This window comes from Tauraco erythrolophus, chromosome 11, assembly GCF_009769465.1.
Source record: "Tauraco erythrolophus isolate bTauEry1 chromosome 11, bTauEry1.pri, whole genome shotgun sequence".
Classification (NCBI taxonomy): domain Eukaryota; kingdom Metazoa; phylum Chordata; class Aves; order Musophagiformes; family Musophagidae; genus Tauraco; species Tauraco erythrolophus.
The window spans coordinates 24,740,375-24,810,831 of record NC_141475.1 but is presented as its reverse complement, the minus strand read 5'-3'; the positions used below and the strand labels follow the sequence as shown (position 1 = coordinate 24,810,831).

The 70,457-nt window shown below is 45.9% G+C and overlaps 3 protein-coding genes and 1 non-coding gene across 7 annotated transcripts in view; 2 read left to right on the top strand and 2 right to left on the bottom strand.

Moving 5' to 3' along the window:
* Positions 1–32,798: 32,798 nt before the first annotated feature.
* Positions 32,799–32,871, top strand: TRNAV-AAC (transfer RNA valine (anticodon AAC)). The gene has a single exon. It is a non-coding gene; the product is annotated as a tRNA-Val (tRNA).
* Positions 32,872–33,436: 565 nt separating this feature from the next.
* Positions 33,437–46,543, top strand: MYNN (myoneurin). Of its 3 annotated transcripts, XR_015222397.1 has the most exons (9): positions 33,437–33,468; positions 34,222–34,520; positions 36,333–37,135; positions 39,006–39,165; positions 39,860–40,038; positions 40,302–40,385; positions 40,825–40,911; positions 42,657–45,647; positions 46,522–46,543. XR_015222397.1 is itself a non-coding variant. In XM_086618032.1 (8 exons), the coding sequence occupies exons 2-8, from the start codon at positions 34,255–34,257 to the stop codon at positions 42,923–42,925; spliced, it is 1,848 nt and encodes a 615-aa protein (XP_086474158.1). In that variant the 5' UTR covers positions 33,437–33,468; positions 34,222–34,254; the 3' UTR covers positions 42,926–46,493. The 3 variants fall into 3 exon arrangements, 2 of the variants coding, with proteins under 2 accessions (XP_086474158.1, XP_086474159.1); XM_086618032.1 differs by lacking the exon at positions 46,522–46,543 and having other exon boundaries at positions 42,657–46,493; XM_086618033.1 differs by lacking the exons at positions 42,657–45,647; positions 46,522–46,543 and adding an exon at positions 41,219–41,340.
* Positions 46,544–49,890: 3,347 nt separating this feature from the next.
* Positions 49,891–64,504, bottom strand: LRRC34 (leucine rich repeat containing 34). The gene is made up of 11 exons (XM_009986320.2): positions 64,439–64,504; positions 60,293–60,411; positions 59,261–59,385; positions 59,045–59,109; positions 58,068–58,151; positions 56,341–56,469; positions 54,488–54,583; positions 52,783–52,937; positions 52,537–52,692; positions 50,772–50,898; positions 49,891–50,037 (listed from the first exon to the last, which is right to left on the bottom strand). Exons 1-11 carry the CDS (start codon positions 64,502–64,504, stop codon positions 49,891–49,893), a joined length of 1,269 nt encoding a protein of 422 aa, XP_009984622.2.
* A 5,516-nt stretch (positions 64,505–70,020) lies between these two features.
* The window catches only part of LRRC31 (leucine rich repeat containing 31), a 12,701-nt gene continuing 12,264 nt past the window's right edge, over positions 70,021–70,457 (bottom strand). For both annotated transcript variants that reach the window (XM_086618541.1, XM_009986319.2), the window contains one exon: positions 70,021–70,340. In XM_086618541.1, coding sequence (XP_086474667.1) covers positions 70,021–70,340 — 320 coding nt within the window. The remainder of the gene's footprint in view (positions 70,341–70,457) is intronic.

Here is a 70,457-nt window from a genome sequence, read left to right as displayed (position 1 = left end):
TATACCCACAAGCAATATCTGAATCCGAGTCAAATAATGTTGCCTCAGCCAGCCAACTTCAAAGGCGTGTAAGTGTGTTTGGCTTTTTAGTGCTGGAACTGCAGCAATATGTCACACTTTTGAAAGAGTTTTGTAAACAGTTCCTTCCCCTTTGTAGAAACATTTCTTAAGTTTCTTGTACCCCATGTAAACAGCGTTAATTAACAAGAGTTACATTTTTCATTTACAAGCAGGGCTGTATTAATAACGAGCTCGCCTTTCGGACAGTCATTTCCCTTTGTGGCCTTTCTCTGCCCCGCACCAAGGCCAGGCTGGTGAGGCCAGGGAGCAACTGGGAGACACCACGGAGCTCGGCCACGGGCTCAGCCACGGGCAGCATCACTTACTGCAGCACCACAAAGTCAGTCTTACATTGAGTGGTGTCTGTTGGTGTGGAGTAAGAGACAGCAGAAGAGAGAGAAAGAGGGTAAGAGAGAAAGAGAGGAAAAGAGGGTAAGAAAGAGGGGAAAGAAAAGAAAGGTAAGAAAGAGAAGGAAGGAAGGAAGGAAGGAAGGAAGGAAGGAAGGAAGGAAGGAAGGAAGGAAGGAAGGAAGGAAGGAAGGAAGGAAGGAAGGAAGGAAGGAAGGAAGGAAAAGAAAAAGAAAAAGAAAAAGAAAAAGAAAAAGAAAAAGAAAAAGAAAAAGAAAAAGAAAAAGAAAAAGAAAAAGAAAAAGAAAAAGAAAAAGAAAAAGAAAAAGAAAAAGAAAAAGAAAAAGAAAAAGAAAAAGAAAAAGAAAAAGAAAAAGAAAAAGAAAAAGAGAAAAAAAGAAAAAGGAAAGAAGGAAGGAAGGAAGGAAGGAAGGAAGGAAGGAAGGAAGGAAGGAAGGAAGGAAAGAAGGAAAGAAGGAAAGAAGGAAAGAAGGAAAGAAGGAAAGAAGGAAAGAAGGAAAGAAGGAAAGAGAGAGCAGAGAGAGAGAAAGAGAAGAGGCAGGAAGAGAGGGGAGAGAGAGGAGAGAAAGAGAGGGAGAAAGAAAGAAAAAGGAGAGAAAGAGAGGGAGAAAGAGAAAGAGAGAAAGAGAAGGAAAAGAAAGAAAGAAAAGAAAGAAAGAAAGAAAGAAAGAAAGAAAGAAAGAAAGAAAGAAAGAAAGAAAGAAAGAAAGAAAGAAAGAAAGAAAGAAAGAAAGAAAGAAAGAAAGAAAGAAAGAAAGAAAGAAAGAAAGAAAGAAAGAAAGAAAGGAAGAAAGAAAGAAAGAGAGAGAGAGAAGGGGGAGAAAAGGAAGACAAGGAAGACAAGGAAGGCAAGGAAGAGCGAGCGAAAAGCCACACGCATGCTCTCCACCCCGACAAGGGTTAACGAGGTGCCTGGTGCAAATGTGCCCGGCGCGCAATGGGGTTGTCTCGCCCGTCCCCGCAGCCCCCCGTGCCCGCGCCCGCCGCGCAGGAGCCGCCCGGGGACGGCGCCGCGCCGGGGCCGGCGCTCGGCGGCCGGTACCGGTACCGGGGCGGTGCGGGTGCCCGGGGCGGTGCCGAGCCGCCGGCGGCAGCGGCGGGGCCGGGGTCGGACGGAGCGGCGGCGGCAGGCGAGGCGCAGCAAGGCTGGGGCGATGGCGAAGCGATGGCAAATAAACAGCCCGGCGGCAAGCGCCGGGAGCCTGGGCACGGCAAACATCTCCCTGCTCGGAAACACATTCCCGGACAGCCTTAAACGGGCAAATAAACTTGCCGGCTCTGTTTTTCAATCAAGCCTTTTAAGTGCTAGACTGAGGCAAATTACAGGCGCAGGAAAAGCTGCTGAAACTTAGGAAAGTGTTATTTTACTATCTCAGATGGTTAGAGGGATCTGGATCTACCTTGGCTGCACTAAATTGCCTGTAAAAAAGTGGTGATAAAGTGTAAAAGTAACAAGTGCCTCCTTATTCCCGTGCGTTCCCCTAATCTGATCACCTCCTGTCTCTTTATGAGGCTACTGGGTGGCTGGGGGCTACCCCGGGCCGGCTGCAGGGCGGCGGCGGCCCGTGCTGGGCGGGGGTTATTCGGGGATACGATTTCACCAGGCGGGCACTAACCCTCCCGAGTGGAAAAGCAGCTGCCCCGGGAGCCGGGGGTCTGTCCCGGCGCTGCGCGGAGCCGGGTCGCCGCGCAGGTGCAGCGCAGCCGCGGGCGAGCGGGCCCGCACCCCCCGGGCCCCGCACCGCTCCCGCATCCCGCTCCTCGCCAGCTGTCTCCCGAAAGCGTGCCACCTCCAGAGTGTCTTTTCCCTTATTTTTACCGCCGGACATTTGAAAATGTGACCAGCTATCCCTAGCCTGGCTCCTTCTGTTTCTTCTGAATATTTTTTTCTTTTTACTTTTGTTTTGGGCACGGAGGGGATAAAGCCTCAAAATTGGTTCGTAGCAATTTTACACTGAGGTCAAAGAAATACGCGCTTCAGGTATTCTCCCTTAATTAAGAGGAAAAAGCTTTCCTGGGCATTAGAGACACAATCGGGGCGATTTGTATTTCACGCACAAAGCTGCAAAACTGAAATAATAAAAGAAGCGCGCTTGAGCCCCGTCTGTACCGTTTTCCACGCAAGAGGGTGAAGGTTACAAAATATTTTCTAGTCCCAACCCAGCCAGAAAGAACCGAAAAGCTAAAAACTTTTCCTCTCGAACGACTAAATTGCCAGGGTCGCCTCCAACCCTCCTTCCACTTGCCATGAAACCGAGACGCAATTCGCGGGGGGAGCGGGGAGAAACAGCTTTTCGAAACACACACACAAAAAAATAAAATCCCAGCTTTTTAAATATGATTTCCTTTATGAGCGTGTTGTAACCGAAGGATTATTTAATGCAACGCATCTGTCTTGGGGAGGGAGGGAAAGTGCTGCTGCTGCTGCTGCAGCGAAAGCCAAGGCGCGCAGCCCGGGGCAGAAACTTTGCAGACGATCGGATCTCGCCCGCGGAGCAGGAGCAGGAACAGAAGCAGGAGCAGGAGCAGGAGCAGGAGCAGGAGCAGCTCCACATCGCTGCGCAGCGAGAAAAGCAAGGGAAAGGCAAGGAAACCTGACGGATTTGGTCAGGGACGTGAGAGAATTATTTTTTTTTCCATAATTAGCTCCAAAGTAGGGACGGCAACCTGGAGATTTTAACAATATATTTGTTTTCAAATTGCGGGAGCTGGATTATCCGCTTTGAAATCACCTAATCAAATGCAGGTTGCTGCTGTTATTATTAAGGTTCACGGAAAAGCTGATGATGAGCCAGAGACATCTTTCGCTTTTCCTTTTCCATGCTCCTCTATTTCCCCCCTCTTCACAAATAAAGACTAAATAAGCATCTGCTTTTTACGTCACGCAACTTATGCAACATTTCATCTGCCTTTTTTTTTTTTCTTTTGCCTGCCCATTTTTTTTTTTTTGCACTCGGGAATGTGAATTGCCATCGCCATGGATATCAAATGAAACTTGCCCAGATGTGTCAGAGAAAATAAAGACATCAGCTGCTTTTAAAATAGGACGCGAAAGCTGGCGAAGTTTTGTTGTTGGTTCCTTCTTTTTTTTTAAGAAAAAAAGAGCCCCAACACTGCACCAGTTAAAAGCAAAGATCCCCATCATAAAGGAGAAACAGATGGGTTGAGCGCAAGACAAATAATTAAATAAGTCGGGATTTGCGTGTGGACGCCCGAGCCCTCGCCTCGCCGAACAGAGACCTTCGGGCGGCCAAACTGTATTAAAAGTGCTGGAAAAGTGCCTGAAATTACAACATTTACATCAACTTTGAGCGGGTGACTCCAGCGGGCTGGGAACCGCTCCGCGCTGCCCGGCCGCCCCGCTGCCCACCCCCCCACACCCCCCCCCATCCGCCTCACCACCCGCCCGGGGCACCCCGGCCACGCGAGGCGGCTGCCGCGGCCCCACGCACGCCCCGCTCGCCGGCGCCGTTTGGCGGGGGGGACGGGGGGGGGTATTTTTTTGGCACAAGCTCGCTGCCGAGCGAGGGAGGCGCGGGGAAGCGGGGGGTGTCCCCGGTAGCTCCGCACCGGCTACCTGCGCCCGCGGCTCGCCGCCTGCCCCGCAGAGCTGCCGCGGCCCCTCGGTGCACACGCACGCACACACACTCACACACACACACACACTCACACACACACACACACATACACACACACCCCCCCGCGGCCCCCAGCCCGGCCGACAGCCGACAGCGCCCACTATAGGGCCCGGAGCCTCCCGCACCCCCCCGCCACTTCCCCGACCCCCCCCCCCCCACTCCAGCCCCCGGCAGCAGCAGCAACTTCCAGCGCTCGCCACTGAACTTTTCCTCAACTCCTTCCCCACCTCCCGCCGGCCGCCCGCAGCCCCCACACCGGCTCCGGCCGCTGCACCCCCCCACAACCCCCGGTGCCCGCCGGGCCGGGCCGGGCCGGGCCGAGCGGTGCGGGGGGGGATGCTGCAGGTTGCCTGCGAGCTCCGCGCCGCACCAGACACGTCTGTGCAACATGGCAGAGAGGGAGGGTGAAAAGCCAAGAGAAAGGGGTATTGCACCTACTTGCGGCCAGCTTCCTCGCCCTGCCTTTGGATCGCATGCTGCCAGTCCCGCGGCCGATGCTGGCGTGGGCTTGGGGTGGGGGGGGGCTTTTTATTTTTTTCTGCTCCCGGAGCTTTTCCTTCTTTTTCGCTCCCCCTCTCCCTCTCTCCTCTCCCTCTCCCGCACACACACTCTCCCTTTCTCTCAATCCCGGCTCGCTATCTCTCCAGCATTGTCAGTTTGGACACCTTCGCACATGCGCACGGGCGGCTCCCCCCCGCTCTTCAACATTTCAGCGCCGCCAAAAAAAAGTTTGCAGCGATCCATCACCGCCGGTGGGGACCCTGACAGCCGGCACCGGGGCCGGGACGGGCCGGGACGAGGCGGGCAGCCGCCGCCGCCGGGCTGCGCGGCCGCGGGGCAGCCGCTGCGCTGCCTGCGCAGCCGGGAGGGGTCACGGCGGGGGAGACCTGCGCTCCCGCCGGGGCAGGGGCCGGGGGGCAGGAGAAATGACACCTTTTTTCTGCCTTTTTTTTTTTTTTTTAATAGGATATTAGTGCTATTCTGGCGTCTGTGAAACATTTAAAGAGTTTATTCTCACCCGGCCGCAGTTATCGTAGATCTCTGCCTATACACAGACCGATATAGTTTGATTATATGTTTGATTATGCATGCGGACCATTAAATCGTACACTTTCCCAGCGCACGCGCTTTTTTTTTTCCCCACCCTGAACGCGGCTCAGCCACCACCAGTTGGGCAGAAAAAAGCGCTTTTAAAACAGTAACACCGACCTCTCTAATCTGTTTTAATTACAGGGTTTGCCAATCAAAGAGGGAGCGTGCAGAAATTGGGAACTCCTTTAGGGGATGGCTGTGTCCGAGGTATGAATCAATCCAAACTACATATAGATTTTCCTCTGGTACAACCTCCTTGCATTAAACAGTTTTGTTCAATACCTTCCATGCGCTATTTATGTTCCCATTAATATCTGTTGCAAATCCTGCCAGACACCATAAAAGAAAATTACAATCTTTCAGGCTCGGGGCTGCGCCAGTACATACACGCTGCTCGACTTTTTGTTTTAATAAAATCCTCAGCATCGCCCCTTCCCCCTTCAACCCCTCTCCGCTACCTTCCCCCCTCCCCTCCCCCGGCTGCTGGTGCTGCGGATCGGGGCCGCCCGCGGAGCATCCCCACCCCATCCCCCGCGCATCCCACCGGTGACATCCCCCTGGCACGGGCCGTGGCGAGGGGGCACCGCGGATGCCACGCAGCTCCCCCGAACGCGGGGCAGACGGGCTCAAGCGCTTGAACCCGCTCTGCGGTGCCGTCCTTGATGCCCGTCGTTATTCCTAATTTGCAAATTGCATTTATTTTGTTTCAGGGCCACGCAGCTGCTCTGTGTCCACCCCATCCATCACCGCACCGCAGCCGGGCAGGGGTGCACCTAACGTCCCCCGGGCAAGAGGGGCAGGAGGGGCAGGAGGGCAGGACGCTGGGCGGCCGCGCACCCACATTGGACTCGGCCTCCCTCAGTCAACGACCTCCTGCACCCCTCGGGGTGCCCAGCCCGGGCTGTCCCTGGCAGAGCTGCGCCCTTCTGCCCCGGCAGAGGGAGGGCCGAGGCTGCCGGGGAGCGGTTCCCCGCCCGCCTGCGCGGGGGATGCGCGGGGCCACGCTGGGATCTCGGGCTGCCCTCGGGGGACGGTGATTATCCGACCCCAGCCCTCGCTTGCAGGCGGCCCCTCTCCTTGCCGGGCTGCCCCGGGTTGTCCTTAAACCATCCGCCCCGGTTCACTTGGGAGAACTGAAAACGCCCGGGAACTTCGCGAAAATCCCCCCGCGCCTCCCGCGCCCTCGTTCAAACGGAGACCCCGGCAAAGCCGCCGCCCGGGCAGAGGTGCGCGTCCTTCCCTGTGCCCGGGGAGCCCGCTCCCACCCGGGAGGCCGAGCCCCGCGCCGCGGGGAGCACGCGTGGGAGCCCCACGGCCCGGCCGGGCGCTCAGATGCGGGTTTCCCGCACGGGCAACCCTGACCCCGGCCGCCCCCGCCTGTCACCGCCACCTGCCCGCCGTCCCTGTGGCCCCGGGAGCCCGGCAGGTGCCGCGCCGCCCGCCCGGGGCACCCGGCCGCCGTCCCGGGCCGCCTCCCGGCCGCCCCCCGCCGCTCGCCCGCCCGCCCGGCGGCCCGCGGCGGCCCCCGCCGCAGCCCCGCCAGGTTCGCTCCCTTCCCCGAGAGATCCCGGCCGCCCCCCCGGGAAATCCGTTTCGTTCGTGCGGGGAGGCTGCTCCGCGCCGGCAGCCTCTGCTCCCTCCCGAGTGGGAAGCGGCTGGCTGCGGGGATAGGGGCTCGTTCCGAGCGGATCCACGGCCAGAAAGAAATATTTACATTTTGGTGCTTGTTTTTTTTCCTTCTGGATGAAAGGGTGGAATTAAATCTATTTCTAATACAGGCTGGGAGACCAAACGCACCCCCTCACACGCAGCTTTCAGTACATTCCTCGTAAGAGGAAATTCTCTCTTCCTTAAATTATAATTGAACAAGCCCCGCAGCCTACTTGGAGAAAAGTTGGAATTCTTCATCGAGGTATTTGTTGTGCTATTGTCTTTGTGCAGTGAACTTTACATCGCGTTATTCAATCTCAATCTATATTCTCCTAGCTACCAGTAAGATTAATTTAATCATTGTAATGCAATTATTAATACTGTTTACCCAACGCTTGATTTCAGGTTCGCTGTTAAGAAATTAAGCTTCTTGCTGGGTGACCGAAAAGCTGCGCAGGGATTTCCAGCCCACGTTGAAATGAAACAGTCCTCTTTATTTAGTCTCAGAACTCCAGCTTTCAGCCACGGGCTCAATTAGCCAAAATGGAAACAATTTTCATTCATTGCAATAACTCACTGTTCTGCTGATCACTTTCAAAATATACACTTTATTATTATGTGCTGACCTCGGTGCCGCGAAGTGGCAAGGCTAGAAAGAGGCAGAGGGATCTCTCCAGCCCCCTTGGGCTGTAATTATTAGAAATTAATTGGGTTCAGGACCCTGGGTAGCATGGGTAAATTAATAGCTTGTCTGGTTGTTTAAATCCGAATTCTCAGTCCACAGGAGAGCAGAGGAGGGAGAACCTCCCTCCCCAAACCCGCCCCGGGAGAGCGCGGCGAGGGCTGGGGCAGCGCGGAGCCGCCGGCTGATTTCCCTCCTTCTTTTCGCCAGCGCATTGTTTTCGGGGAGCTATTTAGGGGTTAAAAATCAAAAATAAAGATCCTGTATACTTGGAGCTGTCGTGCGGGAGTAAAAGTGAAAAGGGAGCCTTAGGCAAAAGGAAATTACTGCAAGCCCGCGTGACCTTTCCGAGAGGTAATCAATCAAGTGATCAACAGGGATATTTATCATTGCTAGATGGGGCTACTTTACAAATGCACAGAAAGAGCGGCGGGGGTGGGGGGGGTCGGAATACACACACACCACAAAAGTTTGGATAAACCCGGTAAGTCCGAAGACAAATACGGAGACTTTAATCACTGAGAAGATTGCACATTTTCTTTTCTGAGCTCTCAGAAGGAAAGGAAGGGAGAAAACCACTCCAAAGTTTCCCAGTAGAAAATGCCTCCTGTACTAGGTGGTCACATGGAAGCTGTCCACTTTGCTTTGCAGTCCTGGGAAAGGCTGGGAACGACAGATGTGATTTTTTTTTTTTTTTTTTTTTTTAAAAAGGCACCGAATCCTAGGGAAAATAATAGAGAGAGATTGAGGCTTAGATAACCGGGTTCGGTGTTCGTTTTTATGTAACGTGTTTTTATTTGTTGGCTCCAAACTCGGAGACTGCGGAGCCCAGTCCTGCCTGCCTCTAGTCCCCGAAACGGTTAACTCCGAAAACACAACAAAACAAAAACCCTACCCCATGCCCCCTACTATATGAAATCAGCGATCTGGTTCAATTAAACTTGCTCTCCGTAGCATAAAGCACCCACCACAATACAGGCAATGAAAACCAACAATAAAAGCCCATGCATTTTCTGCACAGTTTCCTTCTCCCTTGTAAAACATGCCGTCGTGTAAGCACCAGACATTTAATTTTGCTTCCTATAACTTACCGGATTCTTTAACAAACCTACTAAGACTGTTTTTTTCTTTTCTTTTTTCTTTTTTTTTTTTCCCCTTCTCTTTTGCACCGGGCGTCATGCACACCCCTGTACAAAGCCTCCCTGCTTGCGCCCAGCGCTGCTGCCTTTAAACGACTTGGGGAGGGGGGCGAAACAAACGCCACCACCGCCGCCGCCCCCTGCAAGGCTGCTCGACCCTTCTTTGGGGAGCAGTCAGCGGCTAAAGACTGCGCGCCCGCGGAGCGCCGCTCGCTGCGCGCAGGAATAGCCGCGGGTCCCCGCGGAGCTGCGCGGTGGCCGCCGCCTCGGCTGGGGCTCGCCCCGGCCCCCCGCGCATCCCTGCGCGCCCCTGCGCGCCCCTGCGCCGCGCTGCGCGGCACCCCGCGGTCTGCGGCGCCCCCTGGCGGCCGCGGCCGGCACTGCAGGGTGCGCGCATCGCGGCCGGTATCCGCGGGCCGGTCCCGGTGAACGTCGCGCGCTGGCAGCTGAACGGCTGAGGGCAGAAAACCGGCCCGAAGTGGGTTTAATGGGACGTACGTTACGGTGGGATACCGGCGCCTGCCGCGAAGTAAGGGCTGGCTCCGAATTCTCAACTGTCCTGGAACAAACCTTCCCCTGGTAAAAGTGTCACTGGGAACACCGGGATTGGGAAGAACGGGACGCATTCAGAGGTTGGGAGACAAGTACAGAACACCAAGAATTCGTGCAAAGTCCTCCTCTTGGAAATACTTCCACGTGAAAACGGTGCAAGATGCCAACTGTGAAGCAGATCTCATTTCTGCTGGAAGGAAGGACTCGGATTTCCACAACGTGGATTGAAAGAAAAACAGAAAAATTAAGAGGCTGGAGGCTGGATTAACAGACCAGTGCAGAGGCTAGTCTGGTAAACGGGGACACCAGAGAATTGAACGTGATTTTCTCCTTCAGCGCAGATTTCCTGGGATAGCTTGTGTCGGCCCCTCCGTCTCAGTGTTCCTCCATCCTTACTGAAACGGTGAGAAGCTTCATCAAACCCAAGGGTTGGCGGGCTCTGGTTTAAGGTGCCACAGCAGGGCTGGCTTGCCTCTGCCCAGCCCCGTGAGACGGTGGCAATGCAGAACTGTCCCCAAAGTGCAACAGGACTCACATATTCATTAACTACAGCCAAAAAACTCATTTACCAGTTTGCCGAAGAGAAGTGCAATCAATATTCTCAAGCCAAGCTCCCTTCCAAGACTTAAAGTACTTTCTGGCCAAAACAAGTCATGTCCTCATATCCTCAAGAGGTTACCTCCAGTACATTTTGCTTTTAAAGGAGCATCGGTGGAGACGTAATTGGAAAAATTAAAGAGGAGAAGGGGGGAAAGTAATTACAGGCCACTGGAGAAAAACAAACATGTTCTGAATGTAGACAAAACATTGAACAAAGGGGAATTAATAGTCCTACAAATCAAAAGGGAAAAACGTCAGCAGAGATCAGCAGAAAGTGAACATCCTATTAAAAGCGAAAATAGTAATAATCAAAATCATGGAGAAACGCAGAAGGGGGCAGGAGTTTGGAAAGCAACCTGGAATGAAAATAAAAGAATGGAGAACATTTTGCCGCGGTACTCAGCAATAGTTAAAGCTGATGTATGAAGGTTTGAAAAACCTGGAGCCTCACTGCCCAGGTGGGTCAGCAGGTGAGAGAAAACCTCAGCTGATGAAACACAAGAGGTTTGTGATTTATAATAATGGGGCCAGACTGGCTCCCTCTGTGCAGAGTAAACTGGGCAAGGCTAGAAAATCCCTGCAGAAAATGAAAGGTGGTTTTCTGGTGTCTCCTATGACCTTCCCCTTCCTCCCTGGCCTCCCCCTGTGGCTTCCCAGAAAAAAGGACTTGGGGACTGGTGAGATCTGGGCTTCGAGGACCTGTTGTCCCGTTGGGGCAACACAATGAAGATGGTGCAGCAAGCACTGCTTGGGTCTAAAGGGCCAGCAGAACAGTCTCATGAAGCACATTTTCTTTTGCTGAAACCACTTTCTGAAACAGGCCATGAAGGTCGGAGAAGCTTTGGTTATTGAACTGTTTAAAGAGGATAACGTGACAAAATATAAGAGGGAAAAATGTAATGAGGTGGCGGCAGAAAGCCTTCCAGCTAGCAGCACTGACATGAAATCTTGAAGTAAAAAATGAAATCATCTGCTCGTGTGGTGAGAGCAGGATCATGACCAAGGACTGTCATCACAAAGGTGGAGTTTTCCTTTGTTGGTGCCTTACCTGCTTTCTTTCGCAGTGTTACTACCAGGCAACCCGTGGGCTGTTTTCTGCTTGTCTTTAGAGGAACCGCCAAGGCAGGTTAACACATCAGCCTTTACAAAATCCACAAACCCATTTTTCCCTTTAAAGCATAAGGAACACATTCATATTTCACTCCCATTTCTCTCCGGTACAAAAGTACAGGGTCGGAATTAATGAGTAAAGTATTTGTGTGACGTTTTATATTGTATTGGCATTTATATAGTGCTTTTCACAGGCTTCATGTCAAAACCCTTTACAGGGCAATAAATCATACACCTTTCCCGATGAAATGGTATGCAGGCAATTGGGCACCTATCCTGCCCTCAGCAATGTCCCACGTGCGGGACACGGGAAGTGTGATGAAACCTGCAGGAGTGGGTCTGAAAAAAATGGATGCAGGTCAAACCTTCCCCCCTTAATATCCTGCAACACGTTAAAAAGTCTTTAGAGCCCACTTGAACAGCCACAGGAAAGACCTAACCTTAACATGACAAAGCTTCTATTACAGCCTGAATTACTCAACATGCAAATTGAATTGTGGGTCTTACACTTAACCCCAGGTGGGTTTTTTTTTGCCTCTGAATTTAAACAAGATGTCAGTTTACATGGAGAATAAGGATTTTTCAATCGAGTTCATTTCTAAAAATAGTGCTCATTCAGAAGACTGAACCCAAGAACCAAGTTTTGGATCCTAGGCTTTCTGTTAGCCCTCTCTGTTAACGCTGAAATTTGCAGTGTGACAGAGCATCTCTGCCTTGCCGGCATTTGCTTTCTTATTTGCAGTTTTTCAGCTAACGAAGAGTAATGAAGTTCTGAGGACTCTACGCCCAATTAGACTGACTCTTTTACACATTTATTTGCTTTCCTGCTGTGTTTCCAATACCAATTTGGGGTAAGAAAAAACGGGAAGTCATTTAAAAGTATTTTTTGGGAAAGATGGCTGGCATTGGTGAGTAGGAGTGTCCGTCCAGAAGAATCACAGCCCTTTGCCCAGTTAAGAACTTTTTGGGTTCCATCAGTGTCAAAGGAAGCTTTGCAGAGCATCCCTCCTGGCAGACTGTGACCCCTGCAACTTAAATGCCATCGCCCTGAGATTGCACAAAGGCAATGGCCGAGAAGCAAATGGAAAATCTTTGCAGTAGCTCCACACCATTTTAAAACCACTTTTCCACCTCCCCTATCTGTAACACACGAAAACTGATAACATTCTGCACATACTGGCTGACAGTTCGAAGGCGTTAGAAACCAACTTCGTTATGATTTATTAGCCGGAAGAGCTGTTAGAACAATTTCTAAGTGTGAAAGAATAAAAAAAAAAATGGTTCTCCACCAAATAGACAATTAGGTTACTTCATCAGAAATCGATGTAATTCAGAAGCAGAACAAAAGTAAGCAGGCAGAAACACATCCCCCGACTCCATTAACTGCCATGGGCTGCGTTAGAAAGGGAGGGCTCCTGCATGGTTCCGGAGGCAAGTAACGCCTTGCGGGATCTGAGTGTGAGCTTTGTGGATGCACCGCCATGTCCGGGTGACAAACCAGCACGGCCTTTGCTTTCTTCTTTTCTTTGAGTGTTGGATCACAAGCTCCTAACTCACAAGAGCTCCAGTTGTGCTATGGAGACAGGCTGAGAGAGTTGGGGCTGTTCAGCCTGGAGAAGAGAAGGCTCGGGGGTGATCTTATTGCAGCCTTCCAGTACTTAAAGGGGGCCTACAGGAAAGCTGGGAGGGACTTTTTGCAAGGCTGTGTAGTGACAGGACAAAGGACAATGGCTTTAAACTGAAAGAGGCGAGATTTAGATCAGATATAAGGAAGAAATTCTTCCCTCTGAGGGTGGTGAGGCACTTGGAACAGGTTGCCCAGAGAAGTTGTAGATGCCCCGTCCTTGGAAGTGTTCAAGGCCAGGTTGGATGAGGCTTTGGGCAACCTGGTGTAGTGGAAGGTGTCCCTGCCCATGGCAGGGGGGTTGGAACTAGATGATCTTTGAGTTCCCTTCCAGCCCAAACCATTCTGTCATTCTGTGATTCTATGATTCACACACTGTTGTTGTGCTCTGACGACAACACAGCATAACTTTGTCTCTTATTCCCATCTCAGTACACACCTTGGTAGTTTAAAGACAGATCTGTGAATAACACACATGCATATACTTCACTGAGATGGATGACAACGGTGATTAAAATGGTCTTTTCAGTGGGAGACACTATCAGCATCAATAGTTAAAGCAGAACTTTAAGAGTAACCAACACATTAGAGCCTGTAAATTCTATTCTTTCTGGCAGTAATACATTCAAAGATTAAATTAGACTAAATGTTTGTTACAACAAACGGATTTATGTTAGCATTCAGGATTACGCTCCCAGTCAGTGTTTATTATGCTTTTGGTTGTATTTATTCTAAAGGTCTCATTTTCCTACTTCTGTGATTTTTTGATCAGTTTTGTTTAAACTGGAAGCCTTTTGCTTTTCACTTTAAAAATTACTGTTTCTTCTTAAAACTTCTAGTAGGTTATGGTGTCTGGAATGAGTACTAAGAAAAAGGAAACGAGCTAAAATAAATTACTATCTAATCTAACCCATCTGACTATTTCTAAGGTACCTATTATTGTGGTATCAAAGTACTGGATCTCTGATAGCATGTGATCTTTGATCTTAAATGGGACCTCTGACAACATTTTTAATTAAACATCTTATTTGATGCCTGCTGTAGCTCCCATGCGAATAACATCACATAGAGAACAAAAGTTACGAGAGCAGGGAACAGAAAACGGTGGCTAGTTACAGTGTGTTTATTGTGCCAAAACAAAGAACCCCATCCTCCAGTCCCTGCTGAATTAAAATGATCAGGTTCAACATTCAGAAACGGAGCAAAAACTACCTAGAAATGAAAAATGCTTTCGATTTATTAAAATTAAAAGTGAAATAAATGGTTTCGTCAGAAGCAAATTTGAGGTACTCATAAAAATAATTCCGAAAAACTGTCATTTTTTTGGCTTCCTTTGCCCTCCAGTGCCCAGCAAACACTCTGTTCTGCTGCAGTCCTTCACTAGGAGTTTTGTTTAAGACAAACCACATCTGTTCTCTGCGAAAGGTGTTTCTAAACCACTTTTTGCATGGGGCTCGTTAGAATTAAAGCACGAATGTGCTGACGAACGTTATACGGCTATGTTCATAGGTGCTTTGATGGCTATTTCGAGGAGACTTTAAGAAGGAAGACACCATCAGAGCACGGCTATATGAAAGAGACCACTGACCAACACATTATATCAACACCGGGCACGTACAGACGGCACTTACAGCTGACACAAGCCGAGCGTGTTCAGTTCCTTCCACATCAGAGAGGAATTACTCCCCTGTACGTTACATGCTGCTACTTCTGCTGAGCACCTCAGTACAGGTACCGTTGTTCAGACCTTTCTGCTAGATATGGAACACCAGAAGATCTCAATCACACTTGAACCCAACATACATTGAAGCCCCACTGCTCTAGATGAAAGTCATCGAGCAGAGTATCACGATACTTTGACTACCAAGTAGTCCTTTTTCAAAATGTCTTGGGAAATTTTTCTGAAATATTCCCATTTGCTTTTCCATATTGTTTCTTTCAATCTGCACTCCTCACCATGGTATGAGCACACTCTAATAGCACATTAAACAGTTGTTCAATATTTTTTTTTCCCCCAACATCTTCCCAGAGGGGGATGCATATACCTTAGAGTGATTTGTAAGATTTAAATTTTACACTTTCATACAACCCCACGTAAAGATATCATCACAAGTTCTCTGACAGCTAACTCTGTAGTCAACTAACTCTAGTAGCCAAAAAAGCCCATGAAGTTGAAAAGCCAGCTCAGTTTGTGGCTTCCCTTGGACAGAGCAGCTGGGGCAGCATCGATGAGGGCATTGGGTGCAGCAGAGCCATCAGAGCACCGCCTGCCAGCCCCTAGCGACATGGCAGCCCAGGGCCAGCTGGGAATCCCAGGAGACCCTCCCTGATCATACAGCAATGCTCTGTCCACATCTCATGTTTGAGTTTGAGCAGGGGCAGCCAGTGTCTGCAGCAGGAGAATCTGGCTAAAGAACGAATGACAAAACCCTATCGAAGAGGCAGGAGAGCAAGGATCTCATTTTTCTCACATTTCCTAAGGCAACTGTGGTTTAGCCTTTCAGTTTCCATTTTTCAGGAAAGTCCTTAAGCCTAGCTCACAGCAGTCTTTTTGACTAAGAGCTCATTCATCAAGAGGAAAATCTCAGATGCAAACAAAGTTCATGATGGAGTGTTGGGGTGCAAAGTTGAAAAAGAAGAAAAATAATTTTTCCCATCCCAGAAATAATTTCACAATTTCAGAAGCGTTCCCAATTGCAACAAGATGAACTTAGAAGCGGCTTTTGTTTGTTGTTTAGGGGTTTTGTTTTTACAAAAGCACAGGAAAAGGGAAAGAGCACTCTAACAACCTCATAACCCGGAAGCAGAGGTCTCTTGGAATGTGAAGACTCCGGGGGTTAAGTCCTTCTCCTCAGACAGGGAGATCAGGGTTAGAGCACACTCCCTCTAGATTCGAGCCTGAAAACAACATTTTGTTACAGAAGTTTCACTGAAACTGGCATGTTCCCACAAAATGTTTCAGTGGTGAGAAATAAGGAGTTCCTGAGTGTGAAGCACTGCCAAAAAATTCCCGATCGTTTCTAGCCAGTGAGCAAGCAAACGTGTGATTTTGCCATCAGTGGAGAAGGATCTCTGTGTCCCGGTGCTGCTGGAAGGTCACGCCTCACTTTATCCCTACCAAGCCGTTTGTGCATTCACGCTGCTGGTACCTAAAATCACGTGGGGTCATTTTCAAACGCGTTTGAGCAGTTTGTATTTGAAATGCTTGTATAAAAGCAACGAGCATGGCTAAAGAACGCAGACAGAAAGCTACTGTGACCTCTTTTCTGTCCTTTTACAGCAATCTCTGTTCTCCACACATACACATACACACCCATTCATGATGTGTGAAGGGATTTGGGAAAGAAATCTTTCACAAATATTTGCTTTTCAAACCTATATGCTTTTAAAAGAGAGGTGGGATCCAGCTTTCACCTGTGGCTCTTAGCTCTTGTTCACACGTTGGGAAAGGCCAGAAAAGAGAAGCTCTTCTGTTGCCTGAAACTGAGGGCAAAGTGACAACTCTCAGATTTCTCAAAACTCGAAGTCTTTCTGGCGAAGACATCCTGAAAAGGAGCTGGCTAGCACAGCACAACTGCAGTCGTGAATCCGGTGGAAGGTTTGGTGGATACGAAAGCACAGGACAATGTGTGTCCCCCCTATCAGCTGGGCTTGTTTCAAATCAGCGCTGCTGGATATTTCGGAGAGGGTATACCAAACTGAGAGCAGTGGCTGTTTCAGAAGTCAGGGGTGCTGAGTCAGCACTTCTAGAGACCACTCTTGTCTTTATCACTGGTGAGCACTGGGTGCAGTTAAGTGTTTTGCATTCACGTCCCCATGCGAAGTTTACACCTGCTGCTCCTTGTATGCTCTATCCATAATAACAGCAATGCTTTGCAGGTAGAAGTCAACGGTCAGCCCACACTCACTCTTTTTCCAAATTCCTTTGCCATGCCCAAACAAGCAACACAACACCTGCTATCATCCCCAACGAAGCAAGTACTACCAGCGAGGAAAAGCACCTCTCCATTATAGGCAAAACACCACCTCCATTGGCTGCTCTCAAAGAAAATCCAGCTAAGCAAAAGAAATCCTGCTTTCTCTCTGAAGGAGACCTTGTGTGCTCAACACGATCTTGAAGGAACTCAAATACTTCTTGCAATTTTTAATTAATCCTATCTGGACACACAGCAGTCTGTAGTGTTATATATTTATAACCTCCTTATATTTCCCTGTTTACATTGCGTTGTTCTCTGGCTATTTCCCAACTTTGTTCATTCACCCTAGAGACCAATTTATGCACCAAAATAAAGTGTGATCTTATCTTTGCACTGCACAGAAAACCGAGACACAATTTCTCACGGGAGGCAGGGGTTAAGACACTGGACTGGGTGTCAGAGAAGTGGTGTTCTATTCTTGGCTCCACCACTCTCTTGCTGTGGGAGCTTGCAGAGCAAGATATAGAGCAGGAATGGAGACTCTAGCCAATAAATTCCTCCTCTGAAACTTTTCCTCTTTCATTATGCATGAGAGTGAGTTTTTCCAGTGTTCAAGCATACATCTGAAAGCTGGGGAAACACAACTCAACCAAAATACAGAACCAGCAGAGAAAGAAAATGAGTGGAAAACATCGATGACAAAGTTTTCTTGGACACCTCTGAAGGACTGAAACAGAATCTCTACTCATCCAGCGAAGATGGAGGACCAAATTCAGCTGCAGTTTCAGTAGGCATACTTCCAACTCTTGCCCTGGACTTGCACGAGGCTGACCTCGGCCTGCTGTACCACCACTCCTTGAGCCATTTTCTGCGTGAGGCAAGTCTTCTGAGACAGCAAACAATAAAGACTCAGGCCAGGGGGGAGAGGTTTGGTTTTGCTTTTAAAAGGATAGGAACCTACACTTTGGTTTTTAAACCAGCAATCTGACTTTTAAAAAGCAAAAATAGAATTTATTAGGGCAACTTTGATTCAAAAGTCATAGTTAAGACTATATCCAGATCTGGAGCAGCCAACAAACTGCCTAAATTAAGAATGACAAACTCTCAGTTAACTCCTACGGAAAGCAGTATTTCTGTGCCCTTCAGCAGGAACAGACAAGACAGCACTTCTTGTTTTAGGTAACAGCTGTGATCTAATGCAGAGCTGCAACATTTCTTACCAGTTTGGGAGAACTGAGGAAAAAGTGAGTATGTAGGTCCTCATTCAGGCATGGCTGGGGCTAGGCTCTCGCACCACTACGCCAGCTGGCGATTAAAGATTTTTGCAACTATGGTGTTCTGTGTGTAAAACATTGTCAGGAAACTGATTTATCTTGCCCTTATTTATTTTTAATCATTTTACCACCTACGCAGAGAATCTGCACCACGTTCTGCTTTGAGCCATGTTCTAGATGCTGGGTGCAGACTCGACTCGTTCCTGACAGCTTCACAGCCACGTCTTGCACCTGTTAGGCTGACAGAAACCAACGTAGCTGTAGAATATTGTTCAATATTAACTTTTTTCTGAACTTTGTGTACAATGTATGAGAATAGCGTACACCTTGGTTTAAAATTTTAACATTTAGAGTCACATGAAATCAAAGACTGACCAATAACCTCCCAAAAGCAGCTGCTGTACAGCATCGGTTCTCAAGCACAGGTATCCCTGCTTCTGCTGGGTAACCAAATAGACCATCTTGGCCAAGATAGAAAAAAGTCTTATCTAGCAATCCCTCAAAATGCCAAGTTATCAGAGGCTTTTGGTCTGAAAGTCAGGCCCGCTAGGGCTCCTTTAAGGTGGCCAAATGTAGGCTATATCCAGTCACAAGTGATTTATCAGGAATGTTAGCAGTGAACACTGTTCTCCTCACATACAAAGTGTTTATTGCCTCCTCCCTTTCTCATGTCGAATCTCTAATCTTTTTAATTTCGCAGGACCCATAACAGACTGTCCCAATCAGTTGCTCAAGAAGGAGGACTAGCTTTTTGATATGTAAGAAAAATCCTCCCAATTTCTTACTTTCTAAAATATTCTATATTTTAATTGCTGAAACGTTAGGCAACCAGAGTCTTTAAGCTTTAATCGAAGTGCAACACACGCTCGATGTGTAACAATTATTTCTTAATAAAATATAATTATAAAAATATCAAGGCAGTCTCAGAGAATGTGCGACTGAAACTTCACATACCTGAGGGATTATTTCCATGGTTGTGTATATTGGGCATTATATAAAACATAGGCTTTCTTGGGACATTATCAACAAAGGAGATTTTTTTAAAAAAAAAACACCTGCTTTTTCCTGATTGCATTATCAAATTCAATTTTATTAGCTTCAATCTTCTGGGAAGGATATGATTTTAATAATGCATAAAAGGTTTGCCTAGTAGTTGACTGTTGGCTTTTACTTGATCCTTAATGAAATCTGTAATTACTACAGCACCTCATATGTTGGCCAGTGCGTTAAGGTCACTGGGAAGCTACACTGTGCTGTACTTGGGGTACAGGAACACCCTTCAGGTGATTGATGGCTACACCCTATGGAAATGTTTTGATTCTGCCCTTGGAGCATGCCTTTAAGGAACACTGTCAATATGCATTCTTCCTTGTCAAGCAGTACCTGATCTTTAGGAACCTGCAGACAGCTCAAGATCTGGTTTTCTGCTGATGAGTGTTCAGTAACATCTCCTTTGGATTTCAATTCAGATTCCCGAGTGTTCAACCAATGAACTTACACACCTCTTATTTATTAGAAAGGGCTCGTTTAAAAGGCACGCTTTACCTTGCACAAGCATTAAGATGGAAAACACTTGAAGCCCTCACTACACTTGGAAAAAAAAAAAAAAAGCATTGCAGGATTTAGCTTCAAGAAGGTAGACTTTCACCTTTTTAAGTATTGTTCCCTCTTGTAATAATTTTTCTTTAAACTGTATTCCTGAGCTATCTGAAACACTTGGCCAGAGCTGACAGTTGAGAAGCACACTTAAAACATGATTTGAACTGGCTTATATTGCAAGACTAAACTGCGTTTTAGAGAAGTTGAGTGCAGCCAAGCCCTGCAACACAGCAGGCCTGAAGGCAGCGAGTCACCTGTGGCTTCACGTGTCATCTGCTGCAGTGGAACTATCGAGAGAAACCTGAAAGTAGGAGCAAAGTGCTGGGAACATTCCAGAACTGCCGTATCCCCGAGCTTGTTAAACTCGGACTGCATACTCACAAGATTTCTGAGAAACAGATTGACAACTAAAACAACGGTCCATGTTAATCACAGAACCAGCAATTTAACTGTTAGCCCACATCTGTTTATCATCCTAACTGGATGCAAGCCAACTTTTTGTCTGGTGATACGAGTTTGCCACATTAAAAATGGCATTCTGAGGGAAAAACTAGCATGGAAAGTCCTCCAATTGGAGAATGAAAAATCAACTTGGTGGAAAAGCAGATGATTTTGAAAAGCTGATTAATGGGTGATTTTTTTTGGTGTATTGCATAACAATTTCTGTACTAGATAACATTGCTTTCAGATTCTGTAAGTTTATTTCAGGCAAATTGTTCATAGAAACGTTCATGTGCTTTCACAGGGAAAATCAGGAGCATGAGCCCACTTGTCATTTATCAGTATTTGCTATCCATATTAACAGTTTCAAATTTTTGGTTGCTCCTCCCTCTGAAATCAATTGGAACACTGATTTATAAGCTACAGGAATAGAAATTTGTAAAATACTTTATCAGTAATATTTCAGTATTCAAAACACCAATAAAGAATCATTGTCTTCATCTTCAATAAAACAAAACAAACCAACAAGGACCCTCTGAGATTAGTTTTAAAGATTTTTTTTTTTCAGATAGAACTTCAAGTTTTAGCTCCTTGGTTGCCTGTTTCTCAATGGCATTCATTTCATGTTCACTAAATGACCTGCTGTTCTGTGGAGGTCAGTGCCCTTGTCTCCAGTTCTAGCCAAGAGTGACACTGTTTTTTTCTGTATCTCCCAGCTCACATTGACAGTGATGTCTGTGGTTTAAAAGCATCTGGCCCCCTCAAAGAATCCTCAAGAGTATTTTTTATAATATCAATCCGTCTCAGCTCTTATTACAAGTTCAAACCTGCTGCAAGATCAACACAGATGGGAACTAAACATACTGTCGTTCATGTCGAATGAAGGAACAGGGAGCTTTTAAATATTGCTCTCTGCAACTGCTAAATAACTGGCGTGCACAGACCAATAACCTGCCGCCTTCGAACAAGTCTCATGGTTGTCACCACTGAAAACTAATTTTGTTTTACTCATCAGCTGTGTTACATCATTCTTGTCATCAGAAAAAAACAAACACACACACACAAGAAACTGAGTAACAGAACACCCGATATTTCTAGAGACCGCATGGCCAAGTCTGTGGGTTTACTTTTTTTGCTGTATCTAAAATCGACATGAATACAGAAGAAAACTGCTATTCAATACAGCAGTGAGAATCCCGGTTACCTGTAAAACCACTACTGTAATCCCTGATAATTTCTTGGGATCAGAATAAAAGAACTACAGCATACAACTTCAGTAAAAAAATACAGCTAAAATAAATAATGAAAACATGAAAATAGTGATTTTCTGGCACTCCGTTTGAAAGGAAGAGTTAAATTAATACATGAAAAGATCCTATCAGCTCTGACTTGTCTGAGTTATTACTCGAACACCTCTTGGAAACATGCAGATAAAGACGTGTACCTTAGAGAACGTGAGATAAGAGCGAAAGGAAAGGGCAGAAAAATTAGCAGTTTTGCCAGTTCACTCCCTTAATTGTCAAGCTAAGGCTGTTCAAAGCTGCCTGGAGCAGCGTAGTGTGAAACGGTGACTAAAGTGCAGGCTGACAATGCAGAAGATAAAAACTTGGGGATTATACTTAAACACACTTCTCCTTGGCCACAGAAGAGGCTGCGAAGCCAGCTGAACGATATAAAGCTGCTCCAAAATAAGACAAATGCACACGCCATGTGTTATAAGCAGTTCAGGCTGCTTCCTGCGATGAAAAACATGGGCTGTCCGGTAGACACACTACAGCTAAGTACAATAGATCCCATGATACAGTTGTTTAAAGGAATATTAGAGTGATGAAAGAAGTGATGGAATTCTGCTCTTTAGGAGGCTCAGAGGCTAAACCAGAGAGAAGAGGTCTGAGCACGCAGACTCGGTAAATTTTCCTGAGCCTGGCAGTTTGCGACCTAGCAGACAGTTTTATGCACGAAGAGCCTGGCCTTTCAGCAGCCAGCACAGCTCTCTGGGTCTCTTGCCCCAGGCGGACGAGATGAGGACAGTACTGCTTGGCACTGCCCATCCCCAGCCTCAGGAGGAGATTGGTCTCGTTATCACCACTTTCGAGATGAAGAACCTCAGGAGGGCACATCTGGAGCCAGTAGCAGCAGTCTTGGGACCAAACTCCCTATGTAACGTTGTTTCAGCCCATTTCTGTCCTTTCTGCCTTATTTTGTCCCCCCAGAGCACAGCAAAGCATCCAACCGTACAGTTCAGATAATGCCAGTACAGTAATAAGAAACAATCTTACTAAAACACTAATTTCAGCACTAAAACATTCTCTATGAAATTATCGCAGCTGCCAATATTCCATCATTAATGCACAAAAGTCTGGTTATCTTTCCACCAAAACCAGAAAAATGCCAGCCTTTAAACTTGTTATCGTGGTAAAACAGAACGCTGTGATAATGCAAAGGGAGAACTTTGGTTTGCAGCTGTCAGATTCCCAAAAGTCTTGTGACTCGGTTGTAACTTTGTCATGGATGATCACCTTCCTCACTCCCACACCTCCCGTGTTTGTTAGGGGGATAGAAAGCATACATTTCAAAAAAGCAAACGGGAAATGTATTTAAATAGAAGAGAAATGGGGAGGGCAATTTGCTCTACAACATATCGCTGTGCACTGGGAAGGCTAACGTTTGCACATCCAGCTTCAAAGTATACGACGCAGGATTAGAGGCAAAAGTAAAATGGAAGATCTGCAAATTCTGATCTCTGACACTATTTTCCATGGGGTCAAGTTGTCAAACTAATTTGTCAAGGTGAATCCTAAAATTTATAGACAGGGCAAAAAAATTCTTATGTAAAGATATGTTTTAATTAGTTTCTTGACCAAACGTAGACTAAAAATTACTACAATTTTGAGCAAGCTCGCAAAAGAACAAATATCTAGTGTGAAACATTTCTTAATCACTTGAATTTATCTAGAATGTGCATTGGAAAATGCACTTTTAAATACATTTTACATAGGAATGACAAATTTGTTATAGTACCTTCCTGTGAAGCTTAAACAGCATCCTTCAAAATTCTTGTTCTGAAGTGGATTCTATAAAAATTTTACTTAAATTGTAAAGTTTTCTATTTAATGGCAGGTTACTTGTGCTTGAAAAAAAAAGAAAAAGATTTCACAAATAGCTTCACTTGAATTCCCACCCAGGAATGATCCTACTTCACATTGAATTCTGTAATACACCGAGCTCTGCTCTCGCGTTTTACAAATGAATGGCTATTGCCATCTACTGTTGGAAAAAACACAGTCAGCAGCAAAAGCACATCCAACAGACCTGCACAGAGAAGAAACAGAAAACAGAGACTTCACCAGCCACAGGGGAGCAGGTTATCCTATTGAAATCTTGGAAATCCAATATTCAACTAGACAAGGAGAGCTGGAAAAAGTCTCTTCTACTCCTAAACCGTTATCGTTTTGGAGTCTGACATAACTGGGAACTATACAAGTGCAAACACTGGCAACTGTTCCTTTTGTATGGATTTGTAAGACTCCCCCAGTGACTGTGGCTAGAGTTGCATACACACAAAAGATTAACTAATAAAGCTTAATTTTAAGATACTCTTAGCCCAAGTTCAGATCATGTCTCTGCAAGCTGAAAACTCTAAATGCAGAAGGTAAAAGCCATCCCCCGGTTTTCTACAGAAAGGCCATGTGATGCAAAATTCTTGCCTGAAGATGGACCTGGTCTGGCCCATCAAGCAGGTCAAAGTCACTGAGCACAGAACCAAGACGCAGAGCTGTTATCTCAGACTCTTGTGTCAGAGGTTTAGCTTTGCCTGGGGTTGGTTTTTCCAAACTTCCTTTGGATAAAACAACTTCCCCGCTTGGGTGTGTTAAGCTGAATACAGAGAACTGGGCAAAGAAACGCATGGAAAGTTATTACAAGCTTAAACCATCTTTAGTCCATATTTTAAGCATTTACAAAGTTTTGCTTGCATGACTTCACTCCACCATTAAATTACTCATTTAAAAATGATTGAGATGTATGCTTCTTCCATTCCCTTTGCTGATAAATATCCTAAGATATGACATCCAGCCACACTTCGAAAGCACCCCTTGTTGAGGCAATCTACAAACAGAATTAGGGCAGGGTTCTATTAATGTTTGCCAGACCTGCTGGAGGTTAAACAGCCTTTGAATTAAACCATTCTTTACTCTCTGATAATTATTATTTCTCCTTATGACACTTTTTGTTGTCTCATAAGCAAGGTCAACTTGAACCGTTTTGTTAGACTCAATACCGTAGTTCAGTGTTAACTCTGCTCGCACCGTTCCTACAAAGTCTGTGTGCACTGCCACCTCTGCGGGCAGCCTTCGGAAATAATCAGCAGAATTTTCAGCAGGTGAAAAAACTTCAGCTTTTCTGCTGATCATTTAAAGCACAGAGAAAACTGTGCTTCAAATTTACACGCAAAGTTATGCCAATGTGTGAATTCTAACTAATTTACTGAAGTTTGTCCATCTTTGCATATAAACCTCTCAGACAGATTTAAATCCTCCTTGTTTTGCTTTGTTGTGCGCTGGCACATCACATACAACCCAAATAATCATGACTGATTTTTAAATAAGGCAAGAAAACTAAAATGTAAACTGGAAACTGCTTAATTAAACCAATATAAGATAAAACACTGCTGCTTTCATACACAGCAGGTTCTTCAGAGGATGGAAAAGTGTTCTTGTTGAGACAGGAGAGGGTAACGATGTTGAGAGGTGACTGAAGGCAGAGTTCAAGTAGAGCCAGGAGTGGAGCACAGCTCAGCACCCCTGTGTGCCACAGAGTGCCACGGGCAGCATCAGCCGCAGCTGAGATCTCAGAAATGTGCCCTTGAAGATGTGGTAACGGGAGGCAGGCTCACCCTCCCAAGGTCCCTGATCCCCTCAGCTCTTGAACACCCCTCAGAACAGGGCTGTTTGCACAAGCACTGTGATATTACACCTCCTGCTATCGGAGAGGGAGAGACTTCCCACAGAAAACTTTCCACACAGAAAAAGCGCACTAGAAAGATGACCACGCAAAACGCAGGCAACACCGTGTGCGTATCGGTAGAGCACAGTGAAGCCATTTGTACTGCGAGGGCAGGCAACGGGGCTTTGTCATCTTTGGTTAAAGCCCTTTCCATGTGCCCAACATGTCGCATGACTGATCTCAGTCAGTGAAAATGTCCACCTTAAGCAGATGCCAGCAAGACAGCCTTCAAAGCTCATCACCTCAACATTTGTTACCCAACCTCCCAACAACTTGATCTTAACTTCTGAGCATCAGTCACCCAGGATGCACGACCCTGGCTCCCAAACCATCTGAATGGCAGCCCAGAGCACGAACCTCAGAAGTGCACTTTGGTAATTTTATTGAGCACAAGAGCTCCCCTTCTCCCAAGTCACCACCTCCCTCATATCGCTTTGTGTCACAGCTAGCACTGATGAGAAACTTCTCAGTGCACACAAGCTCCGCACAAACCATTAGCTTTTTAAAAACAAACAAAGCTGCAGATATTAACAAGAGCTCTGCAGGGAAGAAATTTCACTTACTACCAAGCGATTCAAGCATGACACTAAGGTGAATCCGCTTCCCCGAGCTGCTGACTCCCGCGCGTAACTGGTACTCACTGCCAGTCGAGTCCTGCTTAGAGGAGAGCCATCAAACACGATTTCTTTGGCACACCCAGGCTGCTGCCACTTGCAAGTGGTTTTGAATTCTTCAGAGGAGAAATTGCTTCTGGTTTGATTCCTAAAAAGCCACAGTAACATCTTTTTTGGACAGTTTCGGCAGCTGCGGGTTGTTGAGAAACAGTAGCAAGCTGTAGCAACAACAGCGACGTTTGTTGCAGTCTCCACAACAGTACCACGTTGCACCGAGTTTTCCTTGCTTCCATAGATAAACAGAAACAAAAGTAGACCAAGTTCTCAGTTTCTAAGCGTTTTTCTCTGACACAGATTTGCAGAGCATACACTTTTTCGTGCATACAGAAACTTGGCGGTTTCAGCTTATCACCTCTTTCAGAAGTGACGGCGAAAAATCATTGTAAATGCCACAAAACCAGATATGTTTAGGAAACAAGACTTTTCTCAGGGAAAAGAGACACTTGTAAGACAAGGAGAGCTTCATTTGAAAAAAATAATGTACTAAGCACATGAAATATCTTGGCTTTGCATGTTTAGTTGCAAGTCTGAAATGAAGTATTTGATGCTAAGTGAAAGCTGTTGCTCAGAAACAAGATAAAACAATGAAAACACGTAAGTTACTTTGAAACAAGAAACTTCACCAGTGCCAGGGCCAGCACTAGTCTTAGCTAGATCGGGTTTATTAAGCCACATCCAGATTCCGTTACCAGAAACGACCTATACATCTTCACGGGTGTTATGTCAGACTGTCATTTCCACTTATTCTGGCAACAGAAGGTTTCCTTCAAACGAAATTTAAAAAATTAAGTGCTCGAGTTCACTCTCATCCTCTGTGCAAAGAAAAAATAAAAGAAGGCCACAAGATGGCACCGGTCAAACAGGAAATTATTGAAGATTTGGTAAAATGTGAGTCATGCATGCCCAAACTGAGTTTCTAGGGCCATGTCTTCTCCCCGCTGTGATGGGGCAGTGCTGCACACTTGACTTCCATCGCACAGCGGCACACACGTGCACTTGCATTTCTGGTAAATTTCCTGTGAGTGGTTGGTACTGGTTGGAGAAGCCTACCAAAGTTTGGGTCTGCGGTGGGAGCTGCCAGCAGAGGTGACCGACCAGCCCGTTTCCATGATGGTGGCGGCGCAGGATGGGCTCTGCGCAGATTCCTTCAGGCAGACGGTGCTGCAGCTGGGCGTGCAGCGGGTGGGCTCGCTGCGTGGTGGGGCCAAAGCCCCCGCACCGAGGCACGGTCGGGGACAAGCCCCGGCTCTTTCCCGCTCGCCATCCGTTCTTCCGCGCCTCTGCCAAGCGTGTGCCGCCGGCCGCCCGCACATGGAGCCTCGTGTGCTTTTGTGAATTCGGCCCCGCGCTTCTGAACTCCATGAGCAAAATTCGACATTTCTTAAACCCGGTGAGTGAAATCCGACATTTCTTAAACCCAGTGAGTGATATTTGACATTTCTTAAATTCCATGAGCAAAATTTGACATTTCTTAAACTCGGTGAGCGAAATTCGACATTTCTTAAACGCGGCGAGTGAAATTGAACGTTTCTAAGCTTCCCCCACCGCAGGGCTCTCCCAGACACGATCGCAGCGGCGGAGGGGAGGCGAGCCCGGCCCTCCCATAGCTCGCCCTCCGGGAGGGAGAGAACGCGAAACGAATCCCGGCGGGGACCGCCATTCCGGGGCCTCCAGCGCTCGGTTCGCCCCCCGGGCTCGCTCTCCGGACCCCGCCGGGCGCAGCGGTCCCGCCGCGCCGCGCCCCACGCCCGCCCCGGCGGGGCCACCTCACGCAGCGAGGGGCGGGGAGGGCGGCGGCCCCGCCGGCCGGGCGCGAAGCGGGGCGGGTCGCGCGCTGCCCGCCGCGCGCCCCTGGCCGGCGGGAAGCGCGAGCCCGCCGCGCGTGTCGGAGCGGCGCCGGCCGCGCGCCCCACGGCTGAGGGAGGCGCGGCGGTTCGGCCCGGCGGCGCCGCTCCCGTTTTGCTCTGCTGGGGCCCCCCGGCGCGGGAGCGCGCCCCTCCGCTCCCGGCCGCCGCCGAGGCTGACAGAGGCGAGCTCTTCGCGGCGGCAGTGGCGGCAGCCGGCCGACCGCGGCCTCCGGGCGGTGCGGCGGCGGGAGCCTTCGCGACGGGCCCCCGGCTGCGTGGGGAGACAGGGACCCCAGGGCGGGCCGGGGCGAGGAGTCCCCTCGCTGACGTTTTTTTGACGGCAGACCCCCTTCCCCCCACCGCCGCTCCCCTCACCCCCGCCCCCCGGGCCGCTCCCCTCGCCCGCTGAAAGTCAGCGAGTAAAACAGCGGGCGGCCGCGGGGAGCGCGGCAGCAGCCATTAGGGTTAGTCGCACCGGGGCCTCCCCGCCCGCCACGCGACTTGGGGGCGCCCCCGCCGGGCTTTTTCAAGCCTCCGAGGCCACGCCCCCCCCGCGCCTCCATTGGTCGGAGGGGCACCCTCCTTCGCCGCTATTGGCTGCGGCGGGGCGAGGGGCCGGGAGGGGGAGAGTGGCGGGAGTTTGGAAGGCTCGGGCCATTCGTCCCGCTGCCGCACCACGTGCTCCCGGGCGCGCGCTTGGCCGTGTCCCGCCCTCCCGTGCCCGCCCCTTCCCCGCGGCGGGACCGGGACCGGGACCGGGACAGGGATCCGAGACCCGGACCGGGATGGGGGTCCGAGACTCGAACCCCAGACCCGGAGCCGAGACCCGGAGCCGCGCCGGGGGCTTGGAGGCGGGATTTGGGTCCTTATGCCCAGGGTTTAGAGCCGGGATTTGGGTCCTAAAGAGTGGATTTAGAGCCCGGGCCCCCGTTCAGGCCCTGCGGATCCCGGTCAAGGACCCCCGGGTGAGGAACCAGGCCCAGAAACTCCCCCTCTCCATTCCGCTGGAGCAGGGCTTGGCCAGCCCGCTGTGCTCCGTTGGAAGAGGGTATTTATCTCGTCCATGATCTCTCTCCATTGGAAGAGGGTATTTACCTCTTCCATGATCTCTCTCCGTTGGAAGAGGGTATTTATCTGTTCCATGATCCCTCTCCGTTGGAAGAGGGAATTTATCTCTTCCATGACTTCTCTCCGTTGGAAGAGGGTATTTATCTCTTCCATGATCTCTCTCCGTTGGAAGAGGGTATTTATCTTTTCCATGATCTCTCCTGGTGCAAGGTGTGCTCTCCGTGTGGTGCCCGCTCCCCGGGGCACTCCCCTCGGACACCAACTGTCTCACCTCTGCTGCGTCGTGTTCCTCAGAACAGTTTCTGTGTGTTTGCTTTTTGACCCCGAGATTTCCATGGAAAAGCGAGGTGTTTCGAGGCTGCGCTGCTTTGCAGGTACGTGTGCGAAAGTACGAAGCAAGAGCATAGAGCTCTCGGCCTTTCTAGCTTTAGTTGTACATACACCGTACAGCGCTGTTCTGGTAGAGAACCTCTTTAAAAACATATTTTATGCCTGTTCAGAAAGGTGAATTCGTGGACTGAGACTGAAGTAACTGTTCCAGGCGTTATGGTTTTTATTGGACTCTCAAAAGGCACGCTACGGACACAGAATTCCCCCTAGACGCAAGCTTCCAGCTGCCATCTCAGGATCTGTTCCATGAAGTGATAGGTAAAATCTGTCATAAAATCACACGTATTTTAGGAATATTTTCTGTGCACTACGTTAGGCTCAGCCTCCCTGTACTCTGTCACAGCAGTCTGCATCAGCTGGAAGGCACTCAAGGAAGCAAGAAGCCTTCTGTCCAAACTGAAAACTTCCTATTAGGAGGAGCACGGACTCTCACCTTAACAGCACCTAGGATCATGCAGACTATCTCCTCATTTAAGCATTCAGCTTAATTCCAGGGAAGAGGCTCAAACCACCAGAAAGGACTGCCGTAGAAGTAAATCCTTATGCCAACATCACGATGATGATTCATTCATGATAGAATCGGAACAGTTTGTCAGTCCCTGGTGACTCCATGCCAACATTAGCGGGGTGAAAGAGGGTTTCAGGACAATAAAACCTTTGATTCTGAACCATAATTTCATGGCCACCAGGAAGGTGTTAAGTTTTTTTCCTACCTCACCGGGATTCTTAGTCATCTCTTCCTTGAGGCTCAGGCACGCATAGCATAATTTGTCTTTAGTTGCTTGTACAAGCAGCTCCTCAGTTGTGGTGGCTTGTGAAGTGCCGCTGTCTTTCAGAATCGTGTCAGGTGCTCTGCAAGATCACAGCTGGCCAGATCAAGCCAGAGTAGCCTTCAAAGATTAACACGCTGTGGGTGACACCGTGACTGGAGTCCATCATGCAGCCTGTGCTGCAATGCGAGTGTGTGCACAGCCTGGAAAGACACACAGTGCTGGTGCATCAGAGTGCTCAGGGAAGAGCTCTGCCATGTTTTTCTCAGCTGACCCGTGGGGTAAGCAGTGCCTCAGTCAGAATTTGCTGTCTGCTCACTACTTTTCGTCTTCAGGTCGTTGTCATAGACATTCTTCCTCACAGCCTCCCTATCTCCCCAGGACATGACAATCTCACGTTCTTTTGGATATCTCCAAGAATTAAACAAAATACGGTGGTGCTGGACAAGTACTCTTCCGCCCCAGGCTCCATGGCACACCAGCATCTCCCCCTTGGTCCAGGTGGTCTGTTTGAGGATGTCTCAGCTAAAGGGCATTGGGAAAAAGCACTTCATGTACATTTAAATGATGTGTGTTGTTTTGAAAAAAATACTGGTGTCTTGGTTTCAGCTGGGATAGAGTCAGTTTTCTTTTTAGTTGCTACAATAGCGCCGTGTTTTGTTTTTAGTACAGGATTTGTTATGAGGAGAATGTTGACAGCACATATTTGGTGCTGAGACATCAAGGACCTTCCAGTTTCCCATGTTTTGCCAGTGTGCAGGTGCACAATGGGCTGGAGGAGAGCATGGCTGGGAGAAAGGGACCACAGTTCTTAGCTTGGGATTTGATTTTAGGTTTAGGATTGAGGCCCAAATTGGCCCATGGAATATTCCACATCACGCAACGTCATGTTCAGTATATAGATGAGGCTTGGCTGATAATCTGTCTCTCCCTTCCTTTGGATTTCCCTTTGGATCTCTCTTTGGGGCTCTTGTGCTTTTGAGATTGAGGTTTTGTGAACTCTCTTATTTGGGATTGCCAGCTGGGCTGGGATGGGTGTTGATCAGTGGGTGGTGAGCAATTACACTGTGCATTGCTTGTTTGTACATATTATCGTTTTTATATATTATCATCTATTACAGCTACTTTTAATTTTTTTGTTATTATTATTATTAAATTGTTCTTATCTCAACCCACAAGTCGCCTTCCCTTTTCTCCTTTGAGTCTTTTCCCCGTCCCCTGGGAGGGCGAGGAGGGTGAGTGAGTGGCTGTGTGGTGTTTAGCTGCCAGCAAGGTTAAACCACGACAACTGGAAGAGATATTTGGCCCTTTCCCAGGCCGGGCAACCTCAGCAGCTGTGAGAGCTGAGACCGTTCAGCTCCTCAGAGAAGGTTACAGCATGTTACCTACACAGGACCTTCTTTCTGTAACTGTGGTTGTCAAGCTATGACTGAACATATTATTACATCAATAATAATACATATTCATTGCATGCGTTTTTAGTTTATTTACAATTCTTAAAATGGAATCCTCAGGGACTGCTGAAGACCTTGCTTCCCACAAAACGGGTGTGCTTACTACTGGGGTAGTATGCGACTGGGCAGAGGTGTGCCTGCAGTGCCAACCTTTTCACACTCGGTGCTTCAGTTGTGCACGATGGATCTCGCAATCGCGGTGTGCCACTGAGAACGCAAGTGCATACCCACAAACCCACAAGGGTTTTTCCATGGAGACCTGAGAGATCTTCCAAGCATGAAAAGAGCTAGTAAGGATGCTCGTTTTTCCCGAGTGCTCTTTTGTGGCACCTCTTATACACACATCCTTGTAGCCATTAGAAACCTCTGCATGATGACAGCAGGAGTGTGAAAAAATCTTCCAGCTTCCACTGCCAAAATCAACAGAAAATTGTCGCTGCTTGCTTCCAACTTTCTTGTTTCCCCTTTCCCCTCTCTGTCACTGCTTTCTTCCGAAGCCTTTCCTATTTCTTTTCTCTGGGCTTTTCTTATTCCTCCTCCCACCAGCTGGGGTTTGGCTTGTGTTTGTCTTTGCGAAGGATGGCAAAGATAAGTTCCTTTCTGCAGCTCCTTCCAAGATCAGGCGGTTCAATGCCTGGTGTACTAGAAAATCCAGAAGGATTAGTCACTTCCTCATTTTCCAAGCTCCAGCTGTAGCCAGAGGCCTGTGGAGGAGACGCTGCCTGATGTAACGCGCTCTGTGCTCAGCTGCCAGCTTGCCTGCAGGCTCTGGCTGCTGCTTTGTTACGGTCCTGCCCTGCAAGGCTGGCAGTGCCCAGCTGCTCCCTTTCTCCTCTCTGGCTGGGGCTGTCTCATTCTCGTTTCTGGTAAATACACACCGAATCTGCCCTGCTTTGTTCCTGCAGGAACTGCAGCGCTTTCCATCTCTCCTTGGCAGCCCTGCCTGATTTGTCCTGCTCATCCCACCCACGTTTGCTGGTGCCAGCAGGCAAAGATCACTGTCATACGTACGTTTCTCTGGGCTTTTGAGCTCCGTTTACTGGTATCTTTCTCCTCGTCTGTGCTTCATTCCCAACAGAGTAGTCCTTCCAGCCTCTGTAACGACAGCAGGAGGTAGATCAGACATTGTGAGCAACAGTGGCTCAGAATGACACTTCGGTGTGAAATATTAACAGAAGGTATGGCTTTTTGTTTTCAGATATGTCGAAAATCAATCAGAGTATCCCAGGGAAGAGCAAGATCTTAAAGTTTCTCATTCGCACCAGCGCTGTTATTCCCGGTGGGCGTGGAGCAGGGGCAGTGGATGACACCCCTGGAGCACCCTGCTGGCTCTGCGGCGGGGAGAAGCGGCCCTTGGCGGGGGAAAGCTGCCGGGAGCCTGGTATCTTTCTCCTCGTCTGTGCTTCATTCCCAACAGAGTAGTCCTTCCAGCCTCTGTAACGACAGCAGGAGGTAGATCAGACATTGTGAGCAACAGTGGCTCAGAATGACACTTCGGTGTGAAATATTAACAGAAGGTATGGCTTTTTGTTTTCAGATATGTCGAAAATCAATCAGAGTATCCCAGGGAAGAGCAAGATCTTAAAGTTTCTCATTCGCACCAGCGCTGTTATTCCCGGTGGGCGTGGAGCAGGGGCAGTGGATGACACCCCTGGAGCACCCTGCTGGCTCTGCGGCGGGGAGAAGCGGCCCTTGGCGGGGGAAAGCTGCCGGGAGCCCCGCGGGGTGGTTCTGTGGGAATGCTCGGTGCGGAGCAGGACGGAGGCGGTCAGGCGGCTGCCGAGGGGAGCAGCGCGGGGCGGGACGCCATTACCAGGGCCGCCCATGCAACGTCGCTAAGCGGCGTTTCCGTAGTGTAGTGGTTATCACGTTCGCCTAACACGCGAAAGGTCCCCGGTTCGAAACCGGGCGGAAACACGCGCAAAACGGGTTCTTTTCCTCCTCTCTCACCCGTTATGTTCTTTAAAGTAACAAGCCGCGATCGCTGCCGGGCGGAACCCAGCAGCAGCGCGTCGCTGAACTTTTAAAAACACCTTTACCTGAGTGTTTTGTAACGGAAGCGCAGGGACGGCGAGACTCCGCAGCGCGGCTGCGTAAACGGAGACATCAAACCCGTTGTGTTTACCGATCCGCGCCCCGGGAGCCGCCTTAGGCCATCCCCCGCTGTCTCGGGTAACGCCGCTCAGCGACTCCGTCCCGCCGCCGGGCGCGACTACACCTCCCGGCATGCACCGCTCCTCACCACGCTGACGGCGGAGCTCGCCGCGGCGCGCTGCATGACGGGAGCTGTAGTCCGTTCTTCGCCGAGCTGCTCGCAGCCCGGCGCTGCCCGCTCCCCTCGGCTGGACGGGCGCGGCCCCGCCGCTGCCTCTCGCTCTACTGCCAGTGCCACCGCTGCCCCCCGGGCGCCCTCAGGAAGGGGACACCGGAAGTCGCATCCCGGAAGCAGCGCGCGTGGCGTCATCAGAACATGGCGGCCTGAGGCGAAGGCGCCGCTTCCCTTCACCTCCGCAGGTGCGTGGGGCGCCGCCGCCGCTCTCCCGCCCGCCCGGGGCGGCCCCGCTGGCGCCGCAGCGATCCGCGGAACGGGCGGGCAGCGCCAGGGGTGCGGGCGGCGCCCGGTCAGCCGAGCGCGGCCGTAGGGGACGCGGGGGTGGCGGGGCCGGGCCTGGGCGAGGGCCGCGGCGGCGGAGGGCGCTGCGGGCTCCGGCCCACGGCGAGGCCGAGCCGGGGGAGCCACGGCTGCTGCCTTCGTGCCGCGGCGGCCCTGACTCCTGGGCCCAGGTGACCGCTCGGGACCCCCGCCCGGGGTCCGTCCGTCCCCGGTGCTTGCGGCGGGAACCAGGCTGCTCCCCGGGGGGGAGCCAAGCTGTGCCCCCGGGGGGGAGCCGGGCTGCGCCCCGGGGAGCGGCATTCTCCACCATCTGAGCGCCGTTCGGTCCGAGCCTCGGGTGGCTCATTTCTGCAAAGTGCCCCGTGGAGCCCAGTTTTGCCATGGCAGCTCGTAGGCTTAGGCGAGCTAATCCCCTCATCAGGGCGAGGATGTACGCACGTCCGTGCCCCCTCCGCCTCGGTCTGTCGCTAAAATTAACAGCTGCCGACGTGAAGAAGGATCCTCCCGTTCCGCTGTGCATTGTACAAAAGCGCCGTTACACAAACTGTCCTGCGGGATTCGAGCACTGGGTCTTTTTTAGTCATTAGCTGACTCTGCTAAGGGGAAAGCAAAGTTAAATCTTGCATGTGAATCAGTATTTTTGTCTTTCCCAGGTCAGAACAAAGAGGCTGCAGCTCGTTGTCAAGATGCAGTATTCCCATCACTGCGAGCACCTTTTGGAGAGGCTGAACAAGCAGCGGGAAGCCGGCTTTCTGTGTGACTGCACCGTGGTTATCGGCGAGTTCCAGTTCAAAGCACACAGGAACGTGCTCGCCTCTTTCAGCGAGTACTTTGGTGCCTTTTACAGGGACACGTCCGACAATAATGTTGTTCTGGATCAGACTCAAGTGAAAGCTGATGGATTCCAAAAACTCCTGGAATTTATTTATACGGGAAACTTAAATCTTGACAGGTAACGTATGCTATGAAAGGGGGAAGAAAATAGGGAAATAAACTTTGTGTTAAGGCAATACTGGGTTTTTCGTTCCTTGTGATAAGTTCTGGAGGAACAAACAGTAGTTGAAGTTGAAGATCATCTGTTTGTATGTTTTGGAATACCACATGGCACGTGAGTGCCAAAACAAAGGAATGTTGTCTGATATTTCACTGACTGATAGTTTCACTCTCCGAGTCTGTCTGGACTGGGAAGGATTAAACATCTTGTGCGATAACCAGGAGAGGGGAGGATCAGTGTGTTCTCTGTGAAGTTGGATTATAGGAGTCCGTTTGTGCAGAGAACAGACAGAAACTGGGTATGCTGTAGAGACTGAAGTCTAAGGAATGGATAAGGATAGGCACAATTTAAAAAAATTACGTTTGCTAGAATTTGCATGATCCGTTACTTAAAATGATAGATTACAGTGCCCAAAAGGAGTGACAGAAAAAGTATTTCTCCCCTTACTGCGTTGATTTTGTGCCCGTGAGTTGCTTCGTGTACCGTGAGGATTCTTGGCGGTGCTTTTCTCTCAGGGAAAGAAAGAGATTATCCCTCGTGAGGGAAGTGTGGCTACTTAGAAGTACGTAGGCCAGAATTTTAACTCCTTTTTCGATGTCTGGTGTCAAACACATTTTTAAAAACCTTTGTTGCTGTTGATGTCTGACGACTCGTGCGCGATGCGGGGTGGTGGTTTCCTGAATCAGCCACGAGCATTAACAGCAGCAGAGCACACAGCTGTGCAGTGGAGTTGGGGACCGGTGTGCGAGCAGAAACGAGCAGCGCTCCTGATGTCTGGGCGTGCAGCATGAGAGTTTCTGGATTTCTGTTGAGATCTCTGAAGGAAGAGGAAGGTGAAAGTACCCTTCTCCCCCAGGGAGGACTGTTTGAGTAAAGATGACACCCATGCGTGCCTGTCACCTTGTACTGCCTGCCTTTAGGTGACTGCTGCAACTGTCTGCAGGTTCAGTTGTCTTCTGTGGTGGTGGGCGCGAGTGACACCGGGAGGGTGCACTTTGAACTCTGCTAATGTATTACAAGATACTAAAACAGCTGGATTTGTGTACAGAGAGTAATTGTGCTAGTTACGTATTGTTTAATTACATTTGCTGCATCATAGATTGATAGAATGATGATGTTTACTCTTAATTTCTCTTTAAAGTGCTGTAAATGCGTTGCTGGTACATGTTGCCACCTTTTCCAAAGTGTTTTTTTCCTAAACCGTCAACCTGTGTGGCAGAAACTGAAAAATAGAGCGTAGTAGTTTAAAGGAGGGCTTCCCTGGAGTTCCTGTTGTCTGTGTGCAGCTGATACAGAGTTAAGACTGTTGCAAATCGTTTTGTAACATGAGATTAATACCTGCCTCACAAAAGACTTAAGACTCTTGGAAGAAGGATTACAGTGATCGTTTTTGCATTTTATTCTCCAGTGTTCTGTCCCTTTGTGCTGTGATTTCTGAGCTTTTTGGACCAACAACCCCATGTCTAGCCTCGCCACCTTACAGGTGGACTTTTAAGTTAAAATTCTATGAAAGACATGCAGCTGAAAATAAAATTCTCAGTCCTGTGGATCTGCAAACCCCACTAGGCACGGGCCACTGGTTCGGGAGTAACTGCCATACTAGTGTCTTACAGCACCTAGAGGTCAGATCTGGCCGTGTGCGTTCTGAAAGTCACGTTTTCTGGCAGTGTAAGTGTTCTGGAGCTGTGCTGCCTGCATTTGATACAGTTAGTGCAGAACAAATGTTTGCTTTGCCCAGAATGTTGTCACCCAAGTCTTGCTTTCTTGCAGCTGGAACGTTAAAGAAATTCACCAGGCTGCCGACTATCTCAAAGTAGAAGAAGTGGTCACTAAGTGCAAGATCAAGATGGAAGACTTTGCTTTTATTGCTAATCCCTCTTCTACAGAGACATCCAGTATCACTGGAAACGTTGAGATGAATCAGCAGACTTGTCTTCTGACTCTCCGAGATTACAATAATCGGGAGAAAGCGGACGCTGATTCTGTAGAGTTGGTTCAACCACCGGCAAAGAAAGCAGCTTTAGAAAAGAAATCTCCTCAACCCAAAAAGCGGAAGAAGAGTTTCAGCTCCCCCAAAAGCACACAGAATAAATCCATACAGTATCAGAACGACGTGGCCGAGAACACATCCATCGAAATGTTTCTCGACGCAAACAAGCTGGCCACCCAGCTCACGGAACAGGCCGCCCAGGGCAGCGATAACTCCGAGCTGCAGCTGGCGTCGGTGGTGGAAAGCGAAACGTTGGCAGCGCAGGAAATCCTAGTTCAGACTATTGCAGCAAAACAGAAACGGGGCAAGCCTCAGCAGAGCTGTGCGCTGAAGGAGCACTGCATGGCCAACATAGCCAGCGACAAGAGCGCCTACCAGCTGGAGAGTTCAGGAGAAGAGCTTGACCAGAAGTACTCCAAAGCGAAGCCGGTGTGCAACACCTGTGGAAAAGTCTTTTCAGAAGCTAGTAGCCTCCGTCGACACATGAGGATACACAAAGGAGTGAAACCGTACGTGTGTCAGCTTTGCGGGAAGGCGTTCACCCAGTGCAACCAGTTGAAAACACACGTCAGAACTCACACAGGTAAGTGGCTGGCTGTGTCCCCACGCACTGTGGAGACCTGTAGTCCCAGCCCGTGAACACAAGATGAAAAAGGTCTTTGCATTCTGATTTCTTCCTCCAGAAATCCTGTCTGTTGCTGGTGCCCCCACGGGGATAGTGCCTGTATCCTGGTAGCATGAAATGTTTCAGCATTTTTCTGTACAAAATCCTAGTTTCTACTTTAAATAGCTAGAGAGGACTCTGTTAGTCCGAGCATCTCAATTTCTGGAACGACTCAGAAGAGCTGGCTACCCTTTAATTCTGTAGAGTGCTGGAGTGCCAAAAACTATTGCCAGTAGAGCACGAAAAACTCACTGTACTTCATACCAGAATTTCCCTTGTTTTTTTAAAAACTTCAAATCCTAATATATTTTTGGTAACAAAAGTGGGGAACATGCAGTCTTGTAACAAGTAGGTAACTTCTCCCATAGGATATTCACCAAAGGTAGGGGAGGTGGCTGAGTTACTACAGCATTTGGGATTTTTGGTAAAATGTGCAGCTGAAAGGTGTGATAGCATTAGGATGTCTGCGCTCAGTAACGTTATCAGGAGTTTGTGTTGTAGTAAGAGCTACTGGACAAAGCACCAAAGAAGAATCAGTTACGAACACTTAAAAGATTTCGAACAGCAAATCTCTGGAGCCTGGGAAAACACACAGGGCAGAGTACTATACTTGCTTGTCTTTTCCTGTGTTCTTCCCTAGAGATGGAAAACAACGTGATCCAGGGTTAGTTCATTCTTCAGGTCGATCTGGCACAGCTGTTCTTCTGCTGTTGGCTTTGGTGCTGTACTTAACTCAGTGCTGTACTTAACCCTCTGTGAGCAGCAGAGGGACCTGGTTTACAGAGTTTTCTGTTTGTGGCTGGCATTGAGAGTTCTGAAGTAACAGTGAAACAGAGAAAAAAAATGCTTACTTTTGGTCTCTTTCCCCTTTGGAAAACTCTGAGCAGAGTCCAGGAGAGGACCTCTCTCGAGGAAGCTGTGAAGATACGGAAGGGGTGAAGTAGGAGGTGTTGAGGAGAACGCCTTGCTCCTCCTGTAATCGAGGGAGAGGATGTCAGATGTTGTCAGCCACTGAGTAACCAAAGATTTGTGTGTGGGACGCAGCTCGCGAGCAGTGTTCAGGGACAGTTTGCTGGTGGGAACGTCAGCTGTGCCTTCTACTTTTGGCAGCATTGCACTGAGAATTTTTGCATTTTGTTAGGGAATTTCACAGGGTTGGTTGCTAGCTGGCAGGTTCAGTGTCTAATACTTATATTTTTTAAATTTTGTCGTACACAATATCCTTATGAACGGTTGAGCTCCTGGTTGGCCTGTGCGCTGCCGCAGAAACGCAGAGATGGGCTCTGTGATCTGAGACCGTGGAGTGGCACGATCCATTCTGGGAGACTGTTGACCACTGAGAACTGGAATAGTCAGAGAAGTTCCTGGAGCTTCTGCAGCAGACGCCAATGAGAAGGGAGTGAGCACTAGGCTGTGCCTCGAAGACCTGTTGCTGTTTGCCAGGCACAAAAAAGCAGATGATTTACTGATGCTTAATCTTGAATGTTCAGGATCATGAATAGGCATAATCGGCAAAAAGTCTGAAAATGTAGTAGTAGCATTCCTAAAATAATGCAGGAAAAGGGCACTATGAAAAATGTTACCTTTCTTTGCCAAAAGGTAATGTGTTCGAAAATAGTCTGTTATCCGCTGTATTCCCGGCACGTTCCACTTCAGCGGACTGATGACAGGACATTCCAGGATGTCGTTTGTCAGAAGCCTGAGGACAGACACTTGAGCGTTGCTCAGGTAATGGGTTGGAATGCTTTCTTAGGGAAAGACAGAGAGCACAGGGTTTGTTTCTCACCAGGGGAGAAGCCATACAAGTGTGAACTGTGCGACAAAGGCTTTGCTCAGAAGTGCCAGCTGGTGTTCCACAGTCGGATGCATCACGGAGAAGAGAAACCCTACAAATGTGATGTCTGCAACCTGCAGTTTGCAACTTCAAGCAATCTGAAGATTCATGCCAGGTAGGCAAAAGTGAGATCCCGCAAAGGCTTATCCATATGTTTATTTAAACAGAATAATTTAGTCCAGTGTGAGCAAGAGCTACACATTCCCATAATTTGGTCATTTCTACTCCTTTTTTCTTGGATCTTCTCTCACACTGCATAATAGAATAATTACAGCCGTGTACTTGCTCCTTAGGGAAGTGGTTTATGGTTTATGAATGTTACGATGTATTTCCCGGTATCCTTATGGCACTGATGTGGAGGGGGATGGTTTGGGTTCGGTTTGGACCAAAGAGGAGACAGTTCCTTGATGGGAAGTGAAACACAGAGCAGTTCTCACTGTTTAGTGTCCTTTTGCGTTTTGGGCCAGGAGCAGGAATTACGTTCCCTCGTTAGGATCATTGTTTTATCTTTCAGTACACGATAGTGCAAAGCTGAGTTCTCGTGGTGTGTGTCACACGTGCAGGGCTGTGGTTCCCTTCAGCTGCCTCCACAGTCACCAATGTGCCAATTCCCAGAGCGAACAGAGGGGGAATTTCGCTCCGTGAGAAACTGCTGAGTCAGACCCAAACTCAGGGTTGTTACGTTTTTGAGTTCACAGCACAGCAGCATGAGGAACTTTGGGATAAAGCACTAATTGAGGAGAGTTGCTTAACGGTGGGTGCCGCTTCCCTTCCTGCCAGGAGACGCTGACGCCTGTGTTTGTTGGCAGGAAGCACAGTGGCGAGAAGCCCTACGTGTGCGACCGGTGCGGGCAGCGGTTCGCCCAGGCCAGCACGCTCACCTACCATGTGCGCCGCCACACCGGGGAGAAGCCGTACGTCTGCGACAGCTGTGGGAAAGCCTTCGCCGTCTCCAGTTCCCTCATCACCCATTCCCGAAAACATACCGGTACGGGCGGACAGAGCATGCGGTACCCAGATGGGCCTGGCTGCTGGCCGAGGGGGTGGAGATGGGTCACGACCGGGAAATCTGTAGATTGGGAGTCACCTCTGGAGTTGTCATCCAGCTCCTTTCTTGTGTTTTTTTCCCTTTGGCTCCAGTTTAGGGAGCTCTTTCTCCCATTGGACGTTACTTCTGTTGCATTTCGATTTGTTCTTTATGCGTATTCCGGTTTATATATCGAAATAACAAATGTCTTGTGTTTCCTTTAGGAGAGAAGCCATATATCTGTGGCATTTGTGAAAAGAGTTTTATTTCCTCTGGAGAGCTCAATAAACATTTTCGGTCCCATACAGGTCAGTTTCCAGACAGGCTGCTTCCTGCACTGTAAATAATATTTTACCTTTTGCCTTTAAAATACACCACATTGTGCTGAACTTGAAAGTAGCAGAGTTCCTTAATTTATGTATCTCTGTGTTAACATAATTTAAAGAAAATGTTTGTGAATTTTTTTTAATTGCCTTTTTCAGACTAATATCTGTGTAACAGCATAGATGTTGATCTATGATCATAGCTTTGTTTCTAACGTGGTTTTTTGTTGTTTTTTTTTTTCTTTGTTTTAATCTCTTATTCTGGAAACAGTTTTATTCTGAATACAGACACACAGACAAAATAACTTGGAGTTACAAAGTTGAATTTTAAAAATACAACATTGAGATCCATTATCCTCTATCTCTAACTGTGTTTTCTTTCCATTTTGAGATTGTTCTAACTGCCAAACCGTTTTTTTTTCAGGGGAAAGACCATTCATCTGTGAAATGTGTGGAAATTCTTACACAGATATAAAAAATCTTAAGAAGCACAAAACGAAAGTTCACACAGGTGAGTTCAAAGAAAGTTTAAGAAACTTCATCAACTGCCTTGTCCTCAATGCTGAATAACACTTATTTTAGCTCATCCAGGCCTAAAATTAGAAAATGAAAGATTTTTGGGTCGTAGCTCTCTTTAGAGCCACAAGCATCCATTTTAGAGGTACCCAAACCTTTTAGAGCATAAAGTAAGTGCTGTAAAGTAAGACAAATTTTCAAGCATTCGCATTGCTGTAGCAAACACACCTTGAGTAACACAGAAGTGGATTGCTGCTGACAAAAATTTGTCTATGTGAATGTTTCCTTTCTTGTCCTAGTAGCTTGTGAGAGCTTCCCACGTGAAGGCATAGTCTGACTTGTAGGAAATGTGTTACCTCTTCTGAATATGTGAAAGGAGCATGTCTTTAGAGGGTGATAACTGAAGTAAGCAAGGCATACTGGTTACTAGAATTACATTAGAAATATTTGTGCCTTCAAGATGTAAAGTAACAGTGAAAGATTTTTTTTTTTTTTAATTTATGCAGTCAGTGTTAATCCAAGTCTGAGCTGGATTAGCAAACACACAAGATCAGACAGCTGGCAAAACGTTCCGAGCTGCGAATGCTGCTCTAAAAAGACTTTCCAAATACGTTCAGTTGCTGTTCTAGATACAAGATTTTGGTTAGGAAGAAATTTGACAGCTATTACTTGCTTGTGGCACAAAGCACAGAGATGTTCGGATAGCCAGCCACTTTCCACACTAGCTCCATACACCTCGTTATCTGCCCATCCGTAAGTCTATTAACTATAATTCCCTTGCCTCTGTCATACGGAAAAAGGAATAATAGGTGTCAGGATTGGGATAGATGGAGCAGACGAGGCAGAGGATGAGAAAACGAGTCATACACAGAGGCAGCTTTGAACACCAAAAGCTTGAGAAGCCCCGTTTAGGAAGGCCCCAGAGCAGCAGGAAGCAGTGGAAGCAACGGTGAGGTGAGAGCAGCAGCAAGCGTGGAGGGGACCCAGCAGAGCCTGGGGTGTGAGCTGGGACAGCTGCCAAGCCCAGGCAGGTCAGCGCTCATGGAGAGACACGAGTGCTTCACCACTGAAGTACTCACTGCTTCAGAGCACGCTTTGGTAGAGGAAGGGCCAAATATCCTTTGTGAGAAAGCCGTCCCGGAGCAGTGGCATGCTACATTCAGACAGGGAGGAAGGGAGGAATCTCTTAACGGTGATGTCGGGTAAGAGCAGAAGATCGTCTCTCAGGTGACTGGATAAAAACTGAATCCATCTGGCTGGGATGGAGTTAACAAAAGTTTTCTTCTGAAGAAGTTTATTGCTAAATGATATATTGTACATTGCTATCTCAGTCAAAAGAGGATGCTTGGATGTGGCTGTGGTTCTTATATCTTCTAGGGTGGAAAATCTCAAGGAAACCTTCATAATTACATTTTCTTCACAGCTTTTTTGTTGTTTTTTTTTTTTTTTGCTGTGATGTTAAGGATTTGTTATCTTCTGTACCATGCCAAATAGAGATGGAGTCGGAATGCATCATCCCTCTCGTTGTCGTGCTACAGGCAGCAGAGGATGTGATTCTCAGTGCTTACATGGCATGTACAGCTCGTTCTGGCTTTGGGGCACACCGAAGCCACTGACAGCCCAGCTGCCCGGGCAGTCCTTGACACACCATGTGTTTCTCTGGGCAGCCGTTTGAAAGGGAATTTGCAGAATTTGCGCAAGAGCTGTTGAACATTTATTTATTTTCTTCTTTCCCCCCAGGATCTGAAACACCCCCTGATTCTAATGCACTTGACAATTCTTTTAATGAACAAGAATCCATGCAGAGCCAGAAAAGTCCTTTATCGGAGTCCATAGATGTGAAACCCTCTGAGATGTCGTTAGCGCTTCCTCTTCCCATCGGGACTGAAGACCACCAGATGCTGCTTCCCGTGGCGGGTAGTCAGTCTCCTTCATCAGAAACGTTACTGAGATCTGCTGTGACTGGATATTCAGAGCCTCAGTTTATTTTCTTGCAGCAGTTGTACTGACGGTGCAGTACAGAGCCATCCAGGTGACCTGGGAGTAACCTTGCAAACTTTGGTAAGATGAACACAATCAAGCGAGCAGTCACGCTTTTTGAATCAGACTTGTTCTTTTTTTCTCCTCTGTGTAAAGACACTTGTAAGGCATTTCCATTGTGCAGTGCTGTCTTTGGGTTTTGTCGAATTGTGCTAATCTACAATCAAATTTCTATTTGCAATTAACACTGATTGCCAGGAGACGATTCCTTTCCAGCAACACCTGCCTTAAGAATTCTCTGTTCAATATGTTGATGTGTTTTGGAGATCACCCATGCTCCTGCTGGTCTGATGTGTCACAATTGTCACTTGAGAGCAGACATTTTAAGCCATATTTGATAGTTTTAAGAATATTAACCCAGAGGTGTAAGGGGAAAAATCATAATTTGAATGTAAAAGCTTGTACTGCTGCATTCCAAGGTGGTGTAATGGTACATGATGGAAGGTAGGGGAGTGCTCTGGTGAGGTGCTTGCAAAGCGTTACTGCTCTCTGCCAGAAGCAGCTGTCTTCAGTTGAAGTCTGACCAGAGGGGAAAGTAAGTTTTGTGTATGTTTTCCTGACAAGGCAAGTAAAGGAGGGTTAATTTTTTTTTTTTTCTGTAGTGTGCTAAGTCAGAGGGTTCTAATGGCATAGATACTACTGGGTATTCTTGCCAACAAGTCACCTTTTTCCTTTTTTTTTTTTCTCCCCTTTATTTTTTAAGTGGACCCAGTGTTGTATCTTGTCCCAGAATTATTTTTCACATCCCCAAAATGCTCTGGTTTTGGCACAAACAGCAACAGTCGCTCAACAGGAGAACTGGAATGTGCATGTTGTAGATGAGACGAAAAGATGCATCGACTTAATAGTGAGGCATGAATCATAGCTTCATCATCCTCCTTTTACAGTAGTGCTGCTGCTTGTAGGTAGGTGCAACAGAGGAAATAAATCCTGCCCTTCACTGTGAAAATAACAGCTGAACACTACATGAGGGGGCATTAAGGAAGAATACTGCAGAGCAGATTGATGTTCTTCCCGGCGAGGTTTTGTTAGAGTATGACTGATTTGTTTTAATCGAAGTATTTATGTGTTGCTTTACCTCTCGTGTCACCTGTCCACAGTGACTGCACAAAGCTGGTATCTAGCAAGACTCAAGTAAAGGTATGTTTTATTACTAGCAATGTAAATTTTTAAAAAGCAACACTTTTTTCTGTCTTGGTAGGGTCATTAGTCAAAGACTAGCGGACAATAGGAGTTCTTTTATACTCTGTTTTGCCAGTTTGTGCCATTAACATAAAGTAAGCATTATTCAAGTAATCATCAAATAGTAAGGAAACAGTCATAATACTGTACCAGCAATGCATTTAAGGATATTATTTGTTGGTTATTTACTTGGTGCTAGCATTTTATTTCCACTGATGCCTTGTGTCCACACACTGATAAATAGAAGACCGCAGGAGATACCTCTTAACTGATTCTGTTCTACATGGATTAATAATTAATCTGCACCTTAATTAAACAGATTTCTGAAAAATTTTGTGGAGGATTTCATTTAAATATTCTGCAAATAGTCCCTGGGCTCCTGAGCATGACTATGTATTTTTTTAAATTTTTTTTTCCCCTCCTCTTCCTACATGTTTGTACTTCTAAAGTATTAGGCATTTCGCTTCTTTGTGTTTATCATCTTAGTATGTGGCATGTTTAAAACTGCTTCTTGATCATATTTTATGCTTTAACATATGGCCAATTAGCTGATAATTCCAACACGGACAGCAAGGAGTACCACCATGTTCACAGGGAACGTTCTTAACGCTGGTATCTCCAGCTCTGTCCACTGAAGCTAATTATTGCCACACCTGCCTGACCTTTATTTGCTTTGCTGATCTCTGCTACAACGTTTCTGAACAGAAACTTGGCAAAGGACAAGGGATGAAGTTCTCTGTTGGTTTTTTTTCGTGTTTGTTTGGCATTTCCCTGTTCCTCCCCGGTTTTCTTTCTTAGCTTCTGTTGTTGATGTAGCACCTGAAGGAGTCCTTAGCCTTGCCATTTCAGACTGAAGAACCACAAAGACTGGGATCTTGACCCTGTGTAAAAAAAGCAAACTGCGTAGCTTGTCCTAAGGTGGTTCTTTACTTTCTCTGAAAATAGAGCAGAAGTCTTGCGATAGACGTAGGCTTAGTCATGAATACTGAGAAAGAACAATACCGTATGATTGATAAACTTCATAGTAAAACAGCTTTGGAAGATAAACTGCTGCTGTTATCTGAGGAAAAGTATCTGAAGATTAACACATCCAGAATAAATGACCACAAGAGAGAACTAGCTCTGGAAAAAAAAAAAATCACATTCCTACATAGAAAATGCATTCCATAACAATGTTTGTTTGGACTGTTTTTATATTTCTAAAATTATAGCTTATTTCTGTATTCTTAGATTTCAGACTTTTTAAAAAAATACAGTGCTTAGATTTATACAGGATTTGTTTAGATACTTGTAACAGTAACACTTGCTTTATTAGTCATTTAGTTTTCTTTATAGACGAGAAGATAATCGTTATTTTTTACAAGACAACAATTTTAACCTTTCTTAATAGAACACACAGGCTTGTAGTTTTGTCTGGGAGCAATAATTTAGTGACCTGCACTCTTGAATCCCCATCTAAGAGTCTTGATTTTTACCCTCATCTTTCATGCAGATATCTCAGCTGCTGAGGTATGAGCTCTATCAACTGTATTCAATTACTAGAATATAGATTTTAAATATATATATATTTAAAAAGAATATTTGTAGGTGTGTGCAGGCAGGGTGCTGTAGGAGCTGAAGAAGCAGGTCTGTACTGTACCTTTTGCTAAACAGATGCATAGAAATCAGCTGCACATCGAATTCCTAGGCTTAAGGATTCTGAGTTTGTTTGGAGGTACCAGGTTTATAACAGTATTGATGATTTCTGCAAGGGATTCATATGGGAAAGCATGGAATCCTTTTAGGCAGACATCTCCTTCTTGAGACCTGCCTGCAAAATGAAAGAGGGAATTTTAGTAATTCCACTAATGGTAATTTAGAAAAAACAATCTCGTTTCAGTCAATTTCCCACTGAAGTCAGTGCAAGTTTTGCCTGAACGGGTTATCTGCACCTAGAACATTTCTGACTTGGCTGTTCAGAAATAACTCTGTGAGAATAGCTCCTTGTATGACACTTACTTCCAAATGTGTGCCTGGATGTGGGCACAAAGCATGACAACTTTTCTGAAGTCATGTGTTTCAAAAAACTTGTAAGCATGGACAAGTCCTGTGTTAAGGATTTCAGGGCTGGGATCTTGGGAAGGCTATCGATAAGCCTTGCAGAATTAAGTTCAGATAAGGACTAATAAGTGATTTTTTTTTTTTTGTTAAATTATTTTAAAAATATCTTTCATGTATATACAATTTTTCCTCTGTTATTTGTATATAGCTCAACTCTCAATTTTATAATCCCCTGAGAATGGAGGGAGTTGTACATATTTAGCCTGAAGTGTTTTATGTTAGACTTTAATAAACTTGTTTTGTAATTTTCCCTCACCTTGTGTCTCCTGTTCATAACTACAAGGGGTAGCAACCAAAGGAGGAGGGGAGCAGCCGAAGGACGCGCGGTAGCCCTTGGCACAGCGTGCTGGCACAGCAAGGAGTGCTACCTCTTCTTCTCAGCTTTAAACACACCTGGCTTTTCTCATAGAAGACATTTTGGGTCTGTTCAAACTCAATTAAACTAAAACTTTATTCTGAATACAATCTAGTATAATGACTCTTGGGTTATTTTTTTTTTTTCCACTTGTTTTGAGGTGTTTGGGTGAGGTTTTAAGGGGGGGTGTTTATTCTGGGGTTTATTTTGTGGGTTTTTGTTTTTTTTTTTTCAGAGTGCTTTGAAGATGTAGTTTTTATGCTAAAGTAGATATTAAGTGAATTTCTTTATCAGAATTTGTATCTTAACTTATTTTTACTAGGTTGTTTAATTTTACAGAAGGTGGCTGGAGCACACAGCAGGACTTAGGAGGCCTGCGTTGTACCCCTGGCCTGCTGGATCAGTCGTTTTCCTTCTGTTTAAATTGGGGCAGAAATGCTGCCTATCAGCAAGGTACTGCGACTTCTGGAAACTGAAACAGGACGCTTGCTTTAGCTACTAGATTAACTTGCTCAGAAGAGCATGACAAAAATTTCTAGCCTGTGTAATTTCTCTCACTCCAAAGAACACAAGATACATCTTTTAAGAATTTGGAGGTTCGGTTTTCAGAGGAAGGAAAGCAATAAATCCCTCTGGTGTAGGCCTCCTTAAGCACTACAGATTTTTGCACAAATAATTATTTTAGTTTGCAAGAAGCTGTTTTTACAGAATTCAGTAGGAATTACTTCACAGCTGTTTCTTACAAAGGAATATCAAAGTAAACTGTAACACATGAGCTATTTTTATGGATATTGTCAATAATGCAGAGTGCTGTTATGGGCCGAGCATCTCGCTGTTAAACAAAGGTTCACATAAAGTACAAATATTTCAAAAACATAGGCTAGCACTTTTGAAAGGCAATGTCATTTATCCCATTGATGTGTTTTGGAGAAAAATACTGCTATTGGTAGAGTTGGGGCACTTGGTAGATTTGGTTCCCTGTTACCACAGCAGATTAATAAATGTCACTCATACAAGTCAATTAAGACTTGATTTGAGCAATGAAATTAGCGTGAACTTCATCTACAGGACAAGGGGAAGAAAGATACATAGAAAAAATATACCTCGACCTGAATCTTGTAGTGGTCTTTCTGGCAAGAAATTCTATCATCAGTGTCTTGGTACTGAGAGCGCTCTCTTCAGACTGTCGGAGTATGACCTGCATGCTCCAGAGCAGCAGCACTCAGAAAAAGACCAACTTGGATAATACAGGCTTATCTCATTATTTAAAAACGTAGGAATTTTCGTAGCCTGCTGGTTCTTCTCAAACAATAGTGTTCATCATATCCTCAACTTCTTTTCTCACTGCTCTGTTCTTCCTGTTTATCAGTAGTTAAAATCCAAGGTCCTCTCTAGAATAGGGCTCTTACAGTGTGACAGAGGGACTTTGTGCTTAACAAGATGCACAGGTGGAGATGGCCCCGTGCAGGTATGTAGAACCAACACACCTGCTCTGTGGGCTTCTCTCAAGTCCTTTTACGATACTAAGTGCTTTTTTGAGCAACAGAGCCTAAGCTGTGTGGAAAAACCTCCACGTAAAACAGCTGTCAGTACCACCTTGGTCATTTCAGCTTGGTATGGGGTATTCATACATCTCCCTGTTTTGCACTACCACTGTGATCACGCAGCATCAGAACATCAGCAGTTACATCACTGCTTCTTGGGTATTACTGTTGAAATTACGTTATCTTTCTCCCCTCGTACTTTGATCTCAGATCTTTCACCTGTGTCACATACATTCACGGATTATGCTGTTGCTTTATACTGATTTTGAACAGGCACGTTTAGACACACAGAAGATTGCAGCAGTGAAAGCCTTTCAGCAAACCTCTGCTGTCCTATTTGGTGACTCTTTCCTCTTTAGGAGCATAGATTTAGTCACTTCTACAGGTATGAGCAGAGTGGGTGGAAAAAGGAAAAATGCACTGAATGATTCCAAAACTTCTATGAAGTCTGTATCCAAAACATTAAACAAAGTTTAACTACCATTATATGTTGTCTTATTGATGTGTAGGAGTTGTCACACGGCTATAATGATATAAATCTTTTTGAACAGTTTTCAAGAGACAGGGAAGAAGTAACGACACCAAGTTTGATGGTGTTTTTCATTTCTAGTACAAAAAACAAGTACCTTCTGCAAGTTAATCAAAATACCATTCATATTCCAGTAAACTGAGTTCACTAGCTTATAGTTCCAGCATTATAGTGGCTTAATGCTTAAGTTAATTTACCTTGGTTTAAAAAAAAAAAAAAGTCTCTCTTGGAAAAAGATCAAAAGCATGCAGTTACTAAGTAAAAGGAGAGATTATATAGAGTGCAGTCATAACAGATGGATTTACTCAAACCTTTCAGCTTCAGCAGGACTCTTGTTCTACAGTTTCTCTTATTTGATGTCAAGCAAAGCTGCTGCCCAGCAGCAGTCCTGGCTGTGAGCTTCTGTTGGTTTGATCTGCCTGGCTGTACTCCAGCCTGCAGAGATGCAGTAACCTGTGGGCTCTCCCTGCTACCTGGAACTCTGGCTGCAGAGACCGCAGCCCAGAAAGGGCAACAGCAGCTCTTCCCCTTCAGCTGCCATGTGGAAGAGGACCCTGTGGTCCTGATACTCTCTCCGTGGGCTCTGCTGCTGCTCTGAACCAGCCTCTTCATCTTTTTTAAATAAGCACTTGATCGAAATCATGATCTGAGAAGGTCTCCTAAACAGAGTGGGGTAGTTCAGCTGCTAGGAGTTCATCTCATGCATCTGCACTGCCCCAGTCTAAACTCTTCACATGCCTCTGGTCAGTGACTGGTTTACTCCCCATTAATGCTAAGAGTGCCTAGTGTCACTCTTGGTGCCATGGTGAAAATGTTTTCCTCCTAGCATGTAATTTCACTGAATTTATCTGTCACCTGGGAACCTTGGAACTACAGCTTGTCACGGTAAGGCAAAGGAGATGGTGTGCAATAGAAACAACTGCAGCAAAATTAATGTATTTTCCTATTAATAGGCTCTTAATAGATTGGGCATTATCTAGCAACAAATCTTAAGGTCATTGGTTCAGTATTTTATCTCTAATGCCATTTCAAGTGGCTTTAGATTCCTGATAGACTAAAGACCCTGAAGAAACAACATGCAGCAAGCTCGATACTGATAGAATCTGTTTTACTAGAAACCAGACAGGAAAAGCTCAGGTCTACGGAGTGCGCCAAACTGCTACCTTACTCACAAGCGTTCTGAAACCCTGGCAATTGCCAGGCTGGCATTAGCATCTTTGTCCATCAGCTCCCCGCAACCTGGTGTCCCCAGTAATGCTTCGGCAGGCTGTGGGAGAGCTCTGCAAGGTGAACACGCCCATCCACCTCATACGGTTCCACATCTGTGCGGTCAGGCTTCAGGCGGCCCGTCTGAATTAATTCTGAAAATGCCTGAAGTGAATAAAAACAAGAATCTGACATACAATATTCCACTCTGACTGCAGTGAAAGCTCTAGAAATCATAGAATCATCTGGTTGGAAGAGACCCGCAACATCATCGAGTCCAACCATTCACCTGCACTGTCAGGGTCCCTAAACCATGTTGCTCAACACCAAATCCACACGGTTTGTAAACGACTCCAGGGATGGGGACTCCACCACCTCCCTGGGCAGCCTGTTCCAATACTTTGCCACCCTCTCTGTAAAGAAATTCTTTCTGATATCTAACCTAAATTTCCCCTGGCGTAACTTGAGGCCATTCCCTCTCGTCCTGTCATTGCTAATGTGGGAGAAGAGACCGTTCCAATCCCTAACATCCTGTGTGATCCCTATCTCCCTACAACTTCCTTTCAGGTAATTGTAGACAGTGATAAGGTCCCCCCTGAGCCTCTTCTTCTTCAGACTAAACAGTCCCAGCTCCCTCAGCCGCTCCTCATAGGACAAGTTCTCTAAACCCTTCACTAGATAACACACAACAGGAGAGTACTTGATCATTTCAGTATGCTGATGTCCAGTGAGTCTCTTTACAGCATCGCTATATTATAATTATTTAAAACGAAACCAACCAGAGTAAATCAGTTGTCTTGTATACGAATTGCCGTAGTCTTTCCAATGATTGTAAAAACAAATTAGAACAAACAAACAAAAAACAACCCTTATAGAAAAGTTCAGAAGCAAATATTTACCATGCAGGTGGCTTCATCAAATTTGTTCCCCCAAATGTAAATACAGGAAAGCTTCATGTTTGTTTTCATTGCGTCTGAAAGAGCTACAAGTCCTTTGCCACTTATATTGTTGCTCACTACTGACAACCTAATAACAGAGAAATAGTTATGCAAATATATGCCAACCCAGAGAATTCCCATCTCTTAGTTAAAATGAAGAATTTAACTATGATTTATTTTATATTATTATATATTATATATATATTGAAACTTTATCTTTGTTATTAATAATGTAAGGGTTTATTCGTATCAAGTTCAGCCCTACTATAAAATCTTTTTCAGGTTGCTAAAGGCAGTTTGGACTATGGACTTGTCCTGTTTCTCAGGGCATTGCCATGACTTGTGCAGCCAGGTTGTTCACTGTTTAGTTCTTCAGTGTCGGCAACTTCCTGAGTGGTGGCCAGGTCTCATCTCTAGTCTGCTTTGAAGCCCCAGCCTTGGCACTTCTCCAGGCTAAGCTTTGATCTTTGTGGAGTGGCAGTTATTTTTATATTAGTGAACCTGGAAGGCTTTCAGAGGCACCTCGCAGCCGCCACCTCCTCAGTCTGCTACTTAAAACTAATGGCTTCAGGTAACACCTTTGATCAGCTTTTACATCCTGCCAGCGCACGGTTTAATGCAGGCTACAAAATACACCCTGATGGAGAGATTACAGTTCTTCTGGGTTCACCTGGAAGCTAACTTAGAGGATTTTCTTAAGTGTTGAAGATCAGAATCCACAAATATAGTGCCTTATCCCTGCGTGGAATGTGATTATCTTAAAATTCTGAAGACGTACAGCTCTTGCTTGTTTTCCCTGGTGCGCCACGAGGACCTTGCTTTAAAGATGCAAAAAGAACTAACGAGACCTAATTGCCTTTCCTCAGAATGGCCGTGAAAGCTGTGAATCACACGTAAGATGAACCACTACAAAGCTGATCTAAGCATCAACCCAAAAAACCCCGGAATAGAAAAGCAAGCATACATTAGGCCACACAGCAATGGATAAAAGATGGGAAAAAAGGAAGAACAAGGAAAAGGGGATAAAGTGAGTTATGAGCAGGCCTGGTGGTGTGGGAAGGTGAACACGAGGCCTCATTTTAGTAGAAAAGAGACAACTAAAATCTGTTGAAACTATTAAATTCACCTTTGGGAATGTAGGAAGATCTGACCTTTATGACAGTGCAATTCCGTTATCCTGCCATCAGAAGAATCCTGTACCTATCGCAGACACTTCCCAATGGCTCCTGGTGAAGCCACCACCACAGCCAGCTCCATAGCCAAGACCTCAGCAGGACCAGCCATGTCCAGAAGCTGCACGCCTGCCATGGGACTGAGTGGCATTTCTTGGCCTAGTGTTTTACTCCTAAATTTAGCTCACGTGAAGCTAGAGGGGACTTCATTCAGTTCCCCAAACACAGGCCTCCTGGGCCACCTGAAATGCATGAGAACGTCCTGCCTGTCTCCAGCTGCAGGGCTCCGACAGGGCCAGCACCCTGGGATGGCTCACAGCCCTTGGGGCATCTCACAGGGCATGAGACGCCTGTGCTTAGCAAATGAATCCCACCCAATCTGTCACTCACATTTTTTCCTGAGAAGGAAAAACAGACCAAAAAGTCCTGCCTTCTATTTTGATCAACACCAAAGCACACAGTTTTGATGTCAATTCAGCCACTGCAAAGGCCGAGTTTCTCATACTCTGAGTCGTTACACCTGCAGTCCCTGGGGAAGTTATGGAAATACTAACGCCTGAAGAGTGCTGTTGCACGAAGCCAAGGCTTCACTCAGGTAGATGGCTCCATCATCTTCTATTCGGTTTGCGTTAAGATCTAGGATTTCCAGGGTTTGATTCCGTTTTAGTAGTTCTCCCAGAAATTTTACACCGTCACGGGTTATTTTATTACTGAAAGAGAAATGCACACATTTTTTTAACAAGGTGCTAAGAAATGAGTTTCTAATGTTAGTCAGGTCTACGTCATGTAGTAACTCTTACCAGCCAAGATCAAGGTATCTCAGGCAGGAGTTTTCATACAATGCCTCACACAGTTGCTCTACACCAAAGTTTTTTATCTCGTGCTTGCGCAAGTGTAGTTCCACAAGGGAAGAGTTGTTTTTCAACATCAGAGCAATGTGAACTGTGGTCTCTTCCTAAAAACAGACACTGTTATTAAGCTGTACTTTAGGACAAGATGTGGCCTTGCTTCAGTAAAAGGGAGATGCACAACTAATGGCCAGATTTCGTTGTCAGTAGTGTCCTATTTTGTGTTTGTATTAAAAAGAGCCAGGAAACAATGTGTTATGATAATGCTGAAAATAAAAAAAAATAAAGGAAAAACCCAGAAAGATCTTTGCAGATTTCCAGTGCTGTATCATATCCCTGTGAATATCAGGAGCATCGTTTGAGTCACTATGTCTAATGAGTTTTCCTCTCAGTCATTGCTCTTAAAAAACTGAATGTTTGAGTCATTCACTAACATTAAAAGTATTCTGTCATGATGCTAAGCTATTGTTTCATAAACAAGATTGCTATGGGGAAAAAATGTTCTGTCACTGTAAGACAAAGTTTGTTTTGAAGTTGTCATGTTTAGTTAAGAAGTGAATATTCCACTCCGAGTCAAAAATAAGTCAAGAACTTGGAGACCTCAGAAAAGGATAAATTGAAGGTGGTAACAGTGGCAAATAGTCTCTCGTAGATAACAGACCAGGCCCTTAGTGGCCTATATCTTCCATAGCAGTAGTTTAAATCGACTTCTAAGACTGGGTTTAGGCAAATCGAGCCCTGTTTTAGTAGAAAAGAAACAACTAAAATCTGTTGAAACTATTAAATTCACCTTTGGGAATGTAGGAAGATCTGACCTTTGTGACAGTTCAATTCAATTATCCTGCCATCAGAAAAACCCTGTACCTATCACAGACACTTCCCAACTGCTCCTGGTAAAGCCACCACCGCAGCCAGCTCCATAGCCAGACCTCAGCAGGACCAGCCATGCCCAGAAGCTGCACGCTGCCAGCAAAAGGCCTGCAGCTCTGTGCCACACACATCCAGTGGCCTGTGGTGCTGCCTCCAGCAAACACCGCCTTGCGGATTCTCTTCTCAGCCTGGATTATTTTGGAGGGTTTGTGTCTTTGTTTTGGCTAAAAAACGCATCAGAGGTTTTACATTGATGAGGTTCATTCACTTGCTAAATTCATGCTTCGAGTTCACATAGTGAAACAACAGAACCACAGGGCACAGTGAACGTGGCATACTGTTGAAGCTGTGCCTTTCTTCCTTAGGCTGTGGGCTCTGGTGATTGCCCTTGTACCTCACTGCTCGGATGAACAGCAGCCTTTTGTTCTTCCCCTCCTTTCCTGCTGAACAGCATTTCTCCCTCAGATTGCTGAAAAACGCATAAAACTCCTCGTGCTGTAACAGCAGAAGGAATATTTGGTTCACCAATATCAAGCCGTCTCCATTAGCCCATTATTTAACTAACACACATGTACCAAGAAAGACATTTTTTAAAAAATTAACCTTCTAGTTAAACGGGTGCAGCCCGTGACTGCACAAGACTTGGCACAGAAAAAGAAAATAATGTCTCTGCGGCCCTTCCCTTCCAAAGGAAAGCCCGCGTGCCACGTAGTTGAAATGTCCATAAATGCACCAGTACTGACTTCACTTGCTTTGACTGGGCTGACACTGCAATCTGCTTACGTACCTGCTGGCTGTACAGCAAAGGGCGGTTTAGGTTGATTGCTGTGACTGATCTGTTCTCAGTCAGGGCTGTTGCTATTGCTGTTAGACACTGCGTACCCTGGAAATGAAAATAAATAAAGTCTTTAGAGAAACCTCTCCAATGTCTAGAACAAGCTACCAAATTACCATGACTTCTCAGAATTGATTGTCAGATCAATAACATCAAACTGGCTCAGATTGGAAATGCTATTATTTCTGCCTCCATGTGCTCTGGAGAGACAGAAGTGCAGCAGGCAAGTGCTTACAGACACAATGTGTTTTCTGATAATACCAATGCCAACTCCCTGCAGAACAGTGGAGTGGAATTAGACAAAGAAGTACAAATGACCAGGAAATTTGGCAACTCAGAGAATAAAAAGCAAGAATAATGTGTTTCAAAGATGCCTGTCCATTTAATTGATCCTGTATTTTGGTTTTCCTGATTTATGAATTAAAATCAGCTTGTGTGTGTTCCCTAAGGTCTTTAGTAAAAGCCGTAGGTGACATTTACCCATTAGGTAAATTCATATTAAATGTGATTTAATGCAGTACAGAGTAGTGAGGGTCTACAATACAGGCCAGTTCAGATTTTTGCATTTCCTTCTCATTTGCTCACTAATTTATATTTACATTATTTTCCAATTAGGCTGGTCTACACCCAAAGCCTCATCATTTTAAATCGTCTTTCTATCAACTCCCTACCAAGCACAAACATATTAAGCTTTCAGATAAATCCTACACTGACTACACTTTCCTTGTTTATGTTTTCTTAACACCCTTCACAGTTTCTGAGAGGTATTCCTCCTTCTGGCTTAGGAGCAAATTCTGTAATTTCAGGAAACAAATAAAATAAAATTTTCATGTGACCCCAGCCATCTCCCTGCCTCCAGGTGACAGTCGTAACTGTTAGGTTACAGTCAAACTTGCTCCTTCTACCCAACACATGCTTAATTATCGCCTGGAAAGATAAACACCCTTAACAGGATGGCTGAGAGGGACCGATCTTAATTTCGCTTCTAGCTTGGTTAGAGCATGCTCCTGGAGGGCAACAAACAGCACCAAACTCTCCCAGGCAGAGAGAAGAGCCACTTCCAGCCTCCAGCCCCTCTGAGGCCATCACACAAGGACACACTGTCAGTCAGGCACTGGGACCTTGCACCAGGAGGAGGTTCACAGCTCCAGGTGCTACCTCCTGCTGTACCCCACAGGTTTTTAAAAGCAATCCACAGGCTTTTATTGCTAGAGTGCGAAGCACCCTGCTTAGTGCATTGACCCATTCTACCCTCCTGACCTTCCCTCTGCACTGTGTATGAAGTCTCAGCACCCAAATCTGGGAGGTGGCAAGTTATCCAAGATCAAACTGGGGGCCTTTCTACTCAATTCAGCACTCTTGTGCCTACGTCCTGTACAGAACGAGCTCTGATAGGAGGAACAGGGCTATGGGCCTGAGTGACTTTCAGGCTATATAGCACTGCACAATTTAGAGGACAAGAACCTCCAGGGAATAAGAAGTCCTTTCTTCAACACGAATCACACAGGGCTTAGCATTAAAAAAAATGAACAGCCGAAACAGACCTTGGAAAATGTGAAAGCCAAGCACCTGAATTCCCAGGGACACAGTGGCTCTAATACATCATCAGTTATGACTTCACAGGTGTTTCATGCAACCTGCCTTTCCAAGTATGCATTCAGTATTACATAGTCTTACCTCGGGCCATCACAAAATGTAAAATCAATGGCAACAGATGGCATTTCCCCCTAATTAGGCACTGCAGGACCACTGTAATACCCTTGAAAGACTTATGTCATTGCTGATAATTTTACTGGGTTACTCACCATATCGCAATCTCCAAGATCCAGCTTCTCTAAGGTTGAATTAATCTGTAGCATTGAAGCAAAGAACATCCCACCTTTGTTTCCTATTTTGTTTCCAGTCATTCTCAAACACACAAGAGTTTCATTCCTCTAGACAAAATTGGAAAAAAAACCATCAATTCCTTTTAAATGGCCTGAAAAAAACGACACTGTGCTTTTTCCTGTGAATCCTGCTGGTTGTCACACAGAGACAAAACATCCCTCCAGAAGCTGTGTCTAAGTGATAACACTGACAAAGCAGTTGGCTCAGGCTCCCTCCACTGTAATCAAAGGCATGAGAGTCTGAAAGCAAAACTCAAGTGTTTGAAGATTTTTGCTTCTCCCAAGTTCATGAATTTCTCACTCATGAAAATAATCCAGGCAGATAATTCTACCTAAATTGGCAGCTGAAATGCCAATTATATCAAAACTGCTTTAAATCCAGTAAGCATATTTTAAACAAGAATTATAATTTGCTTTATTTTTCATAGACTTTTAAATCACATGACCAGTCAAAGCTGAGTGAAGCTGGTTGACTTCAGCAGGACTAGTTGGTGCAGAGTCAAACCAGTGTGTAAGTCTTTGCAGGACTGCAGACTTCACTGACAATATAAAGTTCTGATCAGAAGTCTAGGATGAAGTCAGCATCTTTCCCCTCACCCTCCAAAGCATTTCCATGGATATGAAATATCTACTCACTGTTAAAGCCCTAAATGCAATGTAGTTTTATATTTTTAATTCCTCAGTACCACCATAATCACTCATTACCAGAGATTATGACTGATTAAGTGAGAGACTACAAAACAAGTAGTTCTGTAAGCAGCAGAACTATTGAAACTTGGTTTCATACAGCTTTTATGTCTTCCACACGTCCCCAGAACCTCTCCCCCCACTCCGATACCTCACTATGGCAGCTCCTTCCATCTCCCACCCTCAATTAAACACCCCCTTCACCTCCAGATCCCACCCTGCCTATTCTGGCAGTGGGATCCCACACAGCCAAGGGGCTGCCTGCCTGGTCAGGTCCTGCCACCCACCTGCCCAGCAAACCCAGCTGCCATGGGGCTGCACAAACAGCTTTTGGGGCTGGTAGCAAGCCCAGTGCTGTACAAGTTACTGTAGAAGCTTAGCATTTTGGAGGCTTGTCAAATCGAGTTGAAATCAGTTCAGAGTTCAAAGACTACAAAGGAGGAGGAAAGAGCTCACGTGGGTCTCGTTTCACAAACACAACAGATCTTACAAGCCTCATTTCCTTGGGAAACCACATTAAAAATAACAAACAACTTTTTATGCTGCTGCAGCGAGGCGAAGTTTTGAAAACATGTCTCAGACATCTTGAATCGAGACAAATATTGACATCAAGGTACAGGCAAATTTAATCCAATTGAAATAAAAAAGGAAAGAAATTATGGCATTATATATCCTATAGGATAGCACAGCATTTTCACACACAAAAAACTTCCTGGGATAGTTGTGATAATTAAGTGTTAATGGCAGCACAGTGCAACTTTCTCTTGTGTGAAATCTGATTTCTGAAGTCTGCCTTGGGAAAACAAGCAATTCCTGTGATACAGCGAAACGCTGAATGGGCTGAAGACAGAGGGCTCTTTCAGCCAGCTCTGATGTTGGCAGGACAGCGAGCGCCCTTCAGCAAGAGCAAAAATATCAAACTAGATGCCATTGTCTACATCTCCCCGACAAATACTCACATGGAGGGCTCTTGCTATCAGCTCTGCTCCACTTGTGCCAATATCATTAAACATCAGGTTAAGATACCGCAGAGTGGAGTTTTCCTTGGGAACAAACAAAGCAGAAAGCAGAGTTTTCTGGATCACACCCGCATTTTTCAAAAAGGATATGTTTCATACATACATTTACAACCTCTGTCCTTTGCCACGTTCCAGGCAGCCCCTGATTTGGAGAAGTAGCTAAAGAATGCCAAAGTACATCATACGATGATGGAAAGGCAGAAAGACATGTAGCGCGTAGGTCCTCATGAGGCTTACAGAATCATAGAATCGTGGAATGGTTTGAGTGGGAAGGGACCTCAAAGATCATCTAGTTCCAACCCCCCTGCCATGGGCAGGAACACCCTCCACCACACCAGGTTGCTCAGACGACTTAGTAAGAAACAACTTAGGAACCTGCGTGCTCAGCATGACCAAACGAGGCAGGAAGTCAAGCTCAGATGCAGACCTTCACACATTTTGTGAACTTAATAGCACTCCTGAGCTCCAGGAACACAGGCACTGAGTGGCAACTCACATTTTCCATCTGCATTCCAGTGCTTACAATGATGAAAAGGCAGCATTAAAGTTTCCTACATTTAGACCTACAAAAAGACTAACAGAGATGATAAAGAACCTAAAACCAAAGGCCCTGGCACACTTGGCACTACCATTACTACCTTCATTGAATTGAACTGTAAGCCTAAAAACCCCACAGTTTAGCCCACTGTTCTTTCTTCAGGACACCCTAGCCAAATGTCAAATGGTTTTCTACCAGAAATTTAAAATCTCCCCAGAGAATACAATCTGAGATTCAAGTGGGATGGATTTGGATGTGAAAGTCAAAATAAAAGGAATTTTGCCAAACCAATGCACTCCTGTCTCCAATTTACCACAGATAAAGATTCTCATAGCCAAATAAATTACAAATTGCTGAATGATAAACACCAGTTTGGCACCTGGAGGAATCTTGCCATGTGGTTTGCTCCAGCATCAGTCAACACATTACACCTAAGATCCAAACCTGAAAAAGATGAAGAATGTGACAGATGCGTATCTACAATTAATGGATCTCTAAACAAAACGAAGTAAAGATTAACTAAGGCTGAAATCAAGACTGCTTACATTTTCTCATATTAGCACAGCAATGTCAAACATGCATGAAAAAAGCTTACCTGTGACAAACACAGCATTGCGTAAGACAGAGGCAAGAACTTGAAGATCATCATCTGTAACTCTCTGCACGGGCACCAGATGATTGTTTCCAGCTATTTTTAGTGTGATCCCTTCTGTCCATCCACTGTACCATAAAAATGTAAGTACATGAGAAGTAAAACAATACAGAAAAATGAACTTTCTCTCCAAATTAGTGTACCCACGCTTGCCCTCACTGATGCGTTTGCATACAGTTGGTTGCTGCTGCTCTCTTTGGTAACACCAAAGCAGATGACGTGACTCAAGGTGTACCTCAGCACTTTCCTTTTCCATGTTCCGGAGGCACTGCACAGCTGCAAGACCACACTTAGCACACACGCACAGAAAGCAGAAAGAAGCAAGATGAAGGGAAGGCAGATAGAAATAGAGGAGACTATCCTGGAGGTTACCTCTTCACCGCCTTTTTACTTGTTCCCTTTCCTTTATTTACTCTCCCCTGCCCTCAAGATCAAAACCTAACACAAACCATTTCCCTCTGCCATCTTTTCTCAGGTTTTCTCTCCAAAAGACAATTAACTGACCCCAGGAGCATCCATGAAAGGAAGCTCTACCTAGCTACATACTGAGAGAATTTGAGTGGCTAATACCTTGGCAGGATTCAGAGGCAGTTCAGGGAAACATTACCAGCTGGAAGCTAACTAGATGCAGCTGACACTTTTTAAACAGGAGCAAGACAAAAGGAAGGGAGTGAGGATTGACTAGACACTAGGTTTGGCTTCTCTATGGGACACAAAGGCACCATCCTGTACATTTTTCACTTTTTTTGATTTCACTGCTTGTAAAGCTGCCCAGAAGGGATATACAGCTACAGACTTCTGCCAGGATGATGTCAAGATGAGTCAAGCCAGAACTTCTGCAGTAAATGCTAAATATGATTTGTGTTTAAGCCTGAAACCACACAAACTTTCTCATTGTTTAATTCTTTGTCCTGCTATCTATCTTGTTTAAGCCTTTCAGAAGCAGCTAAAACACGCTGTTTGTTATTTCCTTACCTTTTATCATTTTTATCAGCTTCTTGAAGCACATGAGCAATGAAAGGGTTTCCAGGTTGGCCCAAGTTTTGGCACGCCCACACATAGTGCTGGTGAAGATAGGGAGGAACTGACATGACCTGCAGGAAAACAAAACAAAAGTGTTACAGCAGCCTAGCAACATCACCATGGACCTAAGCCTGTTCTGCCAGGGCTCTGCATAACAATAAAAATGGGCTTAGTCTGAAAAGGGTTACAACTCTTGGAAGGAAACACAAGAATAACAGATACAGACAGGAAAAACTGGAGGAAAAAATGCAAACTTGTGGATGTGTTTCTGATCTGCTAACACGTGGGACCTGAGCTAACAAAGAATCAATATTCATACAGGGAGGTCCTTTTTCCCCCCGTAAGGCAGCTGGGCCCCAGTCTTCACAGACCTACCTCAGCATTCAACGCCTGCGCCTCTCTCCCCACGGTGCCCGGCCCACGGGTGAGCTCTGCCTGGCATCTGAGCTGGGCTGCGCCAAGGTTAGTAATGTCTGGTCATGGAGCCCGTTGCCAAGGACGGTGTCCTGGGCCTTCCACCAGGAGGGAGTGGGCGAAAGCAGCCAGGCCAGCCCAGGGCTGGGGCAGGAGAGGGGACTTTCAGCAGCTCACCTTCAGAATATTTACTTAGCGGTCTGCTTGCGGTCTCTGAGGAGCCTTTGCGAAAATTTCCGTGGTTACATGGATTAGCAGTTACTTCAAAGGTGGCTGTGCTGGTCCTTTCCATCAAATAAATCCTTCCAGTGACTTCACTACTGCCCTTGTACTCCGGAGGGGGTGGGCTGGGATGGCACACTCTCCCGTCCAACAGCGTGTGGGACTCGCACACAAGTGCTGAACTCAGAGCCAAAGGAAAAGAAAATACTCTTGTGCAACATCCTAATTAGACTGGAAGCCCTGCATGGGTCTCTCCCTGTGGTAGTCTCTCAGTTCTTCTTTGCCCTGGTGACACCTGGAAACTGCCCATCTCTGGAAATGGGATGTCCTCCTGGCACAGCTGCAGCAGCAGAGAAAACCACATCAGTGGGAGATGACTGAAGCTGCCTCTTGACCTCCACTTTCTCTCTTACCATTCCTTAAATGACAGCTGAAAGGTTTCTTCTGTCCGTACGTCAGAGGTCGGTCAGGTACCTTTGCACCTCATGCTCCTTCAGTATCAGCAATCCAGCTTTGAGGGTGATCGAATACCAGATTTGCTGGCATCTCTCTGGCTCAGAAAGCACAATGCGACAGAATAAAGTGCAACCTTTTTGCAGTTTCACAGTCAGCACAGCTGAAGACAGATCTCAGACAGTGTTTGTAAATATAGGCCATCAAGACTCAAGGAGGTTGCTTTGTTCAGCAATAATTTTACCCACTAAGCAACTGCGAACCATCTCACCAGAGGCCTTGAGTCTAGAGTATCTGGAAGAGCTGCACATGGTAAAGCAGCAGATTGTAAGCATCCCCAGAAACATCAATTGCCTGAGGCATATGAAGATCCTCTGCTTGGATCAGAACCATATACGGGACATATGTGAAGAACTAGGGAAGCTGAAGTGTTTTCTGAGCTTAGATTTAAGCAACAATGCCCTCTCTTGTAGTTCACTGCCTGCTGTCAGCAAGCTGCAGTCCCTTCATCAGCTCAGGCTCTATTAAACAAACTTGCATGGAATCCCAGTGCAGATCTGTGAATACCTCCATCATATTGAACTGCTTGGCCTTTCTGACAACAGTCTCAAGTGTCTGCCTAAAAAAATAGTGAACTTGACAAAACTCAAGGAAATTTACTTCCCAAAAAACAGATCTGAGAGTTTTCCCAAGGAGCTTTGCCGTACTGCTGATTTAGAAATAATAGATTAGGAAAAAAAAATCTAGTCAGTCTCATCCCAGAAAAGGCAGGCCTTTTGACAAACTCAGTTAAGCTATTTTTAGCTTTTAATGACTTATCCTCCATTCCTCCTACACTGCAACACTGCCAGAAGCTGGTTGTCTGGGTCTGTCTCACAATCTCCCGCACAAGCTTTCCCCAGGTTTGGAGAATCCCACTGAAATGAGAGTACTCGGACTGTCTGCTAACAGCCTGGAGCAGTTCCCGCACCAGATCTGCTGTTGGCCATTCCTTTTCTGTGTTCATCCAAGGAACTCCGGACTGCACACAGTACCCGGGTCCTTCACCAGATTAACCAGTGCCAGGATATTAGATCTGAGTGAAAATTGCTTTGATGAGATTCCTAAAGGAATATGCACTATGAAAAATCTGGAAGTATTTGCCCTATATGACAATCAGATACAGGAGGTATTTGTTCCTTTGTTTTCATTTTTATTTTATTGATACCTTCCTTTTGCAAAATATAAGTTCTTCATCACAACTAAGTGCCATCTTTCTCTACTACTGTGAGAAGGCATGTTCCACTTGGTATGCACCTGAGCCTGGTTAACTCATTACCACCGACATCCGAGTATTCAGGCAGGGAGAGAAAAGCAAGAACACGGAAACACTGACCTTTGTGTTGAACTGTAAAGATTAAATACTGACTGGAGGTTTTGCTTCAGTCTTTTTGTGTCTGTTTTTCTGTGTACACTGGAAAATAAGAGCTGCATTGGCGTAGAATCAATACATTGCAAACTGAAACAGAGAAGAGGGCAATTTAAAACCAGATGTGATGTTGTTAATGCCTTTAACATCATTAAAAGTTGCTGTTCATTTGATAACAAACTATTATGTACCCTAAATCCGTGCTATTATAAGTGCAACTATTCATGGATGTACTCGTTTTAGGGCTCAGAACACATTTTCCTTTTTATATAATGCAAGGCTTCTTTTCCAAGGAGATTTTCACTTGTGCAATTTTCTTCTTGAAGGTTACATTGACAGAAGTAGTAATTTATGCAAAAGAATCACTTTCAGATTTCATTCATTTAAATTACTCTCCTCAGCTGTGCATACAAAGGAAATGAAGAAGCAGACTAATGTTTCTGCTGAGAAATTAATCCCATAAGAAATCTTTCCGGCAGAGGAAACAATATGGATTTTTTTTGCCAAAATTTCCACCGTGCTGTGAGGTATAATGTTATATTAATGAGCAGAATATTCTGTGTTCATCCATCAACAATAATGCAGGTCCACAGAATTTTCTTGGAGATTTTTCCCTTAAAATAATCCCAAAGATTACTATTTAATTGACGTAATGTATCTCTTTAATGACTGTGTCTAGATACCTGTGAAAGAACTGACGAATTTGAAATGCCTTAGCCTGTCTGAAAACCGATTCAGTATCTTTCCAAAGGAAATCTTTCTTCTGGAATCATTAGAGAGATTATACCTGGGACAAGATAAAGGAATTAAATTCACAAGTCTGCCAGGAGATATCAGCAAACCGCAGGTAGGAGCAATAGAAGGGGGAAGATCTTGGTCTGCTGCAGCATGGCACTTCTGTGGACTTCAGCTGCTCCCAAATCCAGACTGAAGGTTCTCCTGATCTCTTTAGGTACACGGTGCAGCATGAGGCCAGGGCTGCTGGAATAAAAATAATATCAAAACTCAGTGTTTGAAAATCATGTTGTCTCTGTGTGTTTAGTAGTCATCCCAATGGTACCTCAGTTTATAAACCTTACTTCTGCACCTACTGACGTTCTGTGTACATTGATTATATATCAACCTAAGGAAAAATCCTTTAATTATTAAAAGTTACGCATATGTATTTTCCAGAATCTGAAAAAAATGCATATGGAGAATAATTGCCTGGAGTACCTGCCCACAGCCATTGCTCACTGACCCACTTGAAAATACCTGACTGTCGCAAGCATCTCCTTAAACAGGTCCCACTCTGTATGCCAAATACACGGCGAAAAATAGTCTCTGTAACCTTAAGGAAACAAGTACCAGGAAACATTTTGGAAGAAGGAGAGACAGAAGGGAAGGAAGGAACACAGTGCATCGTTCAGGGCTCATCCTGTATTTGTAAGGCAGCCAAATAGGATAAAAGTTAGCAACGGGGAGGGTGAGGGAAGTGCTGCACCCAAGCCAAGTGGACAGGAGGTCCTCACCTATGTCAGCCTCAGGGTCTGGGGAAAATCTTTCCCAGAGCTCAGCTCGAAGCAGGCTCCCTGATGTGAGAAGATCCACTGAGTCAGTACCAGCGACTCCAGGAGGGTGGTGAGGCACTGGCTGCCTGGGGGTCCTCCCCAGCCCAGTCTTTCCATCTTCCCCAGTTCTCCACTGCATCTCTGTGTGGCTAAGTTCACTAGCACTGTTGATGTGCCAGTTAGAAGGATTTTTGAAAGGAGAATTTGGCCACCTGGCTACCAGGTGAATACTCTTCACCCAGTGAAGTAAATGCTTTGCCTGATTCCCATCGTTCTATATTTGGGAGCAGATAATTTGAATTGTAAACCCTCTGGAGAGATGTTCAACACACATTCATTATGTGCACAGACTGAATTGTTTGTGCCTCATCCATGTGCTGTTTATGGGGAGCATGCAGGAATGCACCACATCATTTGTGCTTTGTGCTGCAGCTGTTCGCTTTTGTATGTTCAGGTTGGCAAAAACTGGTCATTCAGAACAATTACCTGTCCCAGTTGCCTGAGGATTTGGACAGTCCTCAGCAGCTGGAGCTGGTCCTTGTGGATGGGCACCCTATGACAGACCCTCTGACGGAAGTGTGCTGTCAGGGGGCATCTGCCATCTGGGAATACTTATGGGAAAAAAAGGTAGGGGTGTTAAGAAAGCCACCACAATGTGCATACAAAGCTGTGGTTTTTAGTAATAGATACTTTGCAGAACAACCTACAGGACACTCTGTGCAACATCAAAACCACCTTAAACCACCGTTTGCATCAGGTATGGCAGAGCAGCACTTCTATCACTGATCATGTTAAGGCAGGATATAGGGAACCATCAGGAAATAACAGCAGATCATTCAGAAACATTCCAGAAAGTTGTCCCTGCCCTGCCAGGTCACAGTCAGCAGGCACAGAACAGCTCTTACAACTTGCAATGGAGCTTTCCTTAATTCTTTGTCCAGTGGAAGGGGAACGGTGAGCGTGTCTAAAAACAGGGCAGATTCTCTAAGTCAAGGCATTGCTTAAAGATGAAACTAACTGCAGGTGGCATCTTCACTCTTGCTGACTGTATTTTGACTGCAGAGAGCTGAAGATTCATTGTGCAAACACATTGAACAAACACATTTTTTCAGTGGTGTTTTTGGTTGTTGTTTTGTGTTATTTTTTCCCCAAAAGAACATCAGTATGTATCACCAGTGGGCCATGGAACTAATTTGCTCAGAAAAATTACAGGGCAAGTAGGAAGGAAAGGCAAATCCTCAGTCTTTGATTCTTCGGAACCGAAATTATTCCTCTCTTTCTGTAATGTCTGTAATTTCTTCATGTACTACTGTGTTTATTGCAAACTGTTTTTCTGAACTAAAAGGTGACACTTAGAGATGTGTAGACATAGTAATTTGCTACTCTCATCAAAGGGTCTGGAGGACTACAGTGTTAGTGTCCTCCCTGGCAAGGAATTCTCCTGAAAAAAATAACACACAGGGGAAAAGTTGGGTGGCTGGCAGTCTATCTTAGCTGCAAACAGTCTAATACAGGATAAAAGGGAATTTTGGAGACAATAATATGTCTGGCTTTTTGTATCAAGAATATCCACTAGCAATGCTGTTCCACATGACGGTTTGCTTTTACCCTTCTCCTCCGGGTAAGCAGATTGTTCTCTCTTTTTCAGACACAAAGTTGTGGCATGGGTTAATGAACCAGAAGGGGATTGGACCTTTCTTGACACTTCAGCATCTAACAAAAAAAAAAAATAAAAAAAGAAGGAAAAGAAAGCAAAAGGAAAGGGAAAAGAGAAGCCTGTAAAAGCATTGAAAGCCAAAAAGTGATAGGCAGTAAACTGCACACAGCTCTTTTCATTTACAAGAAGGGCAAATGTGAGCGGAGACAAGCGAATTGGAGACAAGCAGTATTAAAGGATCTGAACCAGTGAGTGTTACACGAAAGCAGATGATTTTTTGAGGTTTGTTTTGGTGTTTTTGTCAACATTGACTCCAGCTGGATCAGGTAGGTTCTGAAATATTCTGAGATGTCTCATTCTGAATGCATGTTATCTCTAAGCATAAAGGCAACTGATTAACTGGAAATTAATCTAATCTGTAGGATTCTGGTGCAATGAGATGTTCTTCGTTCTGAATCTGAAAGTATTTTACATGCAATTCTTAGAAATCTGTTTTCCAGTCAGTGAGGTACAGCCATATCTAGAGTGAAACAATATTTTTGGCCCCACCTACTAGCAGTTATTTAATGAGTTTTACACTCAGAAATTATCAATACCTTGCTTGAAAATATGGAGGAGGATTCCAGGCAGGCAGAACATATGCACTGCTACCAGAACCTGCCTTACCAGAGGTGCACGAAGCTGTTTTGAAAGTATCTCTACGCTTTTGCCAAACTGCTCAGTGATGTTTTGACAATCTGTAGCTATAGTATTTTGAATGACTGCAAGCTGTCAGGTCCTTCCTACTACAGCTCATCTCTGACACAGCTTGGTGACAGTTTGTAAAACATCTGTGTACGACAGGCTTATTTGAAAGCAGAGAGTCTGCAGAGCACCATATTCTGCAATGATTCTGGGTCCTGCATGTCATAAGACCTTTCTTATTCAAAAGAACCATGACAAACACTTCTTACTATAATTCTAGCACACCAAATTTATATGCAACCATGTCTTTCCACAGCACTTTCCAGATAGCTGTTTGTCCTAGACATTTGATGTCCTTGTCTAGTTTTTATCCTGTATTACTCAGTTACTCCCTAAACCCCTCCAGAGTTTGATTTGCAGCATACATAAAACACAGAGCTGGACCGGAACTGTGCAGATTCAAAACAGGTGGGAGAAGAACTCTTTATTTGATTTAATTTGCTGGTCAGAACTGCAGGCCTGCTCTCTCTCCCCTTGTCTGAGTTGCCTCAGAGAAGGTGGTGGCACCCTGAAGGAGGTGGTGAAGGCAGGGCTGCTGAGACCCAGCTCTTCCTAGAGCTCCACCTCCAGGTAGTGCTCTCTGAATGCTGCGGCTCCATCTGCGTCCAGAGTATGGATCTTATTTCTCTTTGGCTCTTAATCGATTGATACTGAGATCTCATTAACATGCTTGTTGGCAGGAGAGAGCTGGGAGTGCAGAAAAACGGGATGGCTCGGTTTTGGTTTTCCATTTTATTAGGTGACTGATGCTGGTTTTGATTGTTCAGAGGTGTCTTATGAAATTTTTTCACCCAAAATGAAGGCAAAGAGACACAGAGAGAAGGATGATTCAGAGACTACTGAGGAGGAAAGCACTAGAAGAGAGATATTTCTGGGAAGACTGGCAGATAGACAGGACGTTTCATAGAACTGATTTAACAAAAGCTTTGTATTGGCAGAACAGCTATGAGAGAATCATGAGAAGGCAAAGGACTGAGAAAGAGGTCATGAACAGCAAGTAAAAAGGTTCCTAGCAGTGAGTCCATACTGTGCTCTGGAGCTGAGAATGAGAAACTCAAGTACGACACAGCAAGAAACCTCCATACTGAAGTCCAGTTCAGTCAGTCAAATTACAATCGCCATGGGGCATTAAAATGCTTTGTTAAACACTTGATTAAACATGCTTTACTGAATTAGAAGAGACAGAGGTTCAAGGGGGAAAGGAGCGATTCAGAGAGATTCTTACAGAATAGACAAAGGATCAATTTCCCAGTTGGACCAAAGGCAGAGTCAAGGAGGAAAATCACAGGAAGACAAGTGATTAGGAGAAGAGGTTGGTGCTGCTGTTAAACAGAGATGATGATACTTCCACATACATAGAATAACTCTCCTGGCTTGAGTTACTGCTTAAAGTCTCACTTGTTAGCCTTGTATGAAACAGGGGTTCTCTGCTTCATTTCAGAGGTTGAGGATCTCTGTAGAAAATAACTGAGCCCACACTGCATCAATTCCCTGCTACCTCTGACCAAGACGCTCCGGTTCATCGCACATTTCTCAGAGCTGGGAGAGCCAAGTGCACTATTCAAGTGGAACTGAAACTGGAACCAGGAAGTCCAAGGAGACCCTCCCATGAAATCATGGATTAAATGATCAAGAGGTACCAGCACAGCATGGTCTGCTGCTGGTTATAACCCTGACCAGCCACAAGTTGATGTTGGAAGGATCACTCAGACTGAAAGCTGAATATTGATCTGCACCTGCATGGGAGAACTTGCTGAGAGGGGTCCTAGCAAGTTCAGAAAGTGCCACTGAGTGATCCTGTTCTGCTTCTCCTCCAGGAGATTGCTGCAGCATGTAGATATACTCAGGGCTAATTGAGCAGTTCTTTATCCCTCAAGCTGCCTCAGGATTTCTCTAAGACTCCTCACTCAGTGGGCAGATCTAATATCTTTACTTCCTAAAATACCTTACCAATGAATAATCCCACTACAGTCTTTGAGCTCACGTGTGGGCTAACATGCTCCACAACATGAGTAACTATGCCAGAATTTGGCTTTATGTAAGCAAATACAATAAAATACCAAATAAGAAATTATCAAATACAAAAAGGAGGAACCACTTACATGTCCCAAGTTGGTGCTTTTTCTAACAAGTCTTGGGCACATAGCTCTGCTCTTAGCTAGAAGCTGCCCTGTGACTTTGAATAACAGACTTTGCTTATTTCCTTCATCTTTAGGGTAAGGATAAGAACACTGTCTACATCGCAAGGTGTTGTGAAGGTTAATGGATTAATCCCGAATGCAGGAAGCATGAAGGCACTGCAGGGACTCTCACTGACTTTCATATGCTCTAAATCAGACTCTTAGATCTTGAAGTTTGGTTTTGTGCTGCATGTCATAAAAGGGTTTGTACAGAAAGCACAGACTAGGTAAGGCTGAAACAGCTCCGGATGAGAAGGAGCATCCCTGAAGTATCCTGAAATCCTTGCATGGCCTTATGGATGCTTATGGATTGCACTGCATCTGAAATCCTTGCTAAGGTAGCAGGATGTATCTCTGATTTAACCTACCACAGCATTACCCTTGCCCCTGAGACCCACAAAGACACCAATCAACTGTTTCTTACCTTGATTTTATGTTGATTCTGTACACAGGACGCATCTACACTACCAAATAGCATCATCAGCCAAAGCAGAGGCAGAACAGCTCCTTCTGTACTCTCCTTACTGGACTAATATATAATCCTGAGTTGTAGGGATGCTTTCCAAATCTCACAATTACGTAGATTTAATGCATTCACAAAGAGGCAAACGTTTTGGGGCAGAAGAGACTAAAATTTAAAACAGAGGTTTCAAGCATTTCCATGTTAGAGGCATTTTCCTTGTATACACAAGGCCCCATTCACACTGCCCACCCACCTGCATTAGCACACATCCCAGCCACTTCCCTCCGTTGGCAAACCTGCAGTGTGTCCATCTGAAACCATCATTGCTCTTTTGACAGTGGTCATTGCTGTATTCAAAACATGAAGATTAAGGGTATACAGTAGTGTAAGCATGGCACAGAGAATCGGAAAGAATATGTTATGAAATGGAATGACCTATGCATGCTGAAGTTAAATAAGTGTCTTCTATAATTGTGGAACTATTCCAAGAGCTCTCATGAGACGAGAATACTGAAAACTGGGCAGCTTTCTAAGTCAGACTTGGTTCATGTGCTGCTGTGAGAGGCCTTCCTGAAACCTTCAACCTCCATCAACAGTCGAAACGAATGTTTCTTTTGTTGTCTTGATTAAAGCTTTCCAGTTGTTTTTGCTGCAATTCTGAAAGGCTCCATCTTTGCATCCCCAGCTCTGCCAAGGCAGGCAGCTTTGTCAGGGCTGCTAACAACTCGCTGAACCACGTCCCACAGTCACGGCAGGACGATGGGCGAAGACTGACATCCAGCTCCAAGAGTTCTTTGAATCCTGCTAAGCCTTGACACAAAACGACCCACCCTTCATCAGAGATGGTGTTGTTATAACTCAAATCCAGCTTCTGTAATCTGGCTAGATGGCCATCCTGCGTCAGTGATGCTGCAACAAATGACAGACACAAACAAAACTAATACATCCTGGCGATTGCTTTAAAAGCTTGTTAAATAATACCGTATTATTTAAGGCCTTTCAGCAGTCAAGCAGCAAGATTCAACT

Excerpts from the sequence above, each read along its gene's own strand:
- MYNN (XM_086618032.1), top strand. The coding sequence starts at position 34,255 with ATGCAGTATTCCCATCACTGCGAGCACCTTTTGGAGAGGCTGAACAAG. Across the intron at positions 39,166-39,859 it reads AATCTGAAGATTCATGCCAG|GAAGCACAGTGGCGAGAAGC; the intron begins GTAGGCAAAAGT and ends GTTTGTTGGCAG. Across the intron at positions 40,039-40,301 it reads CCATTCCCGAAAACATACCG|GAGAGAAGCCATATATCTGT; the intron begins GTACGGGCGGAC and ends TGTTTCCTTTAG.
- LRRC34 (XM_009986320.2), bottom strand. The coding sequence starts at position 64,504 with ATGGAAAGACTGGGCTGGGGAGGACCCCCAGGCAGCCAGTGCCTCACC. Across the intron at positions 59,386-60,292 it reads GCTGATAAAAATGATAAAAG|TGGATGGACAGAAGGGATCA; the intron begins GTAAGGAAATAA and ends TTTATGGTACAG. Across the intron at positions 52,938-54,487 it reads CTTTGCTGTACAGCCAGCAG|GAAGAGACCACAGTTCACAT; the intron begins GTACGTAAGCAG and ends GTCTGTTTTTAG.